Raw genomic sequence first — 72089 nt, forward strand, 5'->3', positions numbered from 1 at the left:
TAGTTGGACAAGCCTCCCCCAAGCTTGTGGGAGACTCTCTTCTTCAACTTGCACAAAGTTATATATATCCTGCAAGGCAGCTTGTTTCTTATGGGCAGGAAAATATTTCTCAGAGAAGTAGTAAATCATATCCTAGGGACTACGCACACAACCAGGAGCAAGAGAAGTGAACCAAGTCTTAGCATCAACCTTTAGTGAGAAAGGAAACAACTTAAGGATATAGTAATGGCGAATCTTTTCCTCATTCGTGAATAGGGTGGCTATATCATTCAGTTAGGTAAGATGTGCTACAACAGTTTCAGACTCATAACCATGAAAAGGATCAGATTCAACCAAAGTGATTAACTCAGGATCGACAAAGAATTCATAATCCTTATCAGTAACAAAGATAGGTGAAGTAGCAAACTTAGGATCGTATTTCATTCTAGCATTCACAGATCTTTCTTTCCACTTGCGCAATAAATTCTCAAGATCATAGCTATCCTTACAAGCAAGAAAGTGTTCAGCGACCTCTCCCTCCATAACATAACCCTTAGGTATATCAGGCAGTTCATATCTAGGAGAGCTAGGTCTAACAGGTGTAACAGCAAGTTCTACTTCAATAATTTCATCAGTTTCAGAAGTATCATCACATTCAGCAGTAACTCTAGCAATTTGTGCATCAAGAAATGCACTCAATGGAAAATCATTATCAAGCAAAGCATCATCATAAGCATCATGGATAGCAGAAGTAGCATCATCAAGCACAGGCGACATATCAGAACTACCAAAAGGTGGTGGTGTTGCAAATTTACTCATAACTGAAGGTGAATCAAGTGCATAACTAGATGGCAGTTCCTTACTTGTCCTCGTAGTTGAGGGCAAGACTTTAGTTTTTGGATATCTCGGATTCCTCATTGTGATCAACAGACGTAAATCCCAAGTGACTCACAGAATAGAGCTATGCCTCCCCGGCAACGGCGCCAGAAAATGGTCTTGATAACCCACAAGTATAGGGGATCGCAACAGTTTTTGAGGGTAGACTATTCAACCCAAATTTGTTGATTCGACACAAGGGGAAGCGAAAGAATATTCTCAAGTATTAGCAGTTGAGTTGTAAATTCAACCACACCTGAAAGACTTAGTATCTGAAGCAAAGTTTCAGTAGCAATGTAGTGTGATAGTAACGGTAGCAGTAGTGACAGTAGTAGTAGTGACAGCAATAGCGGTAAAGTAACTTAGCAAGGGTCAGTAGGAAAAGACTCGTAGGCATTGGATCGGTGATGGATAATTATGTCGGATGGCATTCATCATGTAACAGCTATAACATAGGGTGATATGTAACTAGCTCTAGTTCGTCAATGTAATGTAGGCATGTATTCCGTATTTAGTCATACGTGCTTATGGAAAAGAACTTGCATGACAACTATTGTCCATCTCTCCCGTGGCAGCGGGGTCCTAATGGAAACTAAGGGATATTAAGGTCTCCTTTTAGTAGAGAACCGGAACGAAGCATTAGCACATAGTAAATACATGAACTCCTCATACTATGGTCATTTCCGGGAGTGGTTCCGGCTATTGTCACTCCAGGGTTGCCGGGTCATAACACATAGTAGGTGACTACAACTTGCAAGATAGGATCAAGAACACACATATATTGATGAAAACATAATAGGTTTAGATCTGAAATCATGGCACTCGGGCCCTCGTGACAAGCATTAAGCATAGCAAAGTAGTAGCAACATCAATCTTAGAACATAGTGGATACTAGGGATCAAGCCCCATCAAAACTAACTCGATTACATGATAGATCTCATCCAACCCATCACCGTCCAGCAAGCCTACGATGAGATTACTCACGAATGATGAAGAGCATCATGGAATTGGCGATGAAGGATGGTTGGTGATGACGACGGTGTCGATTTCCCCTCTCCGGAGCCCAGAATGGACTCCAGATCTGCCCTCCAGAGCAAGAACAGGTGGTGGCGGCGGCTCCGTATTGTGAAACGCAATGAACTCTTCTCTCTTAATTTTTTCTGGGTGAGAGAGAATATATAGAGCTGGAGTTGGAAGCTGCGGAGCCACGAGGGCCTCACAAGCCTACCAGGCGCGGCCAGGGGCGGCCCGGGCCTCCTGAGCTTATGGTCTCGTGGCTACGCGTCTCCAGGTAATTCTTGCGCCGGTATTTTTTATATATTCCACAAAAAATCCTCGTAAATTTCCAGGTCATTCCGAGAACTTTTATTTCTGCGCAAAAACAACACCATGGAAATTCTGCTGAAAACAACGTCACTACGGGTTAGTTCCATTCAAATCATGCAAATTAGTGTACAAAACAAGGGCAAAAGAGTTTGGAAAAGTAGATACAATGGAGACGTATCACTGCGCAGAAGGCTTATGTCCTTAATGCACTGCTCGGTGTGCTGAACCTCGAGCATCGTCCGTGGATGTTGCGAACATCTGACATGCACATTTTTTGATGACTACACGATAGTTCAGTGCGCAATGCTTAAACAGCTTAGAATTGAGGCGCCGAAGACGTTTTGAACGTCACGGAACATGCGAGATGTTCCAAGAGATGAAATTGGGATTTCATGCTCATGCCCTTGTTGAGAGGTATGAGACCTCTGACAAGATTCTTTGTCTACAAAGTAGGGGATAAAAGCTCAATCGTTGAGCATGTGTTCATATTGTCTCAGTTCTACAATCACTTGAATCGAGTGGGAGTTAATCTTCCAAATGAGATAGTGAAGGTTCTCAAAAGTCACTGCCACCAAGCTACTAGAGCTTCGTGATGAACTATAATATATCAAGGATAGATATGATGATCCGTAAGCTATTCACGATGTTTGACATCGCGAAAGTAGAAATCAAATAGGAGCATCAATTGTTGATGGTTAGTAAAACCACTAGTTTCAAGAAGGGCAAGGGCAAGAAGGGATACTTCATGAAATGGCAAACCAGTTGCTGCTCTAGTGAAGAAACCCAAGGTTGAACCCAAACCTGAGACTAAGTGCTTCTGTTATGAGGGGAACGGTCACTGAGGCGGAACTACCCTAGATACTTGGTAGATGAGAAGGCTGACAAAGTCGACAAAAGAATATTCGATATACCTGATATTGGTGTGTACCTTACTAGTACTCCTAGTAGCACCAGGGTATTAGATACCGGTTCAGTTGCTAAGTGTTAGTAACTCAAAATTGTAGCTACAGATTAAATGGATACTAGCAAGGGTGAGGTGACGATGTGTGTTGGAAGTAATTCTAAGGTTGACGTGATCAAACATCGCACGCTCCCTCTACCATCGGGATTAGTGTTAAACCTAAATAATTTTTATTTGGTGTTTGTGTTGAGCATGAACATGATTAGATCATGTTTATTGCAATACTATTATTCATTTAAAGAGAATAATGGTTCTTTGGTTTGCTTGAGTAAATACCTTCAATGGTTTATTGAATCTCAAACGTAGTTCTACACATGTTCATAATGTTGATGCCAAAAGATACAAAGTAGTAATGGTAGTACCACTTACTTGTGGCACTGCCGCTTGAGTCATGTTGGTATAAAATGCATGAAGAAGCTCCATGCTGATGGATCTTTGTACTCACTCATTTTTGAAACGTTTGAGACATGCAAACCATACCTATTGGTATAAACGCTTGAAGAAACTCCATGGAGATGGATCGTTTGGACTCACTTGATTTTGAATCACTTGAGACATGCAAATCATACCACATGGGCAAGATGAATGAAGGTCTCATTTTCTAGTGAGATGGAACTAGAAAGTAACTTATTGGAAGTAATACATTTGGATGTATGTAGTCCAATGAGTGTTGAGGCACGTAGTGGATATCGTTATGTTCTTACTTCACAAGTGATTTGAGTAGATACTAGTGTATTTACTTGATGAAACACTCGTCCGAATTATTGAAAGGTTCAAGTAGTTTCGGAGTAAAGTTGAAGATCGTCGTGACAAGAGGGTAACATGTCTATGATATGATCATAGAGATGAATATCTGAGTTGCGAGTTTGGTACACAATTAAGACAAATGTGAAAAATTGTTTCACATCCCATGCCACCTAGAACACCATAATGTGATGGTGTGTCCTAATGTCATAGCCGCGCCCTATTTGATGTGGTGCATATTATGATGTCTATTATCTAATTAGCACTATCGTTTATGGGTTATGCATTAGAGACAACTGCGTTCACTTTAAATAGGGCACCACGTATTTCCGTTGAGATGACACCGTATGAACTATGGTTTGGAGAAACCTGAGCTGTCGTTTCTTCAAAGTTTGGGGCTGCGATGCTTATGTGGAAAAGTTTCAGCATGATAAGCTCAAACCCAAAGCGAATAAATGCATCTTCATAGGACACCCAAAATACTTGGGTATACCTCCTATCTCAGATCCGGAAGCAAAGTGTTTGTTTCTAGAAACGTGTCCTTTCTCGAGGAAAAGTTTCTCTCAAAAGAATTGAGTGGGAGGGTGGTGGAACTTGATGAGGTTATTGAACCGTCACTTCAACCAGTGTGTAGCAGGGTGCAGGAAGTTGTTCTTGTGGGGCCTACGCCAATTGAAGTGGAAACTAATGATACTGATCATTAAGCTTTGGATCAAGTTACTACAAACCTCGTAGGTCGACAAGGTCGCGTACTGCTACAGAGTGGTACGGTAACCCTATCTTGGAGGTCATGTTGTTGAACAACAATGAACCTACGAGCTATGGAGAAGCGATGGTGGGCCCGGATTCTGGAAAATGGCCGGAGGCCATGAAATCCGAGAGAGGATCCGTGTATAAAAACAAAGTGTAGCCTTTGGAAGAACTACTTGATGGTCGTAAGACTATTAAGTATATATGGATCTTTAGAAGGTAGACAGTCGATGATGGTGAAAAGTCACCATTAAGAAAAGCTCGACTTGTCGCAAAGATGTTTCTGACAAGTTCAAAGAGTTGACTATGATGATACTTTCTCACTCGTAGAAATGCTAAAAGTCTGTTGGAATTTTGTTAGCAGTTGCTGCATTATTTATGAAATATTGCACATAGGATGTCAAAACATTGTTTCCGCAACTGTTTCCTTGAGGAAAGCTTGTATGTGATACAACGAGAAGGTTTTATCAATCCTAAGGATGCTAACAAGTATGCAAGCTCTAGCGATCCTTCTATGGACTGGTGCAAGCATCTCGGAGTTGGAATATACGCTTTGATGAGATGATCAAAGTTTTTGGGTTTATACAAGGTTTGTGAGAAACTTGTATTTCCAAAGAAGTGAGTGGGAGCACTATAGGATTTCTAATGAGTATATGTGGTAGACATATTGTTGATCGGAAATAATGTAGAATTTCTGGAAAGCATAAAGGGTTGTTTGAAAGGTGTTTTTCAAAGTAAAACCTGGATTAAGCTACTTGATCATTGTGCATCAAGATCTATGGCGATAGATCTAGACGCTTAATAAAAACTTTCAACAAAATGCATGCCCTGACAAGTTTTGAAGGAGTTCAAAAAGATCGGCAAAGAAGGAGTTCTTGGCTGTGTTGTAAGGTGTGAATTTGAGTAAGACTCAAAGCTCGACGACGGAAGAAGAAATAGAAAGGACGAAGGTCGTCCCCTATGCATTAGCCCTAGGCTCTATAGTATGCTACACTGTGTACCGCACCTGATGCGTGCCTTGCCATGAGTCTGTCAAGGGGTGCAAAGAGTGATCCACGATTGAATCAAAGTTATCCTTAGTAAATAGTGGACTAAGGAATTTTTCTCAATTATGGAGGTGATTAAAGAGTTCGTCGTAAAGAGTTACGTCGATGCAAGCTTTGACACTAATCCGAATAACTATGAGTAGTAAACCAGATTCGTATAGTGGAGTAGTCATTTGGAATAGTTCCAAATGGTGCGTGCTAGCAGCATCTATAGGATGACATAGAGATTTGTAAAGCACGTACGAATCTCAAAGGTTCGGACCCATTGACTAAGAACCTCTCTCACAAGCAAGATATGATCAAACCCCATAACTGTATGGGTGTTAGGTTCATTGCAATCACATCGTGATGTGAACTAGATTATTGACTCTAGTGCAAGTGGGAGACTGTTGGAAATATGCCCTACAGATAATAATAAATTGGTTATTATTATATTTATTTATTCATGATAATCATTTATTATCCGTGCTGGAATTGTATTGATTGGAAACTCAAATACATGTGTGGATACATAGACAACACATTGTCCCTAGTGAGCCTCTAGTTGACTAGCTCGTTGATCAAAGATGGTAAAGGTTTCCTGACCATAGACAAGTGTTTTCACTTCATAACGGGATCACACCATTGGGAGAATGATGTGATGGACAAGACCCAAAAACTATGAATGTAGCATATGATCGTGTCAGTTTATTGCTACTGTTTTATGCATGTCAATGTATCTGTTCATATGACCATGAGATCATGCAACTCCCGAACACCAGAGGAATACCTTGTGGGTTATCAAACGTCGCAACGTAACTGGGTGACTATAAAGGTGCTCTACAGGTATACCAAAGGTGTGTGTTGGGTTGGAATGGATCAAGACTGGGATTTTTCACTCCATGTGACGGAGAGGTATCTCAGGGCCCACTCGGTAATACAACATCACAACAAGCCTTGCAAGCAATGTGACTAAGGAGTTAGTTATAGGATCTTGTATTATGGAACAAGTAAAGAGACTTGCCGGTAACGAGATTGAACTAGGTATGGAGATAGCGACGATCCAATCTCGGGCAAGTAACATACCGAAGGACAAAGGGAACAACATACGGGATTAACTGAATCCTTGACATAGAGGTTCAACCGATAGAGATCTTCTTAGAATATGTGAGAGCCAATATTGACATCCATGTCCCGCTATTGGTTATTGACCGGAGAGTGTCTCAGGTCATGTCTGCATAGTTCTCGAACCCGCAGGGTCTGCACACTTAAGGTTCGGTGACGTTTCGGTATAGTTGAGTTATATGTGTTGGTGACCGAAGTTTTGTTCGGAGTCCTGGATGAGATCCCGGACATCACGAGGAGTTCCGAAATGTTCCGGAGAGGATATTGATATACAGGAAGTTGGTGTTTGGATTCTGCAAAGATTTCGCGCATTGCCGGCAATGTGTCGGGAGTGACGAATGGGTTCCGGGGGCCCGCTGGGTGGGCCCACCAGGCCCCAAGGGGTCCACATGGGTTTATTGGATGTGCAATAAGGCTTAATGGGCTGGCAAGTCATCCAAGGAAAGCCCATGAGGAAAAAGGTGGAAAATCCAAAAGAGGTGGGCAATTTAGGAAGGAGTCCTAATCCAAGTGGGATTGGAGGAGGACTCCTCCCTCCTCCACTTCGGCCGACCCAAGGGCTCCTCCCTAGTGGCGCAAGGCCTGCCCCCTCCCTCCTCCTTTATATACTAGAGGTTTAGGGCTTTTTGAGACACAGAGAACCGCCACATGCTGCCCTCTCTCTCTAGTTCTGTTTCTCCTCTAGTTTCAGCGGTGCTTAGGCGAAGCCCTACTGGAATAGCACCACCACCACGCCACCGTGCTGGAGAACTCATCTAACTATCCGCCCACTCTTGCTAGATTAAGAAGGTGGAGATTGTCATCGAGTTGTACGTGTGCTGAACGTGGAGGTGCCGTCTGTTCCGCACTAAATCGGGAAGGATCGTGATGGGATCGCGGGACGGATCGTGATGAGATCGCGGGACGGGCTGCGATTTGAATCGCGAAAATGTTCCACTAAATCAACCGCATTATATACGCTTCCACTTAGCGACCTACAAGGGTATGTAGATTCACTCTTCCCTCTCGTAGATGATCATCACCATGGATAGGTATTGCGCGTGCGTAGGAAAATTTTTGTTTCCCATGCAACGTTCCCCAACATGGGAGGCTCTTAACGTTATGGAAAACCTTGTCGGAATACCACCTATTGTTGACATAAAGGATGATATCACTTTATCTCATGTTATGAGTAAACTTGAGAAGATAGGGCTAGAGATGCCAAGCATGAGTAAAATTAATGAAGTAGATCGTAGGATTCAAGGGAATTTAAATAGACATGATAGCTCCATGCACAAAATTTACAAAACTTTGGAGACCCTTAAATCCCATGATATGGATACTTCTAGGATTGATAAGATCAAGGATACTTTTGAAACTTTAGGAACTACTCTATCCTCCATCAAGACTAAAAAGGTAGAAACCCCCACAAGGAAGGGACCTAGGTTCGTTAACATACCCAAGGTTCCTCAACCCAAAACGAGTATACCTATTGCTAAGAGTATTCAAACTGTGAAGACCTTGGAAGAGATATGATGTCTACTACGCAACCTTCTCCTTGTAGACGTTGTTGGGCCTCCAAGTGCATAGGTTTATAGGATAGTAGCAATTTTCCCTCAAGTGGGTGACCTAAGGTTTATCAATCCGTGGGAGGCGTAGGATGAAGATGGTCTCTCTCAAGCAACCCTGCAACCAAATAACAAAGAGTCTCTTGTGCCCCCAACACACCCAATACAATGGTAAATTGTATAGGTGCACTAGTTCGGTGAAGAGATGGTGATACAAGTGCAATATGCATGGTAGATATAGGTTTTTGTAATCTGAAATTACAAAAACAGCAAGGTAACTAGTAAAAAAAGTGAGCACGAACGGTATTGCAATGCGTGGAAACAAGGCCTAGGGTTCATACTTTCACTAGTGAAGTTCTCTCAATAAAAATAACATAATTGGATCATATAACTAGCCCTCAACATGCAACAAAGATTCACTCCAAAGTCACTAATAGCGGAGAACAAACGAAGAGATTATTGTCGGGTACGAAACCACCACAAAGTTATTATTTCTGATCGATCTATTCAAGAATCCATAGTAAAATAACATGAAGCTATTCTTTCCGTTCGATCCATCATAGAGTTCATACTAGAATAACACCTTAAGATACATATCAACCAAGACCCTAATGTCACCTAGATACTCCATTGTCACCTCAAGTATCCGTGGGCATGATTATACGATATGCATCACACAATCTCAGAATCATCTATTCAACCAACACATAGAACTTCAAAGAGTGCCCCAAAGTTTCTATCGGAGAGTCAAAACGTGTGCCAACCCATATGCTTAGGTTCCCAATGTCACGAAACCCGCAAGTTGATCACCAAAACATACATAGAGTACTCACATTAATATCCAAATGTGTGCCAACCCATATGCATAGGTTCCCAATGTCACAAACCCGCAAGTTGATCACCACAGATAGACACGTGCAAGACATACATCAAGTGTTCTCAAAGACTCAATCCGATAAGATAACTTCAAAGGGAAACTCAATTCATTACAAGAAGGGAGAGGGGGAAGAACATCATAAGATCCAACTACAGTAGCAAAGCATGCGGTACATCGAGATCAAGACATCTCAAGAACACGAGACAGAGAGAGATCAAACACATAGCTACTGGTACATACCCTCAGCCCCGAGGGTGAACTACTCCCTCCTCGTCATGGAGATCGCCGGGATGATGAAGATGGCCACCGGAGATGGATTCCCCCTCCGACAGGGTGCCGGAATGGGCTCTAGATTGGTTTTGGTGGCTACACAGGCTTGCGGCGGCAGAACTCCCGATCTAGGTTTCCTTTTGGAGGTTACTGGATTTATAGGACCAGATGGCGGTGGAGTTGCGTCAAGTGGGCCCCTGAGGAGCCCACAAGCTTGGTAGGTGCGGCCTGGGGGGTGGCCGTGCCTACATGGCTTGTGGCTTCCTTGGGACCCCTCTCCGGTATCTTTTTCTCCCGGTATTTTTGATATTTTCCATAAAAAATCATCGCGAAAGAATTATTCCGTTTGGACTCCGCCTGAAAAAGGGTCAAAAACACGGAAAGAACAGGAACTGGCACTTGGCACTGAATTAATAGGTTAGTCCCAAAAAAGATATAAAAGGCATATAAAACATTCAAAGTTTGACAAGATAACAGCATGAAACCATCAAAAATTATAGATACGTTGGAGACGTATCAAGCATCCCCAAGCTTAACTCATGCTCGTCCTCAAGTAGGGAAGTGATAAAGAATGAATTTTTTATGCTTTCATGCTACCTAGCATAGATGTCCTTTGTAACTCCTCTCATGTGAGATGAATGTTCAGATCCGTTGGATTCAAAACAATTGTTTGCTATTGATGTGGAGACAATAATACGTCAAGCAAACTAGCAACGTAATAATGAACTTTCAAAATAACAAGGCGAAAAGAAAGTTATCCCTACAAAATCATATAGTCTGGCTATGCTCTATCATCCTTGCACAACGAATTTAAATCATGCACAACCTCGGTATTGGCCAAGTAATTGTTTTCACACCTTTACTTTCTCAAACTTTTTCAACTCTCACGCAATACATGAGCGTGAGCCATGGTAATAGCACTATAGGTGGAATGGAGTGGTGGAGGTTGTGAGACAAAAAAGGAGAAGATGGTCACATTGACTAGGCATATCAATGAGCTATGGAGATTCTTATCAATAGATATCAATGTGAATGAGTAGGGATTGCCATGCAAGAGATGCACTAGAGCTATGAGTATGTGAAAGCTCTTAAGGAAAACTAGTGGGTGTGCATCCAACTTGCTTGCTCACGAAGACCTAGGGCAATTTTGAGGAAGCCCGTCATAGGAATATACAAGCCAAGTTATATAATTAAAATTTCCCACTAGCTATATGGTGGTGACAAAACGAGAGACTCTCAATCATGAAGATCATGCTGCTTAATATGAAGCACAGGTGTCGAAAGGAGATAGTAGCATTGTCCCTTCTCTCTTTTTCTCTCATTTTTTTGGTGGGCTCTTTGGCCTCTCTTTTTTTGGTGGGCATCTTTGGCCTCTTTTTTTCACATGGGACAATGCTCCATCAATGATGATCATCACACTTACAACTCAAAACTTAGAGCAATGATGACTCTATATGAAATGGCTTCGGTAGTGTACCGTGACAATGATCTAGCGTGGCATAGACATGGAAACATCATGCTAGCTATCTTATGATCATGCAATGGCAATGTAGAAGTAGTGGCACTAGTCATGGTGGTAGTTGCATGGCAATATATCTCGGAATGGCTTTGAAAATGCCATAGTAGGTAGGTATGGTGGCTGTTTTGAGGGAGGCTATATGGTAGGTTTATGCACCGGCGAAAGTTGCACGGTACTAAAGAAGATAGTGATTGTGGAAGGTGAAAGTGCATCTAAACCATGGACTCAACATTAGTCAAGAAGAACTCATATACTTGTGGCAAAAGTTTTATTAGTAATCGAAACGAAGCATTCAACGCATACTCCTAGGGGAAGGGTTGGTAGGTATAAACCATCACGCAATCCCGACCGCTACACAAAGGATGACAATCAATAAACTAATAATGCTCAAACTTCATCACATAGCGGTTCACCATACGTGCATGCTACGGGAATCACTAACTTCAACACAAGTATCTCCAGATTCACAACACCATACTAACATAACTTAAATATTACCACAACCACATCTCAAAACTAATTGAGAGGAATCAAGCTTCCCTTTCTACTCAATGCACATGAAGATGGAAGTTTTCGTAACCCTTTGGATAACTACCACTTTTGGGATTACTTTCATAGCATAAGCCGACTACCAAGCCACGCACCGATGTGCTCTAAAAGATATAAGTGAAGCACATTGAGCAAAATCAACTAGCTCTAAAGATATAAGTGACACACATGTAAGCTGAATTGCCTAACTCAAAGGATATAGGTGAGGCTCGACAAAATCACGGTGAGTGCATGTCTCTATCTCTAGGTGTGGAGCAATGAAGATTGTGACACAACAAAAATAAAAGACTCCTACGATACAAGACGCTCCAAGCAAAACACATATCATGTGTTGAATAAAAATATAGCTCCAAGTAACATTACCAATGGATTGAAGACGAAAGAGGGGATGCCTTCCCGGGGCATCCCCAAGCTTAGGCTTTTCGGCATCCTTGAATCAACTTGGGATGCCTTGGGCATCCCCAAGCTTGAGCTCTTGCCACTGTCTATCTCTTTGTCCATAAGAACTTCACCCAGAACTTGAAAACTTCACAACACAAAACTAAAACAGAAACTCGTGATATCATTAGTATAAGAAAGCAAATCACCACTTCCTTAGGTACTGTAGCAAACTTAAATTCTACTTATGTTGGTGTTGGGTTGCTGTATTTTCACTTTTCCATGGCTAGTACCATCCGATACTATCCATAGTTTCATCAAAATAAGCAACCAACTCAACAAAAACAGAATCTGTTAACAGCAGACCAATCTGTAGCAATCTGTATACTTTGTATACTTATGGTACTTCAAAAAATCTGAAAAATTACGACAATCTGAAGAAATTGCATAGAAATCAGCAGTAAAAAGATCAACTCAAACTCTCTTACAGAATAAAAATGAAAATTCTTTTCGTGAGCAGAAAGTTTTTGTCTTTTTCCAGCATGATCAAACAATCATCACCAAGACTAATCATAACGGTTTTTCTTGGAACAAACACAAAAATAAACACAAAATACACAATCATAACAGAATTATGATGGTGTGGAGAAAACAAAACAGGAAGCAAAAAAGCAAAGAAAAAATTATTCATTGGGTTGCGTCCCAACAAGCGCTATCGTTTAACGCCCTTAGCTAGGCATTGATTTCAATGATGCTCACATAAAAGGTAAGGATTGAAACATAACGAGAGCATCATGGAGCAAATGGCTAGCACATTTAAGTCTAACCCACTTCCTATGCATAGGTATTTTGTGATCAAACAATTTATTGGAGCAAGAATCAACTAGCATAGGAAGGCAAAACAAACATAGCTTCAAAAATTCCAACATATGGAGAGGAAGCTTGATACTATTGCAATAAGTAGAAGCATATGATCCTCTCTCATAGTAATTTTCAGTAGCATCATGAATGAATTCCACAATATAACCAGCACCTAAGGCTTTATTTTCATGATCTACAAGCATAAGAATTTTACTACTCTCCACATAAGGAAATCTATTCTCAAGAATAGTAGTGGGAGTATCGTAAAGGACTTGAATGCTACAAATAGTTTCCACAATGAAAAAGCAAGGTTTAGCAAAGGGGTTCTCGAGAGCATGACAAGTTTTATCATCCCTCTTCTTTAAAGCATAAGTATCCTCACAATAATCATCATAGATAGGGGGCATGCTTTCATCAAAATGATTTTGATCATTCAAAGTGGAAGAACTAAAAAGATCATCTTTATCAAATATAGCATCCCCAAGCTTGTGGCTTTGCATATCATTAGCATCATGGGTATTCAAATAATTCATGCTAAGAACATTGCAATCATGCTCATCATTCACATATTCTATGCCAAGCATTCTATGTAATTCTTCTTTCAGCACTTGAGCACAATTTTCCTTCCCATCATGCTCATGAAAGACATTGAAAAGATGGAGCATATGAGGCATCCTCAATTCCATTTTTTTGTAGTTTTCTAGCGAAAGAACAAGAAACAAAAAGATTCGATTGCAAGATCTAAAGATATACCTTCAAGCGCTAACCTCCCCAGCAATGGCGCCAGAAAAGAGCTTGATGTCTACTACGCAACCTTCTCCTTGTAGACGTTGTTGGGCCTCCAAGTGCAGAGGTTTGTAGGACAGTACCAATTTTCCCTCAAGTGGGTGACCTAAGGTTTCTCAATCCGTGGGAGGCGTAGGATGAAGATGGTCTCTCTCAAGCAACCCTGCAACCAAATAACAAAGAGTCTCTTGTGTCCCCAACACACCCAATACAATGATAAATTCTATAGGTGTACTAGTTCGGCGAAGAGATGGTGATACAAGTGCAATATGGATGGTAGATATAGGTTTTTGTAATCTGAAATTACAAAAACAGCAAGGTATCTAGTAACAAAAGTGAGCACGAACGGTATTGCAATGCGTGGAAACAAGGCCTAGGGTTCATACTTTCACTAGTGAAGTTCTCTCAACAAAAATAACATAATTGGATCATATAACTAGCCCTCAACATGCAACAAAGATTCACTCCAAAGTCACTAATAGCGGAGAACAAACGAAGAGATTATTGTCGGGTATGAAACCACCACAAAGTTATTCTTTCTGATCGATCTATTCAAGAGTCCGTAGTAAAATAACACGAAGCTATTCTTTCCGTTCGATCCATCATAGAGTTCGTACTAGAATAACACCTTAAGATACATATCAACCAAGACCCTAATGTCACCTAGATACTCCATTGTCACCTCAAGTATCCGTGGGCATGATTATACGATATGCATCACACAATCTCAGAATCATCTATTCAACCAACACATAGAACTTCAAAGAGTGCCCCAAAGTTTCTATCGGAGAGTCAAAACGTGTGCCAACCCATATGCTTAGGTTCCCAATGTCACGAAACCCGCAAGTTGATCACCAAAACATACATAGAGTACTCACATTAATATCCAAATGTGTGCCAACCCATATGCATAGGTTCCCAATGTCACAAACCCGCAAGTTGATCACCACAGATAGACACGTGCAAGACATACATCAAGTGTTCTCAAAGGCTCAATCCGATAAGATAACTTCAAAGGGAAACTCAATTCATTACAAGAAGGGAGAGGGGGAAGAACATCATAAGATCCAACTATAGTAGCAAAGCATGCGGTACATCGAGATCAAGACATCTCAAGAACACGATAGAGATAGATCAAACACATAGCTACTGGTACATACCCTCAGCCCCGAGGGTGAACTACTCCCTCCTTGTCATGGAGATCGCCGGGATGATGAAGATGGCCACCGGAGATGGATCCCCCCTCCGAGAGGGTGCCGGAACGGGCTCCATATTGGTTTTTGGTGGCTACAGAGGCTTGCGACGGCGGAACTCCCGATCTAGGTTTCTTTCTGGAGGTTTCTGGATTTATAGGACCAGATGGCGGTGGAGTTGTGTCAAGTGGGCCCCTGAGGAGCCCACAAGCTTGGTAGGTGTGGCCTGGGGGGGTGGCCGTGCCTACAGGGCTTGTGGCTTCCTCGGGACCCCTCTCCGGTATCTTTTTCTTCTAGTATTTTTGACATTTTCCATAAAAAATCATCGCAAAAAAATTATTCCGTTTGGACTCCGCCTGAAAAAGGGTCAAAAACATGGAAAGAACAGGAACTGGCACTTGGCACTGAATTAATAGGTTAGTCCCAAAAAAGATAAAAAATTGCATATAAAACATCCAAAGTTTGACAAGGTAACAGCATGAAACCATCAAAAATTATAGATACGTTGGAGACGTATCAAGATACCTCTCTTAAATAGAATTAGAAATGAAATTCCAATTGATCTTACTACCTTTGCTTTTGCTCCTAGAATTTTTGCCACTAAGCCTCTCTTTGAGAGTCCTCTTAAGACTAGTTGTATTATTGAAGAGCTCTTTGATGATCTTGATGATGGTTCAATTTATGCAACTTGATATTCTTGCATTATGCCTAGCTCAAAGGCATAAAAGAAAGTGCTTCTTGGGAGGCAACCCAATTTGTTTTTACTTTCTATTTTAGTGGACTTGATGCTTGCTAATACTGTAGCAACATCATTGTATCTTTAGTTTTAAGCTTTGTGCAAGTTATAGCCTCCGATTGCAAGAAAGTTCAAAAATTGTGACATGCTGTCCAGAAACAGATTATGTCTGCTTGACGGAACAATTCGCCAAAAATCACGAGATCATCTTTTTGATCTGAAGTGTTTTCACAACATGCTCTATATAATTGCCTTTCTGGCATGTGTTCTGAGTTTTTTATTTGAGTTGCAGAAGTGCCCCGAATAAATTATTTACTACCTGATGTTCTGTTTTTCAAAGATTCTGCCATGTTTGTGTTTTCATCATTTTGCAAATCCTAAGCTTACTTTTTATTTGCAAAAACCTTTTGGCATTCATAAGAAGCAGTATATTTTCATGAAAATCTTTATTTCAAGTAGGTAATGAATTATTATTTTACGGGTACTAACCACTCTAATCAGCTTATGATGAGTTTGGTATGAAGGGAGTTTTCAAGTAATAAGATAGAGGAGTGTCAAGCGCTCAAGTTTGGGGATGCCCCATGCACCACAAGAAATATTCAAAGAAGATTCAAGCGTCTAAGCTTGGGGATTCCCCCGTTCATCCCCTTCTCTATCAACAATCATCAGTTCGTCCATCTCCATGCTATATTTTTATCACTTCATATGTTATGTGCTATACTTGGAGCGTCCCGCTCTGTACTTTTTAGTTTGTTTTAGTTTTGCTTTCTGTTCATAACAAGTTGGAACCTATCCTACCTTTTTTGGGAGATAAACACGCTCCATTCCACTCTAGAACACAACTTAGGTTTTCATGCTTATCTTTTTGTGTGTTCTTCATCTTTTCGTAGCTACTGTCATGCTTAGCTCTTAGTTTTCATGATTATCCTCTTACGAGCTATTATTTAGGTTGCTTTTGGAATTATCTTGAGTTATCATGCTTATCTTGTTTAGAGAGTTCGCTCGTTGTACTGAGTTGTGTGTCTTGCATGAGTAGGTAATTGAGGTTGCTATTTAAGTATAGTAGTAACTTGCAATAGTTTTGAGGTATTGATTTGAGTAATGTTTGGACTATTGGTGCCAAGAGCTTGAGCCTATTAGTGATAAGTGTCGTATTTTGGCAAATCCGTGTGTTTTTCGAAAATTAAAAAATAGTTGAGAACTCTAGATACTAAATTGATCGCTAATCTCTGGAGGGGTTGGAATATATAGAGTACCCTCACGTTACCATGGGTCGAGGATGCGCAAGAATAACCAAACCCCCAAACACTCCTCCTCGGGGTACTTGTCTCTTTGTGAATTTCCTAACTAGATAGAGAGTTACCGATAATAAGTGTATGAGTTCTTCGGACTAATGTGAGTATTCGATTGTTGGCACTTCCACCATCCATATTTTGCTAGCCTCTTCGGTACCGTGCATTGCCCTTTCTCACATTGAGAGTTGGTGCAAACTCCGCCGGTGCATCCAAACCCATGACATGATACGCTCTGTCATACATAAGCCTCATTATATCTTTCCTCAAAACAGACACCATACCTACCTACTAAGGCATTTCCATAGCCTTTCCGAGATACATTGCCATGCAACATCCACCATCTCATGACTTGATCTTCATGTCATACATGCTTTTGCTTGATCGTAGAGCCGCATTATAGTTGGGCCTTGCCCAAATTATTGCTACATGACGCACTAGTATCATTGCATATCCTGCTACACTGGCAGAGGCATACATTTGCATACATCATGGTAGTTTTCACTTGTCTTTATGTTGAGTACTGATCTGCAATCTCTGGCGTTAGCTAGACGAATGCTTATGACAACAAACCTTCTCCTACAACAGCACCAGAAGAATGCTGATAGCACTCCCCAGTAATGAAACTAGAAGAATGTTGTTGACGGCCCACCAACGCGTGGGTTTGCAGCAGTTTTCGAGGGTAGAGTATTCGACCCAATTTGTTGATAAGACAGTCAGGAGGTGAGAGAATACTCTCGAGTATTAGCAGCTGAATTTGTCAGATTCAACCACACCTGAAAGATTAGTATCTGCAAGCACAGTAGTAACAGCAAAGTAGCTAGTAACGGCAGTGTAACGAGCAATAACAGTGGCAAGGAACAGAAGTAGTGACAGCAGTAGCAAGTAGCAAGCGACAGTAATAGCAACAATAGCAGCAGCAACAGAGCAAAACAAGTAACAGCAGTAGCAACAGTAGTAGCAGCAGCAGAGCAAGACAAGTAATAGCAGTAGCAAGAGTAGTAGCAGCAGTAGCACAGCAAGACAAGTAACAGCAGTAGGACAAACTTGTAGGCAAGGGGTCGGTGATTTGTTTGGATGATATTCATCATGCAACAGTTATAACATGGAGAGATATATGTGACTAGCTCCCGTTCGTCAATGTGATGTAGGCATGCATTCCATGTGTCGTCATACATGCTTAGGGAAAAGAAATTGCATGACATCTATTGTCCATCCCTCCCGTGGCAGCGGGGTCCAAAAGGAAACTACGGAATGTTAAGGTTCTCCTTGTAATAAAGCACCGGACCAACGCATTAGCACTTGGTGAACACATGAACTCCTCAAACTATGGTCATCACCGGGAGTGGTTCCGGTTATTGTCACTCCGGGGTTGCCGGATCATAACACATAGTAGGTAACTACAACTTGCAAGATCGGATCTAAAACACACATATATTGGTGACAACATAATAATTTCAGATCTGAAATCATGGCACTCGGGCCCTAGTGACAAGCATTAAGCATGGCAAAGTAGTAGCAACATCAATCTCAGAACATAGAGCTGGAGTTGGGGGCGGCAGGTGCTTGTGGGCCCCACAAGCCTGCCCACCGCCACCAGGGGGGTGGTGGCGGAGCAGGGGCTTGTGGCCCACTGGCCCACCCCGTGAGGTGGAACTTGGCACATATATTTTTTATATTTTCCAAAACTGCTCACCGTAAATTTTTAGGACGTTTGGAGAACTTTAATTTCTTCACAAAAATAACACCAAGGCAATTCTGCTAAAAACAGTGTCAGTCCAGGTTAGTTCCATTCAAATGATGCAAAATAGAGTCCAAAACAAGGGCAAAAGAGTTTGGAAAAGTAGATACGATGGAGACGTATCAACTCCCCCAAGCTTAAAACCTTGCTTGTCCTCAAGCAACTCAGTTGACAAACTGAGAGAGAAAGAAAAACTTTGACAAACTTTGTTTGGTCTTGTTGTTGCAACTATGTCTAACTCATAACCAGAATTTCAGCAAGATCACAAGTTAACCACATAAGCAAATGACACAAAGGTCTCACGGTAAACTAATATCAATGGCATAATCAGCTGACGAGCACATAATAATGAGTTTCAAATACCAACACTTCAATCAAGACAAGCATGAAGCAATATGAATAGGTGGTATCTCACTAGCTCTTTCTGAGACCACAAAACATAAATGCAGAGCACTTTCAAAGATCAAGGGCTGACTAAACATTGTAATTCATAGCAACGAAGATCCAGTCATAGTCATACTCAATATCAATCAAAAGCAAAGCATAAAAATGATAGAGGTGCTCTCTAATTGGTGCTTATATAAGAGAAGGATGACTCAGCAGGAAAATAAATAGACAGGCCCTTCGCAGAGGGAAGCATTGATTTGCAGAGGTGCTAGAGCTCAAGCTTTGAAAACAGAGATAATAATTTTGGGTGGCATGCTTTCATTGTCAACGCAATGACCAAGAGTTCTCAATATCTTCCATGCTACTCATGCTATAGGCGGTTCCCAAATAGAAAAGTAAAGTTTTAACTCCCCCACCACCAATCAATCACACTCCACGGCTAGCCGAATCCTCGAGTACCGTCCATACTAACATCAATCCGGGGGGAGTCTTGTTTTACAGTTATGTTTTCAATTTAAGCGTGGAACAGGGCATCCCAAATACCGGCCCCTTTCTCGTGAATGACTGTGAATAAACACATGTCAAGGATAACACTCCTAGCATGGAAGATACCAATAGCCCTCTGTCACCACATGAGCGGTTCGGGCATGCAAAACAGATTATTTCTTGAAGGTTTAGAGAATGGCACATGCAAATTTACTTGGAACGGTAGGTAGATACCGCAAATAGGTAGGTATGGTGGACTCTCATGGAAAAACTTTTGGGTTTATGGAAGTGGATACACAAGCAGTATTCCCGCTTAGTACAAGTGAAGGCTAGCAAAAGACTGGGAAGCGACCATCTAGAGAGCGACAACAGTCATCAAGATGCAATGAGTTTGACTAACATTAAATGCAAGCATGAACGGGATATAAATCACCATGAATACGAACATCATAGAGGTTATCTTGATTTTGTTTCAACTACATGCATGAACATGCGCCAAGTCAAGCCACTTGAAACATTCAAAGGAGAATACCACCCTATCATACTACATCATAGTCATCTCAAAATCTATGTTGGCATTCAAGACAAACCATTATAAGCTCTCAGCTAAATAAGCATGGCATCAAAAACTATGATCTCGAAGTTGTCATTGCAAATATGGTTCTCTCACAACAAAGCTAAATCTGGGTCGACAAACTAGTCATATTTACAAAAACAAAATAGACAGAGTTCATACCAGCTTTTCAGTCTGAGTCACTTCATCATATATCATCATTGTTGCGTTTCATTTGCACGATCGAACGATGAAAACGATAATAAGCGCATTGGACTAAGCTGAATATGCAGGCAAACACAAAGGAGAAGACAAAGTAATATGGCTCTTTGAAAGCTAAACAGGTAAGCATATAAGAACCACTAAACATTGTAACCAATATCTTCTACCTTGACACAAAGAAAAAGAAAACTATTTACACGGGAAAGCTCCCAACAAGCAAAAGAAGAAAGAAAAATCTTTTGGGGTTTTCTCAAAAGGGACACAGAACAAGAAAACAAGAAAACAAAAAGAAACTAGCATGGATAATACAGTGGCAAAGTGTAATCACCGGCTAACAAAGTGAAAGCATAAGCATGAATCTAAAGTCGGTGAGAACACGTACTCCCCCAAGCTTAGACTTTTGGCCTAGCTTGGTCTACTCCCATGGATGATCCTGGCGAAACCCAAAGTCATAATGGGTGTTATATGGGAGTGCTGCAGCCACTGCCTGAATAGCTTCCTCACGAAGTCGAGCAGCCGTCGCCTCCCTCTCATACTCCTCTGCCTCTCCTATGGTTATGTAGTATCTTCGTTTTACCTGAAAGTCAAAGAAAGCAGGAGAAGGAAGGGTTATGGAAAACACGCTACCGGTTAAATATCAAGCGGTATAGGAGGGATCCATGATCTCTCTCAAGGAACTGGTAGCGTGTTAGCGCGACACGATCAAGGTAGATTGTACGGAGAGGAGGGTCTTCTGGACGGATGGATACCCCAAGAAAATTTGCTAAGCGTGTAGCATAAACTCCACCAAAGAAATCCCCCTCGCTGGCATTTTTATTCAGCCTCCTTGCTATTATAGCTCCCATATTGAAGCTCCTGTCACCTGTTACTGCGCTCTTAAGGATACTAAGGTCGGAAGCGCATAGGTGACAATGTGCACCCTTGCCGTTAATGCACCTACCTATGAAGAGGGCAAGGTAGTGCAAGGCAGGGAAATGGATGCTTCCTATGGTGGCTTGCATGATATCTCTGGTTTCTCCAACAGTTATACTGGAGACAAAGTCTCTAACCGAAGACTTAGGAGGATCATTAACACTACCCCCATCGGGTATCTTGCATATCCTATTGAAATCCTCCAGATCCACGGTATAGGATTTATCGTACAGATCAAATAGTATGGAAGATTCACGGCCAACTAAAAATTTAAATCTACACACGAAAGAGGCAATGAGCATAGCATACTGTTCACATTTATCTGAGAGGAATTCTTCTAACCCGGCATTGCAGATAAGTGCATCAAACTCATCCTTGAAGCCTGCTTCGATCATGAACTCATCAGAAGGCCATTCACATGGTTTCACCGGTGCATCCCTTAGTTGAAAAGGTTCGGGCTCCCGAAAGGAGAGACGAGGACCCTTCTTACTTGAGGAACCACCATGAAACTTCCTCCTAAACATAATTTCCTTATGCTGAAATTTTTGAAGTTCAAGAGAAAAGTGAAAAAAGACCCACCACACCTTGTATCAACTACTCCTACTAGTGCCTAGAGACCGTATCACGCGCTAAAACTACTTGGGGCTAGCTAAAATCAACTTTTCTAGCTCAAGAACAAGGTCACCAAGGTAGCAAGAATACGCGAAGGATAAAGCACTAGAGCAAAAACTAATTGGGCCAATGGAGGAGTCACTTACCAAGGAATAATTTCCCCAAAACGGTTCGTAGAATGGTGCTTTGAGCAAGGAGATCGAAAATCACAGCCAAATGAGCAAGAACACGGGTTTGAGCTGCGAAACAATTTTTGCTGGAGGTGGAAGAAGAGGCTGAGAGCTGGAATGAGTGGAGGGGGTGCCTGTGGGCCCCACAAGCTTGCATCCCGCCACCAGGGGGTAGGTGGAAGTGGGGGGCTTGTGGCCCACTGGTCTGGCCCCCTGGCCAGCTCTCAGGCCCAGAAATTTTCAAAAATTCCAGAAAAAATCGTACTAAATTTTCAGGACCATCGGAGAACTTTTATTTTTGAGGTATTTTTCTCCGGGACGCTAAAACAGAAAACAGGAAAAGCTAAACTAATTCTATCGTTTTTATTCTAAGCAACAGAAAAAGAAAACTCAAAACAGAGGTATGTGACTCTCTGATTCATCCGTTTCATGGTCATCGGAAGGAATTCGTCAATGGGATTGATCAAGTCCTTATGACAAAACCTTCTCGAATCGCAAGAGAGAACGGAGAATTTTCGAATATCCACTAAGTCACCTCAATGGGGATATGAATCTCCCCAACAAGCAAATCATACTTCATCTTGACACGAGGAATAGGGCATTCAAAGCTCCCAATGAGAATCGATGAAGTCTTTTCGATAGCATTGATGCAATGTAGTGGATATCGTTTCTTCGGAAAGTGCATGGTGTGCTCATTACCGTTGACATGGAAAGTGAAGTTGCCTTTGTTGCAATCTATAACAGCCCCTGCAGTATTTAAAAAGGGTCTTCTGAGGATTATAGCTATGGCATCGTCCTCGGGAATATCCAAGATAACAAAGTCTGTTAAGATAGTGGTGTTAGCAACCACAACAGGCACATCCTCGCAAACACCGACAGGGAAAGCAGTTGATTTGTCAGCCATTTGCACAGAAATTTCAGTGGGTGTCAACTTATCCAACTCAAGTCTACGATAAAGAGAGAGTGGCATAACACTAACACCGGCTCCAAGGTCACATAAGGTAGTTCTTACGTAGTTTCCTTTAATGGAGCAAGGTATAGTGGGCACTCCGTGTTGGAATTATGCCCTAGAGGCGATAAAAAATTAGTTATTATTATATTTTTTTGTTCATGATAATCGTTTATTATCCATGCTATAATTGTACTGATTGGAAACACAGTGCATGTGTGGATACATAGACAAAACACTGTCCCTAGTAGGCCTCTAGTTGACTAGCTCGTTGATCAAAGATGGTCAAGGTTTCCTGACCATAGGCAAGTGTTGTCACTTGATAACGGGATCACATCATTAGGAGAATCATGTGATGGACTAGACCCAAACTAATAGACGTAGCATGTTGATCGTGTCATTTTGTTGCTACTGTTTTCTGCGTGTCAAGTATTTGTTCCTATGACCATGAGATCATATAACTCACTGACACCGGAGGAATGCTTTGTGTGTATCAAACGTAGCAACATAGCTGGGTGACTATAAAGATGCTCTACAGGTATCTCTGAAGGTGTTTGTTGAGTTAGTATGGATCGAGACTGGGATTTGTCACTCCGTGTGACGGACAGGTATCTCGGTGCCCACTCGGTAATACAACCTCACACACAAGCCTTGCAAGCAATGTGACTTAGTGTAAGTTGCGGGATCTTGTATTACGGAACGAGTAAAGAGACTTGCCGGTAAACGAGATTGAAATAGGTATGCGCATACTGACGATCGAATCTCGGGCAAGTAACATACCGAAGGACAAAGGGAATGACATACGGGATTATATGAATCGTTGGCACTGAGGTTCAAACGATAAGATCTTCGTAGAATATGTAGGATCCAATATGGGCATCCAGGTCCTGCTATTGGATATTGACCGAGGAGTCACTCGGGTCATGTCTAAATAGTTCTCGAACCCGCAGGGTCTGCACACTTAAGGTTCGACGTTGTTTTATGCGTATTTGAGTTATATGGTTGGTTACCAAATGTTGTTTGGAGTCCCGGATGAGATCACGGACGTCACGAGGGTTTCCGTAATGGTCCGGAAACGAAGATTGATATATAGGATGACTTCATTTGGTTACCGGAAGGTTTTCGGGCATTACCGGGAATGACGAATGGGTTCCGGATCTTCACCGGGAGGGGGGACCACCCACCCGGGAGGGCCCAAGGACTTTGGGGGTGGTGCACCAAGTAGGTGAGGTCACCCAAGGCTATCTTGCGCAAGAGATAGAAAAAACCAAAGGAAGAGAAAAAAAAGGAAAGGTGGGAAAAGAGAGAAGGACTCCACCTTCCAATCCTAGTTAGACTAGGATTGGAGGAGGACTCCTCCTCCCCTTGGTGGCTCAGCCCTTGGGGCTCCTTGAACCTCAAGGCAAGCCTCCCCTCCCTCCTCCTATATATATGGAGCAATTAGGGCTGATTTGAGACAACTTTTCAAGGCAGCCCGACCACATACCTCCACGGTTTTACCTCTAGATCGCGTTTCTGCGGAGCTCGGGCGGAGCCCTGCCGAGATTAGATCACCACCAACCTCCGGAGCGCTGTCACGCTGCCGGAGAACTCATCTACCTATCCGTCTCTCTTGCTGGATCAAGAAGGCCGAGATCATTGTCGAGTTGTACGTGTGCTGAACGCGGAGGTGCCGTCCGTTCGGCACTAGATCGTGGGACGGATCGCGGGATGGTTCGTGGGACGGTTCGGGGGGCGGATCGAGGGACGTGAGGACGTTCCACTACATCAACCGCCTTCACTAACGCTTCTGCTGTGCGATCTACAAGGGCACGTAGATCGGAAATCCCCTCTCGTAGATGGACATCACCATGATAGGTCTTCGTGCGCGTAGGAAAATTTTTGTTTCCCATGCGACGTTCCCCAACAGTGGCATCATGAGCTAGGTTCATGCGTAGATGTAATCTCGAGTAGAACACAAAAGTTTTTTTGGGCGGTGATGTGCGTTTTGCTGCCCTCCTTAGTCTTTTCTTGATTCCGCAGTATTGTTGGATGGAAGCGGCTCGGACCGACATTACTCGTACGCTTATGAGAGACTGGTTTCATTGCTACGAGTAACTCCGTTGCTCAAAGATGACCGGCGAGTGTCGGTTTCTCCAACTTTAGTTGAATCGGATTTGACCGAGGAGGTCCTTGGATGAGGTTAAATAGCAATTCATATATCTCCGTTGTGGTGTTTGCGTAAGTAAGATGCGATCCTACTAGATACCCATGGTCACCACGTAAAAACATGCAACAACAATTAGAGGACGTCTAACTTGTTTTTGCAGGGTATGCTTGTGATGTGATATGGCCAACGATGTGATGTGATATATTGGATGTATGAGATGATCATGTTGTAATAGTTAATATCGACTTGCACGTTGATGGTACGGCAGCCGGCAGGAGCCATAGGGTTGTCTTTAAACTAACGTTTGTGCTTGCAGATGTGTTTACTATATTGCTAGGACGTAGCTTTAGTAGTAATAGCATGAGTAGCACGACAACCCCGATGGCGACACATTGATGGAGATCATGGTGTGACGCTGGTGACAAGAAGATCGTGCCGGTGCTTTGGTGATGGAGATCAAGAAGCACATGATGATGGCCATATCATGTCACTTATGAATTGCATGTGATGTTAATCCTTTATGCACCTTATCTGGCTTAGAACGACGGTAGCGTTATGAGGTGATCTCTCACTAAAATTTCAAGACGAAATTGTGTTCTCCCCGACTGTGCACCGTTGCCACAGTTCTTCGTTTCGAGACACCACGTGATGATCGGGTGTGATAGACTCAACGTTCACATACAACGGGTGCAAAACAGTTGCACACGCGGAACACTCGGGTTAAGCTTGACGAGCCTAGCATGTGCAGACATGGCCTCGGAACACATGAGACCGAAAGGTCGAGCATGAGTCGTATAGTTGATATGATTCGCATAGAGATGCTTACCACTGAAACTATTCTCGACTCACGTGATGACCAGACTTGAGATAGTGGATTTGGATCATGTACCACTCAAATGACTAGAGAGATGTACTTTTTGAGTGGGAGGTCTTAAGTAATATGATTAATTGAACTAATTGTCATGAACATAGTCTAATGGTCTTTGCGAATTACGATGTAGCTTGCGCTATAGCTCTACTGTTTTTATATGTTCCTAGAGATAATTTAGTTGAAAGTTGATAGTAGCAAACTTTGCAGAGGATTGTCCTCGTTGCTGCGCAGAAATCTTATGTCCTTAATGCACCACTCAGTGTGCTGCACCTCGAGCGTCGTCTGTGGATGTTGTGAACATCCGACATACACGTTTCTGATGACTACACGATAGTTCAGTGCAAAATACTTAAATGGCTTAGAAGCAAGGCGCCGAAGACGTTTTCAAATGTCATGGAACATAAGTGATGTTCTAAAGAGATGAAGTTGTGATTTCATGCTTGTGCTCTTGTTAAGAGGTACGAGACCTCCGACAAGATTCTTTGTCCACAAAGTAAAGGGGAAAAGCTCAATCGTTGAGCATGTGCTCGGATTGTCTGAGTACGACAATCGCTTGAATCAAGTGGGAGTTAATCTTCCAGATGAGATAGTGACGGTTCTCCAATTCACTGCCACCAAGTTGTGAGAGCTTCGTGATGAACTATAACATATCAAGGATAGATACAATGATCCTTGAGCGATTCGCGATGTTTGACACTTCAAAAGTAGAAATCAAGAAGGAGCATCAATAGTTGATGGTTAGTAAAACCACTAAGTTTCGAGAAAGGCAAGGGCTAGAAGGGATACTTCACGAAACGGCAAAGCAGTTGTTGCATTGATGAAGAGGCCCCAGATTAAACCCAAGCCCGGGACTAAGTGCTTCTGTCATGAGGGGAATGGTCACTGAGGCGGAGCAACTCTAGATACTTGGTAGATAAGAAGGCTGGCAAAAGTCGAAACAAGTATATTTGATATGCATGATGTTGATGTGTACTTTACTAGTACTCCTAGTAGCACGAGGGTATTGGATACCAGTTCGGTTACTAAGTGATTAGTAAGACAAAATGAAAGCTACGGCATAAATGGAGACTAGCTAAAGGCAAGGTGACGATACGTGTTGGAAGTGTTTCCAAGGTTGATATGATCAAACGTCGCACACTCCCTCTACCATCGGCATTGGTGTTAAACCTAAATAATTGTTATTTGGTGTTTGCGTTGAGCATGAACATGATTGGATCGTGTTTGTTGCAATACGATTAGTCATTTAAAAGAATAATAGTTATTCTATTTGCTTGAATAATTACCCTCAATGGTTTATTGAATCTCGATCGTAGTGTTACACATGTTCATAATATTGGTGCCAAAAGATAACAAGTAATAATGATAGTACCACTTAGTTGTGGCACTGCCACTTGAGTCATGTTGGTGTAAAATGCATGAAGAAGCTCCATGCTGATGGATCGTTTGGACTCACTTGATTTTGAATCACTTGAGACATGCAAAACATGCCACATGAAACAAGTAGAGTAACTTGTTGGGAGTAATGCATTTTTGATATGTGCAGTCCAATAAGTGCTAAGGCACGCAGTGGATATCATTATGTTCTTACTTCACTGACGATTTGAGTAGATACAGGAGTATTTACTTGATGAATCACAAGTCTGAAATGTTGAAAAGTTCAAAGCTATTTTAGAGTGAAGATCGTCGTGACAAGAGGATAAACAATCTACGATATGATCATAGAGATGAATATTTGAGTTACGAGTTTTGGTACGCAGTTAAGACAATGTGGAAATTGTTTCGCAGTTCATGCCACCTCGAACACCATAGTGTGATGATGTGTTTGAACGTCTTAGCCACGCCCTATTTGATAGGGTGCATACTATGATGTCTCTTATCGAATTACCACTATCGTTTATGGGTTATGCATTAGAGACAACCGCATTCACTTTAAATAGGGTACCGCGTATTTCCGTTGAGATGACACAGTATAGACTAAGGTTTAGAGAAATCTAAGCTGTCATTTCTTGAAAGTTTGGAGCTGCGATGCTTATGTGAAAAAGTTTCAGTCTGATAAGCTCGAACCCAAAGCGAATAAATGCATCTTCATAAGATATCCAAAACAGTTGGATACATCTCCTATCTCAGATCCAAAAGCAAAGTGTTTGTTTCTAGAAACGGGTTCTTTCTTGAGGAAAGGTTTCTCTCGAAAGAATTGAGTGGGAGGGTGGTAGAACTTGATGAGGTTATTGAACCATCACTTCAACCAGTGTGTAGCAGGGCGCAGGAAGTTGTTCCTGTGGCGCCTACACCAATTGAAGTGAAAGCTGATGATGGTGATCATCGAGCATCGAATCAAGTAACTACAAGCCTCGTAGGTTGACAAGGTCGCGTACTACTGCAGAGTGGTACGGTAACCCTGTCTTGGAGGTCATGCTGTTTAGCAACAGTGAACCTACGAGTTATGGAGAAAGCAATGGTGGGCCCGGATTCCGAAATTCGAGAGAGGATGCATGTATGAATACAAAGTGTAGACTTTGGAAGAACTACTTGATGGTCATAGGACTATTGAGTAAAGATGGATCTTTAAAAGGAAGACAGACGATCATGGTGATAAGTCACTATTAAGAAAAGCTCGACTTGTTGCGAAGATGTTTCCGACAAGATCAAATAGTTGACTATGATGAGACTTTCTCACTCGTAGCGATGCTAAAAGTATGTTAGAATTATGTTAGTAGTTGATGCATTATTTATGAAATATTGCACATAGGATGTCAAAACATTGTTTCCTCGACGGTTTCCTTGAGCAAACATTGTATGTGATACAACCAGGAGGTTTTGTCGATCCTAAAGATACTAGCAAGTATGCAAGCTCCAGCGATCCTTCAATGGACTGGTGCAAGCATCTCGGAGTTGGAATATACACTTTGATGAGATGATCAAAGATTTTGGGTTTGTACAAGGTTTATGAGAAACTTGTATATCCAAAGAAGTGAGTGGGAGCACTATAGAATTTCTGATAAGTATATGTGGTTGACATATTGTGGATCAGAAGTAATGTAGAATTTCTGTAAAGCATACAAGGTTGTTTGAAAGGAGTACCTGGATTGCGCTACTTGAAAGTTGAGCATCAAAGATCTATGGAGATAGATCGAAAGCGCTTGATAGAAGTTTCAACAAGATGCATGCCTTGACAAGTTTTTGAAGGAGTTCAAAATAGATCAGCAAAGAAGGAGTTCTTGGTTGCGTTGTAAGGTGTGAATTTGAGTAAGACTCAACACCCGACCCCGGCACAATAAAGAGAATAGACGAAGGTCGTCTTCTATGCCTTGGCCGTAGAATCTGAAGTATGCCATGCTGGGTACCGCACCTGATGTGTGCCTTGACTCAAAGTCTGTTGAGAGGTACAGAGAGTGATCCATGATTGAATCACTAGAAGCGGTCAAAATTTATCCTTAGTAACTGATAGACTAAGGAATTTTTCTCGATTATGGAGGTGGTTAAAGAGTTCGTCGTAAAGGGTTACGTCGATGCAAGCTTTGACACTAATCCGAAAATGACTAGTGAAACGGATTCGTATAGTAGAGTAGATATTTTGAGTATTTCCGAATAGCACATAGTAGCAGCATCTATAAGATGACATAAATATTTGTAAAGAACACATGGATCTGAAAGTTTCAGAACCGTTGACTAAAACCTCTCTCACGAGCAAGACGTGATCAGACCCCATAACTATATGGGTGTTGGATTCGTTGGAATCACATGGTGATGTGAACTAGATTATTGACTCTAGTGCAAGTGGGAAACTGTTGGAAATATGCCCTAGAGGCAATAATAAATTAGTTATTATTATATTTCTTTGTTCATGATAATCGTTTATTATCCATGCTATAATTGTATTGATTGGAAACAAAGTGCATGTGTGGATACATATACAAAACACTGTCCCTAGTAAGCCTCTAGTTGACTAGCTCTTTGATCAAAGATGGTCAAGGTTTCCTGACCATAGGCAAGTGTGGTCTCTTGATAACGGGATCACATCATTAGGAGAATCATGTGCTGGACTAGACCCAAACTAATAGACGTAGCATGTTGATCGTGTCATTTTGTTGCTATTGTTTTCTGCGTGTCAAGTATTTGTTCCTATGACCATGAGATCATATAACTCACTGACACCGGAGGAATGCTTTGTGTGTATCAAACGTCGCAACGTAACTGAGTGACTATAAAGATGCTCTACAGGTATCTCTGAAGGTGTTCATTGAGTTAGTATGGATCGAGACTGGGATTTGTCACTCCGTGTGACGGACAAGTATCTCGGTGCCCACTCGGTAATACAACATCACACACAAGCCTTGCAAGCAATGTGACTTAGTGTAAGTTGCGGGATCTTGTATTACAGAACGAGTAAAGAAACTTGCCAGTAAACGAGATTGAAATAGGTATGCGCATACTGACGATCGAATCTCGGGCAAGTAACATACCGAAGGACAAAGGGAATGACATACGGGATTATATGAATCCTTGGCACTGAGGTTCAAACGACAAGATATTCGTAGAATATGTAGGATCCAATATGGGCATCCAGGTCTCACTATTGGATATTGACCGAGGAGTCACTCGGGTCATGTCTAAATAGTTCTCGAACCCGCAGGGTCTGCACACTTAAGGTTCGACGTTGTTTTATGCGTATTTGAGTTATATGGTTGGTTACCAAATGTTGTTCGGAGTCCCGGATGAGATCACGGACGTCACGAGGGTTTCCGTAATGGTCCGGAAACGAAGATTGATATATAGGATGACTTCATTTGGTTACCGGAAGGTTTTCGGGCATTACCGGGAATGACGAATGGGTTCCGGATCTTCACCGGGAGGGGGGACCACCCACCCGGGAGGGCCCAAGGACTTTGGGGGTGGTGCACCAAGTAGGTGGGGTCACTCAAGGCTATCTTGCGCAAGAGAAAGAAAAAAACCAAAGGAAGAGAAAAAAAAGGAAAGGTGGGAAAAGAGAGAAGGACTCCACCTTCCAATCCTAGTTAGACTTCGTGCGCGTAGGAAATTTTTTGTTTGGGGGTGGTGCACCAAGTAGGTGGGGTCACTAACGCTTCTGTTGTGCGATCTACAAGGGTACGTAGATCGGAAATCCCCTCTCGTAGATGGACATCACCATGATAGGTCTTCGTGCGCGTAGGAAATTTTTTGTTTCCCATGCGACGTTCCCCAACACTCCGGGATCACCAAGTTTCTTAGGGGTTCCACCTTTGAAAGTATAATTGGCAAGCATGGTGGAGATCTCAAGATCTGGTATCTTCCGTTTATTAGTCATGATATCTTTAATGTACTTGGCATACGGAGACATCTTGAGCATATCAGTTAACCGCATCTGCAGAAAGACGGGTCTTATCATCTCAACGAAGCGCTCAAAATCCTCATCATCCTTTTTATTGGATGGCTTAGGAGGGAAGGGCATAGGTCTCTGAACCCGTGGCTCCCTTTCTTTACCATACTTCCTAGCAGTGAAGTCATTCTTGTTGTATTTCTTAGGTTGTGGATTATCAGGATTAACCGTAGGTTCAATCTCCACATCCTCATCATGGCTAGGTTGAGCATTATTATGAACATCACTGTCCATATTGTCACCAGGTTCATGTTCATCACCAGATTGTGTTTCTGCATCAGACGCAGAAATATCATTAGGTTCTTCAGGTTTGACAGTATTTGGTGAACTGGCGTGTGGGCTCCTATCATCCTTCTTCTTCTCCTTAGGATGACTAGGTGTATCAGCATTGATTCCTTGAGAATCTTGATCAATTCTCTTAGGATGACCTTCAGGATACAAAGGTTTCTGAGTCATTTTGCCTCCTCTAGTAATGACTCTGACAGAGTTGTCATTTATTTCATTGAGCAAGTCATTCTGAGCTTTGAGTACTTGTTCTACCTGAGTAGTAATCATAGAGGCATGTTTACTCAGAAGCTTCAGATCATTGACATTTCTATCTACACAAGCACTTAAATGGCTAAGAATACGAGTACTTTGTTCCAAATGTCTGCTAACATAATCATTGAAACTCTGTTGTTTGGCAACAAAGTTGTCAAATTCATCAAAGCATAGGCTAGCAGGTTTATCAAAAGGAATATCACTCTCGTCAAACCTACGCAGAGAATTCACTTCTACTACCTGTATCGGGTTATCGAGACCATGGATCTCTTCGATAGGTGGTAGATTTTTGACATCTTCAGATCTAATGCCTTTATCTTGCATAGATTTCTTGGCTTCTTGCATAACTTCGGGACTGAGGAATAGAATACCTCTTTTCTTAGGAGTTGGCTTAGGAGGTGGTTCAGGAATAGTCCAAGCATTATCGTTGATCAAGAGGTTATTCAGTAGGGTCTCGGCTTGTTCTACAGTTTGTTCCCTAAAAACACAACCGGCACAACTATCTAGGTGGTCTCTAGAGGCACCGGTAAGTCCGTTATAGAAGATATCAAGTATCTTGTTCTTCTTAAGAGGGTGATCAGGCAAAGCATTTTGTAGCTGGATGAGCCTCCCCCAAGCTTGTGGGAAACTCTCTCCTTGGAGTTGAGCAAAGTTGTATATTTCCTGCAAGGCAGCTTGCTTCTTATGGGCAGGGAAATATTTCTCACGAAAGTAATAGACCATCTCCTGGGGACTACGCACACATCCAGGAGCAAGAGAGGTGAACCAGGCTTTAGCGTCATCCTTTTGAGAGAAAGGAAACAGCTTAAGGATATAGTAGTGGCGGATCTTCTCCTCATTAGTGAAAAGGTTGGCTATTTTGGATAGTTTGGCAAGATGGCCTATGAACGTCTCAGACTCATAACCGTGAAAAGGATCAGATTCGACTAGAGAGATTATCTCAGGGTCGACAGAGAATTCATAATCCTTATCGGTGACAAAGATAGGCGAAGTGGCAAACTTCGCGTCATTTTTCATCCTAGCTTCCCGAGATTTTTCCTTCCACTTGATAAGTAATTTCTTAGCGTCATAGGCATCCTTACACGCCAGAAAATCCTCAGCTATCTCTCCCTCCATAACGTAACCCTCAGGTATATCATGCAATTCATATCTAGGAGAGCTAGATCTAACAGGAGCAAAAGCAGGTTCAATCTCAATAGTATCGGCAGTATCAGAAGCATCACTAGCATTGGCAGTAACTCTAGCAATATGAGAATCAAGCAACACTCCTAGTGGAACATCAGGCAAAATAGTATCTCTAGCAGTATCAAGCATAGCATCATCAGGAAAAAATAGCATCTCTAGCATCATCAGGCAAAGCAGTATCAGGCATAGCATCTCTAGCAGTATCAAGCATAGTATCAAGCATAGTATCATCAGGCATAGTATCAAGCATAGCATCTCTAGCAGTAGCATCATAAGCATCATCAAGCATAGGCGACATATCAAGAGTTCTAGCAGGAGGTGATGTCACTAACTTTCTCATAACTGAAGGTGAATCTAGTGCAGAGCTAGATGGCAATTCCTTACCTCCCCTCGTAGTTGAGGGCAAGACTTTGGTCTTCGGATCCTTCAGATTCTTCATAGTGATCAGTGATGTTTCAAAAAGGATCCCCAGCAATGGCGCAGGAATGCTTCTGATGTCCGTTATGCTGCTGCACAAAAGACCTTCCAGTGGCGCCAGAGATGGGCATGTTGACGACACCAGGAATCCTTCTGCGTTGGTGTTTCCTCGAAGTGGAGAGGATGATGTAGCACAGCGGAGGTAAGTATTTCCCTTAGTTTGAGAACCAAGGTATCAATCCGGTGGAGGAGTATCTCAAGATCCTGCACAAACACAAAAGCTTGCACCCAACGCTATGAAGGGTTTGTCAATCCATTATAGATTGTTTGCCAAGTGAGAACTGAAAGCAACAAAGTAACAAAGCAAAGTAAAAGCGGAGTTGTAAACGATGGATGTGAATAGACCTGGGGGTCGTAGTGTTTACTAGTGGCTTCTCTCATGAAAGCAAGTAGATAGTGGGTGCACAAATTACTGTCGAGCAATTGATAGAACTGTGCAGAGTCGTGACGATATCTATGCAATGATTATTTCTATAGGCATCACGTCTGAAACAAGTAGACCGATACTTTCTGCATCTACTACTATTACTCCACACGTCGACCGCTATCCAGCATGCATCTAGTGTATTAAGTCCATAAGAACAGAGTAACGCCTTAAGCAAGATGACATGATGTAGAGGGATAATCTCAAACCAATGATAAAAAACCCCATCTTTTTACCCTTGATGGCAACTGCTTGGTGTGTGCCTTGCTGCCCCTACTGTCATTGGGAAAGGTAACCACATGGCAGAACCCAAAACCAAGCACTTCTCCCATTGCAAGAATCATAGATCTAGTTGGCCAAACAAAACCCAAGACTCGGAGAGACTTACAAGGATATCAAATCATGCATATAAGAAATCAGCAAAGACTCAAATATATATCATAGATAATCTGATCACAAGTCCACAATTCATCGGATCTCGACAAACACACCGCCAAAGAAGATTACATCGGATAGATCTCCATGAAGATCATGGAGAACTTTGTATTGAAGATCCAAGAGAGAGAAGAAGCCATCTAGATACTAACTACGGACCCGTAGGTCTGAAGTGAACTACTCACGAGTCATTGGAGGGGCGATGATGATGATGAAGAAGCCCTCCAACTCCAAAGTCCCCTCCGGCAGGGTGCCGGGAAGGGTCTCCAGATGAGATCTCACGAAAATGGAAGCTTGCGGCGGCAGAAAAGCATTTTTGAGGCTGTCCTGGTTTTTTGCGGAATATTTGGGAATTTATAGGCCAAAGACATAGGTCAGGGGGCGGCCAGGGAGGCCACAAGCCTGCCCACCGCCGCCTCCCCCTGGTGGCGGAGTGGGGTCTTGTGGGCTCCCTGGAGCCCACCTGACTTGGCCCAAAAGCCCCCTGGACTTCTTCGGATCGGGAAAAAATCATTTCGGGGTTTTTCTTCCGTTTGGACTCCGTTCCAAAATCAGATCTGAAAAATGTCAAAAACACGGAAAAAACAGGAACTAACACTTGGCACTGAATTAATAAGGTAGTCCCAAAAATATATAAAAAGGTACATAAAACATACAAAAAAGGCAAGATAACAGCGTGAAACCATAAAAAATATAGATATGTTTGAGACGTATCAAGCATCCCCAAGCTTAACTCCTGCTCGTCCTCGAGTAGGGAAGTGATAAGAATGATTTTTTGATGCTTTCATGCTACCTAGCATAGGTGTCCTTTGTAATTCCTCTTATGTGACGTGGATGTTCAGATCCATTAGATTCAAAACAATAGTTTGCTATTGACGTGGAAACAATAATAATTCAAGAAAACTAGCAAAGTAATCATGAACTTTCAAAATAACAAGGCCAAAAGAAAGTTATCCCTACAAAAGCATATAGTCTGTCTATGCTCTATCATCATTGCACAACGAATTTAAATCATGCACGACCCCGGTATTGGCCAAGTAATTGTTTCACACTTTTACTTTCTCAAACATTTTCAACTCTCACGCAATACATGAGCGTGAGCCATGGTTATAGCACTATAGATGGTGTGGAATAGAGCATGGTCTTATTCAAATTCAAAGCGCTTCGTAATCTTCAACCAGTTTTGTGCTTCAATATAATTTCCCGGAGTAAGCGCTATAGCTTGTTTCCAATATTCAGCAGCTTGATCAAACCAAGCTTCCGCAATTTCCGAATCACCCTCTAGAATGGCCTGTTCTCCTTGGTCAGAATAGATAGTTCCTTCCCTTAGAACCGTACTTGAGAGTTTCCTACCTCATACGGCTCAGAAATTGTTATCTTAATTTCTCCTATCTTAACTGAATTTGATTTATCAAAAATCGATCCAATTTGTTCTTGTGTTAAGCAGAAGAAATTAATTACCCAAGTTTCAAACCCTAATTTTTATCAATAATTAGTTTGATCTTTTTTCCCACCTTCAGAAGAATGAAGCATAGATAGATATAGAGCCTTCGGTCTTATACATACGCGAGGAAGGTAATCAAAAAAGAGAGGAGACGAGTTCTTCTTTCTTTTATCACTTAGGAGCCATGCGAGATGAAAGTCTCATGCACGGTTTTGCATGAGAGAAAGAAGCGAGGAATCCTCTTTTCGACTCTGACTCCCCCACTCCAGTCGTTGCTTTTCTTTCTGTTACTTCGAAAGTAGCTGCTTCAGCTTCAACCACGCGAATTCTCGATATTCCTTTTTATTTCTCATCAAACGAATGGCATCTTCTTCTGGAAATCATGTGGAGGTTGCAAGACAAAAAAAGGAGAAGATAGTCACATTAACTAGGCATATCGATGAGCTGTGGAGATGCTCATCAATAGATATCAATGTGAATGAGTAGGGATTGCCATACAAATGATGCACTAGAGCTACAAGTATGTGAAAGCTCTTAAAGAAAACTAGTGGGTGTGCATCCAACTTGCTTGTTCACGAAGACCTAAGGAAATTTTGAGGAATCCTATCATTGGAATATACAAGCCAAGTTATATAATGAAAATTTCCCACTAGCTATATGGTGGTGACAAAACAAGAGACTCTCAATCATGAAGATCAGGGTGCTTAATATGCACAAGTCTGGAAAAAGTGGTAGCATTGTCCCTTCTCTCTTTTTCTCTCTTCTTTTTTTTGGTGGGCTCTTTGGCCTCTCTTTTTATGGGCTTCATTGGCCTCTTTTATTTCCTCACATGGGACAATGCTCCAATAATGATGATCATCACACTTTCAACTCAAAACTTAGAGCAACTATGACTCTATATGGAATGCCTTCGGTAGTGTACCGTGGCAATGATCTAGCATGGCATAGACATCAATGGAAACATCATGCTAGCTATCTTACGATCGTGCAAAGGCAATGTAGACGTGGTGGCACATGTCATGGTGGTAGTTGCATGGCAATATATCTCGGAATGACTTTGAAAAAGCCATAATAGGTAGGTATGGTGGCTGTTTTGAGGGAGGCTAATGATGGGTTTTGTGCACCGGCGAAAGTTGCACGGCACTAAGAAGATAGTGATGGTGGAAGGTGAAAGTGCATCTAAACCATGGACTCAACATTAGTCATGAAGAACTCATAACTTGTTGCAAAAGTTTTATTAGTAATCGAAACAAAGCATTCAACGCATACTCCTAGGGGAAGGGTTGGTAGGTATAAACCATCGTGCGATCCCGACTGCCACGCAAAGGATGACAATCAATAGACTAATCATGCTCGGATTTCATCACATAGCGGTTCACCATACGTGCATGCTACGGGAATCACTAACTTCAACACAAGTATTTCTAGACCCACAACACCTTACTAGCATGACTTCAATATTACCATAACCACATCTCAAAACTAATTGAGATGAATCAAACTTCTCTAACTATTCAATGCACATGAAGGTGGAAGTTTTCGTATCCCTTTGGATAACTACCCCTTTTGAGACTACTTTCAAAGCATAGATCAACTACCAAGCCACGCACCGCTGTGCTCTAAAAGATATAAGTGAAGCACATGTGAGCTGAATTGTCTACCAAAAGATATAAGTGAAGCTCGACAAAATCACGGTGTGTGCATGTCTCTCTCTCTAGGTGTGCAGCAAGGATGATTGTGATACAACAAAAATTAAAAGACTCCTATGATACAAGACGCTCCAAGCAAAAACACATAACATGTGGTGAATAAAAATATAGCCCAAGTAACGTTACCGATGGATTGAAGACGAGAGAGGGGATGCCTTCCCGGGGCATCCCCAAGCTTAGGCTTTTACGACATCCTTGAATCTCTTGGGGTGCCTTGGGCTTCCCCGAGCTTGAGCTCTTGCCACTCTTTATCTTTTTGTCCATAAGAACTTCACCCAAAACTTGAAAACTTCACAACACGAAACTTAAACAACAACTCGTGATAACATTAGTACAAGAAAGCAAACCACCACTTCCTTAGGTACTGCAGCAACCTTAAATTCTACTTGTGCTGATGTTGGGTTACTGTACTTTCAATCTTCCATGGCTAATACCCCCCGATACTATCCATTGTTTCATCAAAATAAGCAACCAACACAACAAAATCAGAATCTGTTAACAGCGGACCAGTCTGTAGCAATCCGTATGTTTCGTATACCTCTGGTACTTAAAAAATTCTGCAAAATTACGACAATCTCAAGAATTTGCGTAGCAATCATTATAAAAAATAATCAACTCAAAATCTCTTACAGAAAAAAATATATTTTCGTGAGCAGAAAGTTTCTGTTTTTTCCAGCATGACCAAACGATCATCCCCAAGACTAATCATAACGGTTTTGCTTGGCACAAACGCAAAAATAAATACAAAAAGCACAATCATAACAGAATTATGAAAGTGTGGAAAACACAAAACAGAAATAAAAAAGGATAGATTTGTTGGGTTGCCTCCCAACAAGCACTTTCGTTTAACGCCCTTAGCTAGGCGAAAGTGATGGAATCACGTATAGTCATCTTTGGTACTCAAACCATAGGTAGCCCTCATCATAGATTCATAAGGCAATCTTATTTTCTTTCTAGGACAGTGCTCCATGCCCTTCTTTAAAGGAAATTGAAATCTAATATTCCCTTCCTTCATATCGATGATAGCACCAATAGTCCTTAGGAAAGGTCTACCAAGAATAATGGGACATGAAGGATTGCAATCTATGTCGAGTACAATGAAATCCACGGGTACATAGTTCTTATTTGCAACGATAAGAACATCATCGATCCTCCCCATGGGTTTCTTGACAGTAGAATCCGCAAGATGCAAATTAAGAGAACACTCTTCAATCTCATGAAAACCAAGAATATCACATAAAGACTTTTGAAACGCGGAAACACTAGCACCCAAATCACACAAAGCATTGCACTCATAGTTTTTTATCTTGATTTTGATAGTAGGTTCCCACTCATCATGAAGTTTTCTAGGTATAGAGACTTCTAGTTCGAGCTTCTCTTCAAGAGATTTCATCATAGCATCTACGATATGCGCGGTAAAGGCTTTGCTTTGGCTATAAGCATGTGGAGAGTTTGCAATGGAGTGCATCAAAGAAATGCATTCAAACAAGGAGAAATTATCATAATTGAATTCCTTGAAATCCAAAGTGGGAGTTTCATTACTACCCAAAATTTTGACTTCTACTCCACTCTCCACACCTTTATCATCAAGATAGGTGGACTCCGAATCATTGGGGCGTTCTTCAACCAAAGTGGATTCATATCCAGCCCCTCCATAAGTAGGTTTGACACGCAAAAACAAAGATTCAAGAGGAGACACACCAAGAACTTTAAGATCTTCGTGATTTGCATCACTAGAACGCACCCTTTTAAACCATTCATGTCTAGCGCGAATTTGGGCAGTTCTTTCTTTGCTCTCATTCATGGAGATACGCATAGATTTCAAAGTTTCATCCAAGTTGATCTTGGGAGGAGCACATCTAACTTTCAAAGCATCAATATCACAAGACATCCTATCAACGCTCTTAGCCAAATCGTCTATTTTGAGTAGTTTTTCCTCTATGGACGCATTGAAAATCTTTTGAGAGTTGATGAACTCTTTGATATTACTCTCTAGATCAGAGGGTAATTTGTTGTGATTTACATAAGTGTTGCCGTAGGAATTGCCATAATTGTTAGAGTAGTTACTAGGAAAAGGCCTAGGAACATAGTTTCCTCTAAAAGCATTGTTGTTGCCAAAATTGTTCCTACCAACAAAATTCACGTCCAAACTAGCGTTGCTACTCTCAATCAAAGAAGATAGTGGAATGTCATTAGGATATACGGTAGCATTTCTACTAGCAACCAAATTCATCAACTCGTCCATCTTAGCACTAAGCGAGTTAATCTCTTCTATAGCGTGCACCTTTTTGCTAGCAAGCGACCTTTCGGTGTGCCACTGAGAGTAGTTGGTCATGATATTGTCAAGGAGTTTTGTAGCATATCCTAACGTGATTTCCATGAACGTTCCACCTGAGGCGGATTCCAAGATATTGCTAGAAGCGAAATTCAAGCCAGCGTAAAAGATTTGTATAATCATCCACAAACTCAAGCCATGAGCAGGACAATTTCTAATCATAAGCTTCATCCTCTCCCAAGATTGTGCAACGTGTTCATGATCAAGTTGCTTGAAATTCATGATATCGTTACATAAGGAGATGATTTTAGCCGGCGGAAAATACTTGGGTATGTAAGCATCTTTGCATCTATCCCAAGAATCGATACTATTTTTAGGCAAAGAAGAAAACCAAGTTTTGCGTGATCTCGCAACGAGAAAGGAAAAAGTTTCAACTTAATCACGTCATTATCCACATCTCTTTTATTTTGCATATCGTAAAGCTCAATGAAGGTATTGAGATGGGATGCGGCATCTTCACTAGGAAGGCCAGAGAATTGCTCTTCCATAACAAGATTCAGCAAAGCTGCGTTGATTTCATACGATTCCGCACTAGTGGCGGGAGCAATCAGAGTAGTAATAAAATCATTATTATTAGTGTTCGAGAAGTTGCAAAGTTTGCTGTTTTCAGACATGATGTCTTCAACAAACATACAAGCACACAAGCAAGCAAGAAACCAGCAAAGGAAACAGCAAGGGCAAGAGAAAACGGCGAAGGAGAAAGGCGAATGAAAACTGCAAATGTGAAGTGGGGGAGAGGAAAACGAGAGGCAACTGGCAACAAAAGTAAATGCAAGAGAAGAGTTTGTGAGACCTACTTGGATAGATCTTGATTTCTCCTCCCGGGCAATGGCGCCAGAAATACTTTTCATGTTTCAAAAAGGATCCCCAGCAATGGCGCAGGAATGCTTCTAATGTCCGTTATGCTAGTGCACAAAAGACCTTCAGTGGCGCCAGATATGGGCACATTGACGACACGAGGAATCCTTTTGCGTTGGTGTTTCCTCGAAGTGGAGAGGATGATGTAGCACAGCGGAGGTAAGTATTTCCCTCAGTTTGAGAACCAAGGTACCAATCCGGCGGAGGAGTACTTCAAGATCCTACACAAACACAAAAGCTTGCACCCAATGCTATGAAGGGGTTGTCAATCCTTTATAGATTGTTTGCCAAGTGAGAACTGAAAGAAACAAAGTAACAAAGCAAAGTAAAAGCGGAGTTGTTAACAATGGATGTGAATAGACCCGGGGGCCGTAGTGTTTACTAGTGGCTTCTCTCATGAAAGCAAGTAGACGGTGGGTGAACAAATTACTGTCGAGCAATTGATAGAACTATGCAGAGTCGGGACGATATCTATCCAATGATTATTTCTATAAGCATCACGTCCGAAACAAGTAGACCGATACTTCCTACATCTACTACTTTTACTCCACACGTCGGCCGCTATCCAGCATGCATCTAGTGTATTAAGTCCATAAGAACAGAGTAACGCCTTAAGAAAGATGACATGATCTAGAGGGATAATCTCAAACCAATGATAAAAAACCAATCTTTTTACCCTTGATGGCAACTGCTTGATGTGTGCCTTGCTGCCCCTACTGTCACTGGGAAAGGTCACCACATGGCAGAACCCAAAACCAAGCACTTCTCCCATTGCAAGAATCATAGATCTAGTTGGCCAAACAAAACCCAAGACACGGAGAGACTTACAAGGATATAAAATCATGCATATAAGAAATCACTAAAGACTCAAATATAAATCATAGATAATCTGATCACAAGTCCACAATTCATCGGATCTCGACAAACACACCGCCAAAGAAGATTACATCGGATAGATCTCCATGAAGATCATGGAGAACTTTGTATTGAAGATCCATGAAAGAGAAGAAGCTATCTAGCTACTAACTACGGACCCGTAGGTCTGAAGTGAACTACTCACGATTCATTGGAGGGGCGATGATGATGATGATGAAGCCCTCCAACTCCAAAGTCCCCTACGGCAGGCTGCCGGGAAGGGTCTCCAGATGAGATCTCGCGGAAACGGAAGCTTGCGGCGGCGGAAAAGTATTTTCGAGGCTCTCCTGATGTTTTGCGGAATATTTGGGAATTTATAGGCCAAAGACCTAGGTCAGGGGGCGGCCAGGGAGGCCACAAGCCTGCCCACCGCCGCCTCCCCCCTGGTGGCGGAGTGGGGGCTTGTGGGCTCCCTGGAGCCCACCTGGCTTGGCCCAAAAGCCCCCTGGACTTCTTTTGTTCGGGAAAAAATCATTTCGGGGTTTTTCTTCCGTTTGGACTCCGTTCCAAAATCAGATCTGAAAAGAGTCAAAAACACGGAAAAAACAGGAACTGGCACTTGGCACTGAATTAATAAGTTAGTCCCAAGAAGATATAAAAAGGTACATAAAGCATAAAAAAGGCAAGATAACAGCGTGAAACCATCAAAAATTATAGATACGTTTGAGACGTATCAATCAGCTGATATAAATCCCAAGTAACTCAGAGAATATAGCAATACCTCCCCGGCAACGGCGCCAGAAAAATGTTGATGTGCAATCTCTGGCGTTAGCTACACGAATGCTTATGACAACAAACCTTCTCCTGCAACGGCACCAGAAGAATGCTGATAGCACTCCCCAGTAATGAAACTAGAAGAATGTTGTTGACGGCCCACCAGCGCGTGGGTTCACAGCAGTTTTCGAGGGTAGAGTATTCGGCCCAATTTGTTGATAAGCCAGTCAGGAGGTGAGAGAATACTCTCGAGTATTCGCAGTTGAATTTGTCAGATCCAACCACACCTGAAAGATTAGTATCTGCAAGCACAGTAGTAACAACAAAGTAGCGAGTAATGGCAGTGTAACGAGCAATAGCAACGGCAAGGAACAGTAGTAGTGACAGCAGTAGCAAGTAGCAACAGTAGCAAGCGACAGTAATAGCAACAGTACCAGTAGCAGCAGAGCAAAACAAGTAACAGCAGTACCAACAGTAGTAGCAGCAGCAGAGCAAGAAAAGTAACAGAAGTAGCAACAATAGTAGCAGCAGCAGCAGCAGAGCAAGACAAGTAACAGCAGTAGGACAAACTCGTAGGCAATGGGTCGGTGATTTGTTTGGATGATATTCATCATGCAATAGTTATAACACGAAGAGATATATGTGGCTAGCTCCCGTTCGTCAATGTGATGTAGGCATGCATTCCGTGTGTCGTCATACGTGCTTAGGGAAAAGAACTTGCATTACATCTATTGTCCATCCCTTCCGTGGCAGCAGGGTCCAAAAGGAAACTACGGGATATTAAGGTTCTCCTTTTAATAAAGAACCGGACCAACGCATTAGCACTTGGTGAACACATGAACTCCTCAAACTATGGTCATCACCGGGAGTGGTTCCGGTTATTGTCACTCCGGGGTTGCCGGATCATAACACATAGTAGGTAACTACAACTTGCAAGATCGGATCTAAAACACACATATATTGGTGACAACATAATAGTTTCAGATTTGAAATCATGGCACTCGGGCCCTAGTGACAAGCATTAAGCATGGCAAAGTAGTAGCAACATCAATCTCAGAACATAGTGGATACTAGGGATCAATCCCCATCAAAACTAACTCGATTACATGATAGATCTCATCCTACTCATCACCGCCCTACGAACCTACGAATAGATTACTCACGAACGACGAAGAGCTTCATGGAATTGGAGATGGAAGAAGGTTGATGATGACGATGGCGACGATTTCCCCTCTCCGAAGCCCAAGACGGACTCCAGATCTGCCCTCCAGATGAATAACAGGAGGTGGCGGCGCCTCCGTATCGAAAACGCGATGAAAACTTCTCTTTTTTATTTTTTCTGGGACGAAAGGCAACTTATAGAGCTGGAGTTGGGGACGGCAGGTGCCTGTGAGCCCCACAAGCCTGCCCACCGCCACCAGGGGATGGTGGCGGAGCAGGGGCTTGTGGCCCACTGGCCCACCCCCTGAGGTGGAACTTGGCGCAGATATTTTTGATATTTTCCAAAACTGCTCCCCGTAAATTTTCAAGACGTTTGGAGAACTTTGATTTCTGCACAAAAATAACACCAAGGCAATTCTGCTGAAAACAGCATCCGTCCAAGTTAGTTCCATTCAAATCATGCAAATTAGAGTCCAAAACAAGGGCAAAAGAGTTTGGAAAAGTAGATACGATGGAGACATATCAAGTACTTCTTATAAAGTGTGATGATTTTTATTTGTATTCTTTTAAAACATAGAGTGTTGCCCTTAAGAGAGGAAAAGATCCCAAAGAGGACAAATCAAAAGATACCAAAGAGGACAAATGAGAGATAAAAATAAAGAGCCAAAGAGGCCACAAAAAATAAATAAATAAGAGAAAAAAAAGAGAAGGGGGCAACACTACTATCCCTTTTGAAAAATCCACACTCGTACTCCATTGTTATATTTGTACTACATAGAGATTACCATTCATGCATAACTATGTGGGGACCCTTACACTAGAGAACTTGGCTTGCATATTCCAATGATGAGCCTCCTCAAATGAGCTCTAGGTATTCATGAGCAAACAAGTTCGATGCACCCCCACTAGTTCCATTGGAGAGCTTACCTTACCTCATATGTGCATCCGTTACATGGCAATCCCTACTCCTCACATCATATCTATCATTTGGCTTTCTCTCGCCTATAGTTATCCTTATTGATGTGAGCCTTTCACACCTTTTTGTCTTGCTTCCCCATCATTATTCTATTTTCCATCCTAAGTACCAACATATCTTGCTTACGCTCATCCATTGCATGAGTGCTCAAAATTGAAAGGGAGAGGATCATTTTGATTTGTGTCTGACTAGTGGTTTGGGGATGAGTCAAAATAAGATTCCAAAGGACACCAAGTGTGAAATTTTAGTAGATTGATGTCTCAATTAAAAAACATTTTATGATCCCAACCCATCTCCCACTTCTTGCACGCAAACACCATTTGGAGACATTCGAGTCACGGACAGCGAGAGCTCTTGCACCTTTATGTTCTTACTTTGCTAAAATCAATACTAAATATAGACTCTGGCTTGTTATTGTATTGACTTGAATTGCATATCTCACTTGCTTTACTTTGAAGTTCTTAAATGTGTGTTAGCATGTCACCACAGGTATTATTGTGTTATCATTTATCTACTCGAGGACGACCAGAAATTAAGCTTGGGGATGTTGATACGTCCCAAACGTATCTATAATTTCTGCTTGTTCCATAATCTTTTGGGTGACATTGTTATATGTTTTGCTACACTTTTATATAATTTTACATATACTTGGACTAACCTACTAACTCAGTGCACCCAGTGCCAGTTTATGTGTGCTGATGTTTATTTTGTAGGGGCTTTTACCCAATTTTCCGAAGCCGAAAAATTCCAGAAAAATATATAAAAATGACGAGATGATGTATATTGTTTTACATTCGCTCATTTTTTATATTCGCTCATTTTTTGTATAATTTTCCTACTTCGTGTTATAGAGTTGAACCAAGAAGTTTGTAAGGGCAAGGAGATCGCCTATTCGTTAAGATATACCCCGAGTGAGGCTAGTCCTCCATGGATGTAAGCCATGATGGAATAGACAAGGTTGCTTCTTCGTGGACTCTTCGTGGGTTGAGCCCTACGTGGACTCACACGACCATTAGCCTCCGTGGGTTGAAGTCTCCATCAACATGGACATATGATAGCAGCACCTAACGGAACCACGCCAAAGATCGCCGTGTCAACCTAGCATTTGATCTTCCTATCCCTACCCTCTGTTTACATGTGCATGTCTTTACTTTCTGCTGCTATACTCTTAGACTTGCATGTGTAGGGTGAGCTTGACTTACAACAATTGCTAAAACTTGCCCACAACAAAAATTAGGAAAATGCGAAGTTTTTCTTGGTCAAGTAGTCTAATCACCCCCTCTAGACATACTTCGGATCCTACAACTTCACTATATCATGAAACGTTACAAACGCCGGGGATGTACAACTGATCAACTTATCTCGTCTGATGGCTTACAAGAGGTATATATAACACCGGCGACGGGCCTTGCTTCGCTCGCTCGACAGAAGTTAGCCTTTATCTTTATACTTGAATTTGGAACATAACGTAACATGAATAACTTAGAACAAGGTGGGAAATGATTGAGGTATATATATGTTGCATCCAAAAGTCTGACTAGTGCACATGAAATCATGTAGCCCGAAACTTCGTAAAGAATTATGTAAGGCTTCGAAGTGAGAAAATACGGTAACTAATGAATGTGAAAGTACCCTCAAACATGCCTACCTTGGACCTCCTAGCGCATAAGCTTTGTAACAACACAAGTGTTTTCCCCTAAGTAGGTAACACAAGGTCAACAACATGCATAATTACATTGAACACCCTTAGGTCAACAAAAGTGTTTTCCCCTAAGTAGATTGCCGCACCGTAGGAGCCCCGCCAACCCAATGCGTTGAGCGAGCCGACCAGGAGTGCGCCTCCGGAGACTGGGAGCGTGGTCCTGACGACGCGCGTTCCGGCTACGCCCGGAGCCGACACCAGTTCTGAGGTATGGCTGTTGGAGACCTCGGGCACGGACGGCGCAACCCCAGGGCGAGGAGCCCCTAGTGCCCCTGTGGGCGTGGTCCTCGCGTTAAACACATGGTTCGCCTGATGCCGTAATCATGCGGGACAGGTGGCACAGGTGGCGTAGGACGAGTTGCACCGCCTCGAGCAGGCAGTTGGGGTAAGTTTCTTGTCCCCTTGCATCTCCTCTGGATTTTCCCCTTCTTGTCGCTTTGCTTTAGTGAGGGTGCGGCGGCGCAACCACTGGGTGTAGCCCCCGAGAGTCGGGCCGGCTGGGCATCAGCCAGGCCGAGTCTTACTAGCGGCTATTTTTCTTGTGCTTTTAGTGGGGGCGTGCGAGCGCACCCACTGGGTGTAGCCCTCGAGAGTCGGGCCGGCTGGGAATCAGCCGGGTCGAGTCTTACTCGCGGCTAATTTTCTTCTTCTTCCATTGCAGGATTATCACGAGTACCGGGTGCTTGCTCACAACGCACTGTTGAACCAGCAGAAGGAGGTGGAGAGACAGTTGGTCGATCTTCAGGACCGGCTGGCCCAAGCCGACCATGAGCGAGATGTCCTTCGTGATGGGGCATCCAACTGCGACAGGAGGTGGACCTTCTCCATGCGGAGAAGAAGGACCGGGAGGCGGCCCATCTTGCGGAGCTGGAGCGGCGGGACGCTGCCTATCACGATGCCCTATCGAAGAAGGACGCAACCCACAACATCGATCTGGAGCGGCTGGTTCGCGTTCATAATGGGGAGCTGGAGCAACGGGACACGTCCCATGCCGCGGCCTTGAAGGAGAAGGATGCCCGACTAGCAGAGGAGGCCGAGGTGGCGCGGGCTGCGTGAGTTGAGCTCGCCCGCTGGGTCCAGGCGTTTGAGACCCGGGACCGTGAGCTCGAGGAGGAGGCCGACGAAGTGGACACGCTCCTCGACATTGAGTCCTCTTTCTTGTTTTGCTTTTCTAGTGTTGATTCGAACCTTTTCCCTCGTTCTCACGTCGCACGCCCATTTTTGCTCCCCAACTCTCTTTCCAGGGACGCGGGAGGCGGCGGATGCGGCCGCGGAGGCCTACCGCAAGGAGCATCGAGCCACATGCGCTCAAGTTGAGGCGAATGCCGGCTGGTCCATGGAGGAGGTGGGGATCGGCGCCAAAGTTCACCTGTGAGCGCTAGCGCAATCCATGGACCATCCCCAGAAGGTCGGGCTGGCCGTGGTTCGCACCCTTTGACCGGATGTTGTGGTGCGTGCATCCATGAGCCGGTTGTCGCGGTGGCTCAAGGCGGGGAGCACTCGGGTGAGCGCTTGGCGCGCGTCGGCGGTGCGAGCCGGAGCATAAATGGCGCTTCGGGCTGCCAAGTCATGGTACGAGGACCTCGACTTGGGCCTGCTCGTGGTGCAACATGCCGGACAGGAGGCGGAGCTGGCTACCGCTAAGGATGAGATGCTCGTGTGGGCCAACGATCTTGCCTCGTTTTCCCTATGGGACGAGTACACCTGCGAGCGGGCGGTCGACGGCAGCCTGGTTTCGGAGGACCATTACGAGCTGGCGTTCAACGACCCCGATGGCAGCACCGGCGAGATGGATCCAGAAGATGCCGACTCCAGCTGCGAAGCTTATGCCGACTCCGAGGTGGGTGGCGACACGACCGCGAAGGCCGACGCGGGAGGAGCCCGACCGGATGACGGAGCATCCACCTCGATTGCCAAGGGAGATGCCGGTGCCAAGGGTGGAGCCACCACCAGCTAGAATTTATCTTTTTCTTGCATTTGTAGTTAGTTTGTAGTTCCACCCACTCAGGTTGTGTAATGAACCTTGGCCTTGGGCCTTTAGTACTTTCTTGTAATATATGCATGTTTTGAATGCTTGCTTTGGAAAAAACTTGTGCTTGCCGACTCGTTTTCGATCTTTGTTTCCCTTGGCTTCCGGATACCCAAGGCTTTGTCCTCTCCAGCTTTCGCCCCGCCAGTCCGATAGCCGGGAGCCGGTCTGTGACTAGGACAGGGCTTCTGCCTTTGGGATGCCGGCCGTAGGTTTCTTAGAAGCCACGAGAACACTTAGACTTAGCACGAGTTGGCAAAGGTCGGATAGAAAAGGAACCGGAGACGGTTAGACTAGCCCGAGCCGATTGCTTCTTCATAGTCGGAATTTGCGAGCGGTAAGCTTTCCGTCCCATGGACCCACTAGCCCGATAGCCGGGATCCGGTTTGTAGCTAGGCGGAATGGTAAGGGTTTTTCTTGACACGCAGCGTCCGACCGGCTACAAATGGAAGAAGGGCTCGGGCCGGCCATCAAGCTCCCCGATCCGATTTGCGAGCGGTAAGCTTTCCGCCCCATGGACCCACTAGCCCGACAGTCGGGAGCCGGTTTGTAGCTAGGCGGAATGGTAAGGGTTTTTCTTGACACGCACCGTCAGACCGGCTACAAATGGAAGAAGGGTTCAGGCCGGCCATTGAGCCCCCTAGTCCGAGGAATCGGACCGGGGAGCCAGCTGAGGAAGCCATGAAGTTGGGAATCGAAAAGGCATGCCCCAAACATCGACTTGGGGCATCCGCTGCATTCATTTAAGCCCAAAAGGGTAGGGGATACATACGTACATTTGTTTCCTTCTTTCTCTTAATAGTAGAATGGGCAAAGGAGTGCCTCGTTCCATGGACGCTCTGTCTCCTTTCGGAGTCATCTCTTTTGCGCTTCTGTGGCTTCTGGGCATGTATTAGATAATACACGTTATTGCACAGCGCCTTGCTGATGATAAAGGGCCCCTCCCATGGGGAGGACAGCTTGTGTGGCTGGCTGTTTGCTGGATTTTCTTAGTACCAGGTCCCCCTCACGGAAGGAAAGGGGCCTGGTCCTTTTGCTGTGGTAGTGCCTCAGCTCTTGCTGGTAGATAGTCGTGCGGCTTAAGTCTAGCTCACACGCCTCTTCGAGTAGGTCGACTCCATCTTCTCTTGTTTTTTTTGCGTCTGTCTCTGTGCACAAGATGACACGAGGCGAGTCGAACTCGGTATCCATGGGGATGACCGCCTTGGACCCGTACACAAGGAAGAATCGGGTGAAGCCGGTTGACCAGTTGGGCGTGGTGCGGAGGCTCCATAGAATAGCTAGCAGCTCTTCGAACCAGCAGCCGGCTGACATGCCGAGTGGGACCACAAATCTTGGCTTGATGCCGGCCAGGATCAGATCGTTTGCCCTTTCCTCCTTGCCGTTTGATTGCGGGTGGGAGACCGACGCGAGGTCGAGACGGATGCCCTCCTTGGCGCAGTAGAGCGCCATTGATCCTTTGGCGAAGTTGGCGCCGTTGTCGGTGATGATGCTGTGGGGGACGCTGTAGCGGACACTGATGTCCTTGACGAACCAAATGGCTGTTGGGCCATCCAACTTCTTGATGGGTCCGGCTTCGATTCACTTGGTGAACTTGTCGACAGCCACTAGAAGGTGCATCATGCCGCCTCGGGCCATCTTGAATGGTCCCACCATGTCGAGCCCCCAGACGACAAAAGGCCACGAAAGGGGGATGGTCTTGAGGGAAGAAGACAGCAGGTGGCTCTGCGTGCTGAAGCGTTGGCAGCCTTCGCATTTGTCGACCATGGCAGTTGCTTCCTCCAGGGTCGTGGACCAGTAGAACCCATGTCGGAACGCCTTGGCCACCAGGGTTCTGGAGGTGGCTTGATGCCCGCACTCGCCGTGGTGGATGTCTCTCGGCATTTCTTATCCCTTTTGTGATCCGATGCAGCATTGCAATATGATAGTCGTGCTGCCCCAAACCAGCTCGCGATTGATGATGGCGTAGACGAAAGATCGGTGATGGATCTGTCGCGCCTCGGCCTCGGCGGGTGGGAGCTCGCCGCGAAGGAGGAATGCGAGGATGGGTTGGGCCCATGTTGGGGCCGAGACGGGAGCCGGCTTCGGCTCGGGCTGAGGACTGGGGCAGCCGTAGCCCCCGGGGTCGTCGTTGGAGTCCCCGAGACAAAGCTGCCAGTCCCCAGGATTGTGGTCGTAGCCGGCCCGCCGTCTACCTCCATGACGGTTGCAGGCTCAGCATCGGGTGGGATGTGGGGTTCGTCGCAGCCGGCGATGTTGGCGGAGCCGACAATGTTGATGCGGCAAATGAAGTAGGCGGAGCTGACGGAGTCGGCGCGGTCTCTGGCCCTGGCGGGCCGGATGAGTCCGCGGGTACAAAGATCGATGTCAACTCCAGAGACGGCTTGATTGACGGCTTGTGCAGCTGCTCGAGGGAGACGTCGGTTGGGATTGCTTGTCGAGTGGAGCCGATTTTTGCCAGCGCATCCGCCGCGTGGTTGTCCGCTCGGGGGACATGATGGAACTCACAACCCTCGAAGGAGTCGGTGAGTTGCTGCACGAGGAAGCGGTAGCTGGCCATGTTGGCATCCCTGGCGTCCCATTCGCCAGAGACTTGCTGCACCACCAGATCGGAGTCGCCAAAGCAAAGTATCACCGGATGCCGGTTTCTTTGGCAAGCCGGAGGCCGTGTGCGAGCGCCTCGTACTCAGCCACGTTGTTGCAGGCGGCGAAGTGGATCTGGAGAGCGTACTTGAGTTGGTCCCCTTTCGGGATGACAGGACGATGCTGGCTCCCAAGCCAGTTCGCATCTTGGAGCCGTCGAAGTGCATCCGCCAGTGCGTGGAGTTGAGAGGCGGCAGCAGGAACTGGGTCTCGACCCAGTCAACGAGGAAGTCGGCCACCGCCTGGGACTTGATGGCGGTGTGTGGCTTGTAGCGGATGTCGTGGTCGGCCATGGTGGTGGACCACTTGGCAATCTGGCCCGTGGCATCCCGGTTGCCCATGATATCTGAAAGTGGATCCGTGCTCACCACCATGATGGTGTGCTCCTAGAAGTATTGCTTTAGCTTCTTGGCGGCGAAGTATATGCCGTAGCACATCTTCTGGTAATGGGGGTAGTTCTGCTTGGAAGCGGAAAGGACTTCGCTTAGATAGTAGACAGGACGCTGAACCGGCAGGGCCCTGCCCTCCTCCAGCCGCTCCACCACCAGGACGATGCTGACCACGCGGTTGGTCGCCATGATGTACGTGAGCATCGACTCTTTCTCCGTTTGCAAGACCAAGACGGGCGCGTTGGAGAAGGCGCGCTTCAGGTCGCGGAAGACCTCATCCGCCTGGTCATTCCACTCGAACTTGGTGGTCTTCTTCATTAGTTGGTAAAGGGGAAGCGCCTTTTCGCCCAGCCGGCTGACGAACCGGCTAAGGAAGGCCAGGCAGCCGGCGAACTTCTGGACGTCCTTGAGTCGAGCCGGCCTGGCCATACGCTCGATGGCCTTGATCTTCTCGGGGTTGACTTCGATGCCGTGCGCCGACACGGAGTATCCTAGGAGCCGGCCGACCGGGACTCCAAAGATGCACTTCTCCAGATTGAGTCGGATCTTGTACTCGCGTTGGTTGGAGAAGGTCTCCCACAAATCATCGAGGAGACTGAAGTGCTTCTTGGTCTTGATGACGATGCCGTTGACGCAGACGTGTACATTCCTACCAATCTGTGGCAGGAGGCATTTCTGCATGCAGCGCTGGAAGGTTATGCGTGCATTCTTTAGGCCCAATGTCATGGTGGTGTAGCAGTAGGCCCCGAAGAGGGTGATGAAGTAGGCCTTGAGCCGGTCGGCCGGATCAAACTTGATCTGATGGTAGCCGAAGTAGGTGTCCAAGAAAGACAGCAAATCGCAGCCGACCGTGGAGTCGATCACCCGATCTATCTGTGGTAGGGCGAAAAGGTCCGTTGGATATGCCTTGTTCAATCTCGTATAGTTGATACAGATGCGCCAGGTCTTGTTCTTCTTCAGCACCAGAACTGGGTTGGCCAGCCAGTCCGGATGGAGAACTTCCATGATGAAGCCAACTGCGAGCAGTCGGGCGATCTCTTCTCCGATGGTGTGCCGCTTCTCTTTGGAGAAGCGCCGCAGTGGTCGTTTGACCGGCTTTGCATCCGGCTGCACATGAAGCTTGTGTTCGACGTACTTCCTCGGAATACCCAGCATGTCCTCGGGGGACCATGCAAAGATACCCCGATTCTCATGGAGGAAGTTGACGATCTCGCCTTCCTATTTGGGGCTGAGGTTGGAGCCGATGGTGACGCATTGCTGCGGGTTGGCCGGGTCGAGCGGCACCTTCTTGGTGTCCTTGGACGGCTAGAATGAGGCCTCGCTGGCCGACTGGGACGGGGGAGTCGGCACAGCTGGATGCTTGGTGGCCTGAGCCACCAGTCGGTCGAGCTGCCTCCTCTCCTCCGTGATCACCAGTGCTTCACCCAGCAGGCTGCTATCGCGCGCGCACTCGACTGTCTTCCTGTAGTCGCCGACAACGGTGGTAATGCCCTTAGGCCCCGGCATCTTCATCTTGAGGTAGGCGTAATGGGGGGTCGACATGAACTTGGCGAGCACCGGCCTGCCCAACAACGCATGGTAGGGGCTGTCGAGGTCCACCACCTCGAACCATATTGGCTCACGATGGAAGTGAGCCTTGTCGCCGAAGAGGACGTCCAGCTGGATCTTGCCAACGGGGGAGCATGACTGCGCCATCATGATGTCATGGAAGACAGTCTGGGTCGGCTGCAGGTCCTTCTCTTTGAGCCCTAGCTTGAGCAGGGTATCACGGTAGAGGTTGTTGATGCTGCTGCCGCCGTCGACCAGCACCCACGAGAACCGGCAGGTGAGCCTCTTGGAGGCGATGGTGGGGTCGAGGACGAGCGCGTGGCTGCCGGAATTCAGCATCACCGCCGGATGGTCCGCCCGGCTCCAAGTAATCGGCTTCTCACACGAGTGCATGTATTAGGGAACCGAGGGGACCGTGGCATTTACCTCGTGCCAGCGTTGGCGTTTGTTGTGCTTGTCATCGCCCTCACTGGTAAAGACGATGTAGGCCCCGTCCTGCTCGGGGAATTGGTCGTGGAGGCGGCCGTTGTTGTGGGGGGCCAGGGCCGGACCCGGTCGAGAGCCGGGGCTTGAGGAGCCGGCGGTGGGGTAGCCGACGGCAGGCGCTCGCCCCGGGCCAGTCGCTGTGAGAAGTTGCACTGCCAGAGCGTATGGGTAGTCGGCTTCGCCCGGAGTGCATTTTGCACGACGCTTTGAGCATGTGCTCGAAGGTGAGCTTGGGCTGCCAAGCGGCCTTGCCGGCACGCTGGCGTTGGCTGCTGGCCTGGGCAGCCGACTTCTCTTCCTCGACGGCTGCGACCTGCTTGCTCCCGTGCCGAGGATCCGATTGGTCGGATTTGCGCTTGTTGTTCTGCTGGTCGCGGTTGTCACGAGCCGGCCGCGTCATGGCGGGGGATGGGCAGGCTTGTTGGTCGCGCTGACCTTGATCCACATTGCGGAGTCGGCCGTGGCGTACTTGTCTGCCTTAGCCATGAGCGCCGCCAGCGTAGTCGGCTCTGACTACATAAGCTTGTGCTTGAGGAGGGTGCCATCTCGGCAGCCCTTGCTGAAGTACTAGATGGCTTGCACCTCATGGACTCCTTCGCAGGAGTTGTGCAGCTCAGTCCAGCGCGATACGTAGTCGCGGAGAGGCTCGTCTGGCTTCTGGACGCACATAGCCAGGGCGCTTGTAGGCGCCAGTGAAGTTGCGAACGTAGGCCTTCTCGAAGTCGACCCAGGTGTTGACGCTGCCGGGCAGCAGGCTGTTAAGCCAGGTCCGGGCCGAGCCGGTCAGCATGGGCGGCACGTAGTAGATGGCTACGCGCTTGTTCCCCTCACGATGCCAACTGCAGTGGTGTAGTCGATCAGCCAATCCTCTGGCTTGGCGATGCCGTTGTACTTTGGAGTGTCGCGGGGGAGCATGAAGCCGATCGGGAACAGCTCTCCGCGGATCCGGGGGCCAAAGCACGCCGGACCCATTAGGCCCTCCTCCTCCAGGAGGGCCGACTGCGCCAGCCGGTCGAGGCGGGTGTGAGCGTTGTTCTCGCTGCAGGGGACGTGCGGTCAGGTCCAGACCGCGAGTTCTAGACGAATGACAGGTGGGGGCGAGCTGGCCCGCTCTTGCCGCGGGGGCGGTGTAGGGGCGCGAGGCAGCCGTTCGGCTCCCCCGGCCGGCTCACGGAGCCGGCTGGTGACCGCCGTTGCTCGTTTTGGCGCTGAGTGTGCCAACTGCGGCTCTTCCTACCGGAGCCGCGGGGGGAGGTGGAGTGTTGGGCCGGCTGGCAGCGGCTAGGTGCCTACGGGTCCTCATACTCGTAACGAGGGGATACAGAGACAGCGTGGTCTGTGTCGAGGCAACCTTGTTGCTCGTTGGCGGCGGCGAGGAGCTCCTGCACGTGCTTCTCCTGCCGCGCACGCTCCTCGCCCTCCATGGTGGCCATCTCCTCATGGGCCACCTGGGCGGCCCACATGTTGGCTGTGGGGGTTTTGTAGATGGGCAGCTTGCCGCCGAGGATGTCGGTGACAACGCGGTCGCGGTTACAAACCTCACCACGCCGGCCAGGACCGTCGCCAGCCGGGGTGAAGCCGTAAGCGGAGTTCTACTCATGTTGCACGGCCTCCATCTTGCGCTTGGCGGCCACAAGGGTGGTGCCCTCCGCAAATAGCTATTTGCGAGCTTCCTCCAGCTCGGCCGTGGCGGTCGCCTGGTTCACGGATGGTGCGATGGGGGCGCTCAGCCCCCGCAGAGTAGCATGAAGAGGGTCGGACGGTCCCGGACGAGCCGCAGCGGCGTCTGCCGCGGCCCTGACACGGCCTGAGCTAGTGCTGGAGCCGGCGACCATCACCTCCATGAGGCTGGAGGAGGGAGCGGCGTCGAGCGGAACGGGGGATCCCGCGAATGACGGTGGATCTGTGCTGTCGAGTACCTCGCCAGGATACTCGTCGGACATGGGTGCGTCGTCGTGGCACAACTCACTAAAGAGCATGCAAAGAGCATCAACGTCGAGGGTGTGACAGCCCGATGCCGACGTTCCAGAAGATTCCCCTTTTTCTTTCCGTTTCCTTCTGTGTCTTTTTATTTGTCGCGTCATCATCGCATCATGCACATCATCTGCATTGCATTGGCATCTCCGTTGCCACCAGTTTTCAAAACTTGCATCCGTGGTTAGTTGCAGGTTCTCGTCGTTGGCCGTTTCGAGTCCGACCGCACTCGCACGCGCCCGCGGCACCATCGAAACCCTGTTTTAAAAGTGCGTTTAAAACTTTCTCTGATCGGGGTGAAACTTGTCATGCGGTCGTGTTTAGTTATAGCCAGGCCGCCTGTCGAATTTCGTCGCGATCGGAGTTCGTCTGGTACCCGAACGGCCGACCGTAGCGGCACCGTATTCGGTCTACCGTCGGACGTTTGTCGGTGTTTTAAAACTCGTTGCCGCGCCGCCCGTTTTCCCTCTCACCTCCGCCTAGCCACTCTACACACCCACCTAGACATTCCGCGTTCGTGGCCGTTTGATGGCGATCACGTGGTCGAAAACTGAGCTGAATTCGGACAACCCTAGCTACCCCAACTATAAAAGGACGGGTCTCCCCTTCCATTTCTGCCTCCCTCTCTCTTCCTCGGAAAACCGTGCCACCAACCCTAGCCGGCACAGCAGCCCTCCCACCTCCTCTCTCCTCCCACCAGCGTACAGGGCCCGCCAAAGCCCATCGTCGGCCCTCTCGGGCCCATCTGGAGCCGTCGTTGCGTGCCCGAGACGCCCATGCCTGCCGAGCCAGCGCCCGTGCAGCTCGATCCAGCTGCCGCTCCCCGCGCCCCCGGCGAGCTGCTGTCGTCGGCAACCTCTTAGGCCAGCCCGCCGACGCGCCTTCCCTCTCCACCATCTCGTTTTTCCCTCTCTCCTCTAACCTCTCTCTCTCTCCCGTTCTCTGGTCTGGCAGGAGCCCCATGGCAGGCCCGAAGCTTGTCGCCGCCGGGAATGGGTGCATCCCCTTGGATCCGGCAAGATCCGCCCCCTGCCGAGCTTCCCCGCCGTTTCGTCCTGATCTGGCCGGAGCCGCCGCCGCCCTGCCTGCCTCGACCCAGTCGGGATCGGGGAGGACGACTACGCCTCGCCCCTCATGTCGCCTGCGTGGGCTGGCCTCCCCACGCGGCCCAGCAACCCCGTTGGCCAGCACCAGGCGTCGCCCCGTCAGCCAGCAGGCCCAGCGCCTCGCCCTCGGCCTCTCCCGCGTCGGCCCACCTCCAGCCGGGCCAAGGGCCAAAGGTGAGCTAACCCCCCCTGCCCTCTATTATACGTCACCGACGAGTTTTGCTATCCTACGCTCATGCCTTGTTTGGGCCCCGAGGTGAATTCGGCCCGTGTAGGGTTTTTATAATTCCTGTGATTTAATTCTTTTCCAGAAATAGGCTATATTTCAAACGCCCGTAGTTTAATAACCGTAAGTCAGATCGCGAAGATTTAGATATGTATCTCGTGTAGAATTTCGCGTAGATTACAAATTTACAACTTGCATTTTTGTTTGATGTAGTTTTGCATACCGAATGCCTAGATATGTGTGCTGTTTGTATTGTCTTGGTCCCGTGTTATTTTTCCGCGCGTGTTCGAATAGCCCGAATGCCGTATTAGAAATGCATGTTTTAGGAACCACTTTTCCATGTATTTTAGAGCGGTCATTGGTATTTTTGCGTGTAGGGTTTGCCGGTAGTTTATTTTCCCGTGTATAGGTTATTTTTCCCGCATTTTTTGTGTGGCATTATATTGTTGTGCAACCCCACATATTTTATATGTTTTCAGGGTAGAAAAATCCATGGGATTTTTCTGTGCAATTAGTTTTAGCTTTTGAGTAAGTTATTTCACGCGGTATTTTGCCGTGATGCCCTTTTGTCTATTTCGTAGGATTTATTCCGTGCTCCGTTTGATTAAGTTGTCAACTAGAGAGTTGATCTTGGATGTTTTGTTTAGCCCGTGGTATTTTTAGTTGCAATAGAAATGCATGTTTAGGTGTGTTTTTCTTGCTCTCAACTTGCTAGAAATAGTGCTGTTTTAGAGGAGCTGAAATATTTCTAAGTCTAGAATCTGTTATTATTTTGTTGCTGTCTTGTCTTGCTGGTATCTTGTGATCTGTAGCTCTTTTGAGGTTGGCCCAATGGAGTTAGTTGTACCCCTTGTGTTTATCTAGCATGCTATAAATTTTCATGCCATTTGGAGCCCTGTAGCTATAGGTTTTGCTGCTGTCAATATGGCTTCAGATCGAAAACTGCACTTTCATGAGGTGTTATTTTCAATAAGTCTGAAATAGTGTGTGCGATGCCTTTTTGTGACTTCCTTCCCTAGTGTTCCTTGCAGCCATGATAGTTGTTGTTAGTTGTTTGTAGTAGTGCTTCTTGCCCTCTTTCGTGCCATGCCTTGGTTGATTATATCGGAGTCGTGTAGCTCATAGTTGTGGGGCGTAGAAAATGCTATGTGGCTGATTTTTGCAGATTGTAGTCATTTCTTGTTTTGCTCGTAGTTTTTGAACCGTAGCTCCGATTTGATCGTGTCCTACATGAAACTTCCTTAGAATCTTGTTTAGTTTCATTTTCTCTTGCTGTTTGTATGTTTAGAAGTGCTCGTGACCGCCGTTGGACACATTGCATTCATGCCATCATATCTTGCGGTGCTTGTAACTTTTGATCCATAGCTCCGTTGGAGATGTTCTTTATGTCTAGATTGCTTGTATTGACGCGTAGAATCACGTGAACCTATTTGTTTTTCTGTTTAATAACTAATGAAAAGCATTAGTTCAGATCTCGCCAGAATTGTAAATTAACATGTGAGGTCGTCTCGGAGATGCTATATGTCTTTTCCGGCCTCATTTAAAATGTCTAGATAGGTAGTTTAATTTACGCTTCACCTCTTGCATGTTTGAAAACATTAATATTGCTGTGTAAATAACCGGGAGTGAACTAAATAATTCATATGTGGAGTTTCGTCAATATGCAACTCGTTGCATATTGAACTTCACTTAATGTGTAGTGTTTGTTTGTCGTGAATTGTCATGCCATGCCTTGCATGTTTTCAGCTGCTCATGCATCATTTGTGTTTTGCATCGTGTGGTGAATTCCGTGTGTTGATTTGTGTTTTCGGTTTGCTTCGTCTCGATAGAGTTCCGCAGCGTGCCGGATTGTGAGGACCCGCTCGACTACGTCGATTCGTCTGCTTCACGGAGGCATTCTTCTTCCAAGCGGGATCTCAGGCAAGATGACCATTTCCCCAGATATCATTACTATCATTGCCATGCTAGTTTTACCGCTTCTATCGATTATGTCTCGTTGCCTACCACATGTTAAATACCAGCCTCTCAACAATGCCATGATAACCTTCAACCTGTTCGACCTAGCAAACCACTGTTTGGCTATGTTACCGCTTGCTTAACCCTGTGTAGCGTTGCTAGTTGCAGGTGCAATTGCTACCATGTGAAAGCATGGGTTCCTTGTTACATCACCATATTAAATGCTAATTAATTTAATGCACATATATACTTGGTAAAAGGTGGAAGGCTCGGCCTTTCTAGCCTGGTGTTTTGTTCCACCTTTGCCCCCTTAGTTTCGGCTACCGGTGTTATGTTCCATAAATGAGCGCTCCTAACATGATCGGGGTTGTTATGGGGACCCCCTTGATAATTCGTTTTAGATTAAAGCTGGTCTGGCAAGGCCCAACATTGGTACTATTTGCCCAACATAATAACTTGATAATATTGAAATGCATAGGGAGTTAGCGCTACCCGAGGAGTAATTTTACATAAACAGGGGGGGCCAGTGTTGATGGTGTTGGTCCCAAACGGTCTGCCTGTGGGGCCACCGCGGGGAAACTCGAGGTTTGCCACCTGTAGCTAGTTCCATCCGTCGTGTCCTGAGAACGAGATACGCGGCTCCTATCGGGTTCGTCGACACGTCGGGCGGCCTTGCTGGATTAGTTTTACCTTTGACGAGATATCTTGTGCATCGGGATTCCGATGATGCTTTGGGTAATCTCAGAGTTGAGGTTTTCCACTAGGGAATTCGACGAGATCGCGAGCTTCGTGATTGAGGATTTCTATGCGGCTTGTGGTAATTTGTGATGGACTAGTTGGAGCACCCCTGCAGGGTTAAATCTTTCGGAAAGCCATGCCCGCGGTTATGTGGAAACGTGGATACTTTGTTTAACACTAGTTCTAGATAACTTGAAGTTAATTAATTAAAATATGCCAACTATGTGCGTAACCGTGACTGTCTCTTTCGTGAGTTCCTTCTCCGATCGAGGACACGATGGGGTTATGTCTGACGTAGGTAGGTGTTCAGGATCATTCATTTGATCATCAGTAGTTCACGTCCGTTATGCGTAGATCTTCCCCCTCTTATTTCTTGTACTCGTAAGTTAGCCACCAAATATATGCTTAGCCGCTGCTGCAACCTCACCACTTAACCATGCCTCACCCATTAAGCTTTGCTAGTCTTGATACCTTTGGAAATGAGATTGCTGAGTCCCCTGTGGCTCACAGGTTACTACAACACCAGTTGCAGGTACAGGTAAAGGTTACTTGACGCGAGCGCGTTGATTGTTCATTTGGAGTTGCTTCTTCTTCTTCTTGTTCATCGATCTAGGATGGGTTCCAGGCCGGCAGCCTGGGATAGCAAGGATGGACGTCGTTCTTATTTTTCTCGTTTGTTTTCGTCCGTAGTCGGGCCCTGCTCTTACTCTTGATGTTATGTAATGTACTGATGTGACTCTGATGTAGCTTGTGGCGAGTGTAAGCCAATTCTATATATATCTCATCTTTTCAGTACATGTACTTGTAACGATATCCATTCTTGCGACACGACGAGATGCGCTTCTATCCCTGACGAGGCCTTCGTGCCAAATTGAGGATAGGGTCGCATCTATGGGCGTGACAAGTTGGTATCAGAGCCGTACCGACCTAGGAGCCCCCTTGATTGATCGAACATGGCCGAGTCGAGTCTAGTAAAAAACTACTTTGAGTCTAGTTATATATCGGAGAGTAGGATTCTTTTTTTCTCCTCTTCTATGCTCTGGTGAGGAATCTCGACGTAATAATTTATTCTACTCCTCTTCCCACTCAAAAAAAATTTAGGATCACGTGGATATTCTTGGAATCTATATGATGCCGATGTGACGGAGTTCTGTCTTGGTGCCTCCTATCTGCTTTGAGTCTCAGGGGAGTTGAGCTCCAGGGGATTCTTGAGCACATCGTTATCATTCAGATTTCTTAGTATCTCAGAACGAAGGATGTTCGTAATTGCTTCAATACTAGTAGTGGCGAGATAACCCCGATGTCCCCAGTACTTGTGCAGATTGTTCGGGAGTACTACCATACTTTGTATCGTTGTGATCACGAGGGTCTATTGTAGATGAAGGTCCGAGATTCTGGTTGTGTGTTAACGGATGTGATACAAGTGACGGGTTAGTATAGGAGTTGTGTGATATTACTCCTTGTATCCGTGTACCAGATTGCATGACCAGATATTTCGGGAATTTATAGGTGGGAATTCAAGTAGTTACTTATAGGACAATCTTCGAACAAATGCATGATGTTAGGTTGGGGTGCGACATCTAGTGGATTCGTTTGTTCACGGTCTACTTACAGCGGTACACGTTGTGTCTTAAAGAGTCCTTGTAGCTTGCTACGACTCGGGGACGCTTCGTATGTCAGGTGCACTGCCTTGCACTTGATGGCTACTGTAAAATCGAGCCCGTGCGATCCTGTCCACGAAAATATCGGACGAAATCTTTCTCATGAGTTTGTTCTGGCTTGTTTCTTAAGCCTCACCCTTTGTTTTGTTGGAATACGGTAATTTAAGTTGCTTCGAGGTCAAGTGGTGATTTCAAATCTTTTCTAAGCGGTGTTCTCATATTCATATGAGAGTGCTAATCATGTTGCTCAATCAGTTGTCTTATCAATTTTGTCAACTGGAGTCGCCATATCAATTCTTTTTCAACCGGTGTGCTTCTCTTCAGTGAATTCCATCCTCTCCTATTTTGCAAGATCATTCTCTAAATCATTTCCGGAGTTCATCTCATCTGTCTTAAGTTGTCTTTGTTTTATTTTTCCCGCCCTCCCACCATTTTCTCAGTGATTCAATTTTCATCCAAGAGTTTTCTTTTCATGGTGCTTCCGCTGTCTGTTCTTTTCTCTCTTACCTGGTGTTTCATTGTGAATATTCTCAGCAGATTCGTGTCATATTTGTTCAATCTTGTCATCCTTACCGGTGATTTTAATTCAGCTATCCGTGTTCATCATATCCTAATTATCCTTGTAATTATTTTCATGTTGGAGATTCTTTCAGCCTATTTTGGTTATTCATTCCTCTCTTTTCATCCGGAGTGTTGAAGATATCTCGGAAGTTTCGCGTTTTCAATTCTTTTAATTATTTCGGGGTGCTAACCTCATCTAGTTCTCTTATACCGGTGCAATTTCTCTCCCCCTGAGCAATCTTTTCAACGGTGGTTTCTTTGAGTGGGCCCATAACCCACAGGTTTTTCCCAGGATCTGTTATAGCTCTTTAATCTTTTCCGGAGATCCTTAATTCTTTTCAACTATGACGTAAGTATGAATTTCATCAGTCATATTCCTTCTTCAAGATCAATTTGAATTAATTCTCTTATTTGGCTCAACCTTGCATCCTTCTTTATTCCGGAGTGTCTCATTAATTCTTGGTGGTGTTCTCCTCCTCATTCTCAGCTTGCTATCTGAAGGAGTGTTTCTCTCAATCTTGGTTCATTCTCTTGGAAATTCATCATTTCAGCTTGGTGTCGTCATCTTATTTGCTCCAATCATGAGTGATCCCTTCTTGCTATCTGGTGCTTCTATGAGTTGTTTTTATTTCTCGTTCCTCCGAAGGCCATCATTTCAGAAGATTCGTCGTTCTCAGCTTTCAGCTTTCATCCTCAGTTCTTATCAATTGTGTCTCTTCGTTCGTCTCTCGGTTATTCTGATGCCTTGTTCAAGTTTTCTGTTAGGTGGATCATGATCTCTTCATTCTCATGTGTTTCCATGCATTCTTGGAATTCCCATTCAGTTGTGAATTCTTACGTGTGCTTCCTTCAATTTTGCTTCAAGTGGTGCTTATCTCTCTGCCTCTTCGAGATTCATTTCTAGTAGAATAAGTGCTACGCTAAATCCGTTGCTTGTCATCAATTAAACTTGATGAAGGACAAGCATAACATAATTCTTATTCTTCTTCATAGTAATCTAAATTCTTCTTACGGAGCGGCTCATTATGTCAATTCCTTCTCAAGTGTTCTTCAAGATTCTTATTGGAGAACCTCAAGTTTTCTTTCTCTTGCATTTCCAGTGCATTTGTTCTTCCTTATCCTTTGAGGTGGTTTTATAGCCGTCTTGTTAGTGTAGGAGCCTCGAAGAGTTTTCCTTTCAAGAATGAGATAATTAAATCCACCAATTCTATGATCATGAGATATTTCAACCCATGATTTCTTCATTGAGCTATATGGTTTGGATTTCACTTAAAGCTTTTCCTATGGATGTTGCTATCATGGTGCTTATCATTAATCCAAGTTCTCAATGTATCCTCTCGGTGTAAGAATTATCCATATCTTGTTTCTCCCATTCTTTCCTTGTTTCTTTTAGTGGTTGGTTGTCACCTCATAGATGTTGAGATTATTTTCATAAGCCCACTACTATCTTGTTCTTTTCGTTGTTGTTTGTCCAACAACTCCGTCCAATTCTTCCTGCAAGGATGATTGCCCAGTTCATTGGAGTTAGTAGTTGTCAGTCTCTTCGTCCGTATGAGCTAGTTCCTATTTTATTGTTCCGGAGGCATTGTGATGTTGCTCTTTTGGGTCAATCTTGTTGTTCTATCAAGATCATGGTGTTCCCTAGCTCTACTTAGTTGTTTGTTGTGCATATTGTCTAATTCTCTCTTCTTATCGAATTTTTTGTCCCATTTTCCTACCGAAGTGCTGCCGAAATTTTCCGTGAATTCTTGCTTCTTTCTCATATCATTCCTCGTCTCTTTGCAACCTTCAAGGATCGTTGGTTTCACTCGTTTGTCAAAGAAGCGACTAAGTTTTACCTCTTGTTCTCTCTCATCCTCTCCCCCTTTCATTCTTGGATCTCGGGGCGAGATCCTCTTGTAGTGTAGGAGAGTTGTGACAGCCCGATGCCGACGTTCCAGAAGATTCCCCTTTTTCTTTCCGTTTCCTTCGTGTGTCTATTTTTATTTGTCGTGTCATCATCGCATCATGCACATCATCTGCATTGCATCGGCATCTCCGTTGCCACCAGTTTTCAAAACTTGCATCCGTGGTTAGTTGCAGGTTCTCATCATTGTCCGTTCCGAGTCCGACCGCACTCGCACGCGCCCGCGGCACCATCGAAACCCTGTTTTAAAAGTGCATTTAAAACTTTCTCTAATCGGGGTGAAACTTGTCATGCGGTCGTGTTTAGTTATAGCCAGGCCGCCTGTCGAATTTCGTCGCGATCAGAGTTCGTCTGGTACCCGAACGGCCGACCGTAGCGGCACCGTATTCGGTCTACCATCGGACGTTTGTTGGTGTTTTAAAATTCGTTGCCGCGCCGCCCGTTTTCCCTCTCACCTCCGCCTAGCCACTCTACACACCCACCTAGACATTCCGCGTTCGTCGCCGTTTGATCGCGATCACGTGGTCGAAAACTGAGCTGAATTCGGACAACCCTAGCTACCCCAACTATAAAAGGAAGGGTCTCCCCTTCCATTTCTGCCTCCCTCTCTCTTCCTCGGAAAACCGTGCCACCAACCCTAGCCGGCACAGCAGCCCTCCCACCTCCTCTCTCCCCCCACCAGCGTACAGGGCCCGCCGAAGCCCATCGCCGGCCCTGTCGGGCCCATCTGGAGCCGTCGTTGCCTGCCCGAGACGCCCGTGCCTGCCGAGCCAGCGCCCGTGCAGCTCGATCCAGCTGCCGCTCCCGATCTGGAGCGGGGGAAGCTCGTTCCCCGCGCCCCCGGCGAGCTGCTGTCGTCGGCAACCTCTCAGGCCAGCCCGCCGACGCGCCTTCCCTCTCCACCATCTCGTTTTTCCCTCTCTCCTCTAACCTCTCTCTCTCTCCCGTTCTCTGGTCTGGCAGGAGCCCCATGGCAGGCCCGAAGCTTGTCGCCGGCGGGAATGGGTGCATCCCCTTGGATCCGGTAAGATCCGCCCCCTGCCGAGCTTCCCCGCCGTTTCGCCCTGATCTGGCCGGAGCCGGAGCCGCCCTGCTTGCCTCGATCCAGTCGGGATCGGGGCGGACGACTACACCTCGCCCCTCATGTCGCCTGCGTGGGCCTGCCTCCCCACGCGGCCCAGCAACCCCGTTGGCCAGCACCAGGCGTCGCCCCGTCAGCCAGCAGGCCCAGCGCCTCGCCCTCGGCCTCTCCCGCGTCGGCCCACCTCCAGCCGGGCCAAGGGCCGAAGGTGAGCTAACCCCCTGCCCTCTATTATACGTCACCGACGAGTTTTGCTATCCTACGCTCATGCCTTGTTTGGGCCCCGAGGTGAATTCGGCCCGTGTAGGGTTTTTATAATTCCTGTGATTTAATTCTTTTCCAGAAATAGGCTATATTTCAAACGTCCGTAGTTTAATAACCGTAAGTCGGATCGCGAAGATTTAGATATGTATCTTGTGTAGAATTTCGCGTAGATTACGAATTTACAACTTGCATTTTTGTTTGATGTAGTTTTGCATACCGAATGCCTAGATATGTGTGTTGTTTGTATTGTCTTGGTCCCGAGTTATTTTTTCGCGCGTGTTCGAATAGCCCGAATGTCGTATTAGAAATGTTCATGTTTTAGGAACCACTTTTCCATGTATTTTAGAGCGGTCATTGGTATTTTTGCGTGTAGGATTTGCCGGTAGTTTATTTTCCCGTGTATAGGTTATTTTTCCCGCATTTTTCGTGTGGCATTATATTGTTGTGCAACCCAACATATTTTATATGTTTTCATTTTTCTGTGCAATTAGTTTTAGCTTTTGAGTAAGTTAGTTCGCGCGGTATTTTGCCGTGATGCCCTTTTGTCTATTTCGTAGGATTTATTTCGTGCTCCGTTTGATTAAGTTGTCAACTAGAGAGTTGATCTTGGATGTTTTGTTTAGCCCGTGGTATTTTTAGTTACAATAGAAATGCATGTTTAGGTGTGTTTTTATTGCTCTCAACTTGCTAGAAATAGTGATGTTTTAGAGGAGCTGAAATATTTCGAAGTCTGGAATCTGTTATTATTTTGTTGCTGTCTTGTCTTGCTTGTATCTTGTGATCTGTAGCTCTTTTGAGGGCCCAATGGAGTTAGTTGTACCCCTTGTGTTTATCTAGCATGCTGTAAATTTTCATGCCATTTGGAACCCTTTAGCTATAGGTCTTGCTTCTGTCAATATGGCTTCAGATCGAAAAATGCACTTTCATGAGGTGTTATTTTCACTAAGTCTGAAATAGTGTGTGCGATGCCTTTTTGTGACTTCTTTCCCTAGCGTTCCTTGCAGCCATGATAGTTGTTGTTAGTTGTTTGTAGTAGTGCTTCTTTCCCTCTTTCGTGTCATGCCTTGGTTGATTATATCGGATTCGTGTAGCTCGTAGTTGTGGGGCGTAGAAAATGCTATGTGGCTGTTTTTTGCAGATTGTAGTCATTTCTTGTTTTGCTCGTAGTTTTTGAACCGTAGCTCCGATTTGATCGTGTCCTACATGAAACTTGCTTAGGATCTCGTGTAGTTTCATTTTCTCTTGCTGTTTGTATGTTTAGAAGTGCTCGTGACCGTCGTTGCACACATATTGCATTCATGCCATCATATCTTGCGGTGCTTGTAACTTTTGATCCGTAGCTCCGTTGGAGATGTTCTTTATGTCTAGATTGCTTGTCTTGACGCGTAGAATCACGTGAACCTTTTTTTTCTGTTTAATAACTAATTAAAAGCATTAGTTAAGATCTGGACAGAATTGTAAATTAACATGTGAGGTCGTCTCGGAGATGCTATATGTCATTTCCGGCCTCATTTAAAATGTCTAGATAGGTAGTTTAATTTCCGCTTCACCTCTTGCATGTTTGAAAACATTAATATTGCCGTATAAATAACCGGGAGTGAACTAAATAATTCATATGTGGAGTTTCGTCAATATGCAACTCGTTGCATATTGAACTTCACTTAATGTGTAGTGTTTGTTTGTCGTGAATTGTCATGCCATGCCTTGCATGTTTTCAGCTGCTCATGCATCATTTGTGTTGTGCATCGTGTGGTTAATTCCGTGTGTTGATTTGTGTTTCCTGTTTGCTTCATCTCGATAGAGTTCCGCAGCGTGCCGGATTGTGAGGACCCGCTCGACTACGTCGATTCGTCTGCTTCACGGAGGCATTCTTCTTCCAAGCGGGATCTCAGGCAAGATGACCATTTCCCCAGATACCATTACTATCATTGCCATGCTAGTTTTACCGCTTCTATCGATTATGTCTCGTTGCCTACCACATGTTAAATACCAGCCTCTCAACAATGCCATGATAACCTTCAACCTGTTCGACCTAGCAAACCACCGTTTGGCTATGTTACCGCTTGCTTAACCCTGTGTAGCGTTGCTAGTTGCAGGTGCAGTTGCTTCCAAGTGAAAGCATGGGTTCCTTGTTACATCACCATATTAAATGCTAATTAATTTAATGCACCTATATACTTGGTAAAAGGTGGAAGGCTCGGCCTTTCTAGCCTGGTGTTTTGTTCCACCTTTGCCCCCTTAGTTTCGGCTACCGGTGTTATGTTCCATAAACGAGCGCTCCTAACACGATCGGGGTTGTTATGGGAACCCCCTTGATAATTCGTTTTAGATTAAAGCTGGTCTGGCAAGGCCCAACATTGGTACTATTTGCCCAACATAATAACTTGATAATATTGAAATGCATAGGGAGTTAGCGCTACCCGAGGAGTAATTTTACATAAACAGGGGGGCCAGTGCTGATGGTGTTGTTCCCAAACGGTCTGCCTGCGGGGCCACCGCGGGGAAACTCGAGGTTTGGCACATGTAGCTAGTTCCATCCGTCGTGTCCTGAGAACGAGATACGCGGCTCCTATCGGGTTCGTCGACACGTCGGGCGGCCTTGCTGGATTAGTTTTACCTTTGACGAGATATCTTGTGCATCGGGATCTGGTGATGCTTTGGGTATTCTCAGAGTTGAGGTTTTCCACTAGGGAATCCGACGAGATCGCGAGCTTCGTGATTGAGGATTTCTATGCGGCTTGTGGTAATTTGTGATGGACTAGTTGGAGCACCCCTGCAGGGTTAAATCTTTCGGAAAGCCGTGCCCGTGATTATGTGGCAACGTGGATACTTTGTTTAACACTGGTTCTAGATAACTTGAAGTTAATTAATTAAAATATGCCAACTGTGTGCATAACAGTGACTGTCTCTTTCGTGAGTTCCTTCTCCGATCGAGGACAGGGTGGGGTTATGTCTGACGTAGGTAGCTGTTCAGGATCATTCATTTGATCATCAGTAGTTCACGTCCGTTATGCGTAGATCTTCCCCCTCTTATTTCTTGTACTCGTAAGTTAGCCACCAAATATATGCTTAGCCGCTGCTGCAACCTCACCACTTAACCATGCCTCACCCATTAAGCTTTGCTAGTCTTGATACCTTTGGAAATGAGATTGCTGAGTCCCCTGTGGCTCACAGATTACTACAACACCAATTGCAAGTACAGGTAAAGGTTACTTGACGCGAGCGCGTTGATTGTTCATTTGGAGTTGCTTCTTCTTCTTCTTGTTCATCGATCTAGGATGGGTTCCAGGCCGGTAGCCTCGGATAGCAAGGATGGACGTCGTTCTTATTTTTCTCGTTTGTTTTCGTCCGTAGTCGGACCCTGATCTTACTCTTGATGTTATGTAATGTACTGATGTGACTCTGATGTAGCTTGTGGCGAGTGTAAGCCAATTCTATATATATCTCATCTTTTCAGTACATGTACTTGTAACGATATCCATTCTTGCGACACGACGAGATGCGCTTCTATCCCTGACGAGGCCTTCGTGCCAAATTGAGGATAGGGTCGCATCTATGGGCGTGACAGAGGGCGGCGTCACTGCGACGCGACTCGACGATGGAGACGGCGGCGGAGCCTACGGGGCAGGCAGAGCCGACTATCAGCCCCGCGGAAGCTTCCACGAAGGCGAGCTCCACAGGCATGCTGATCAGTCCGAATGCGAGGCGTCCAGTGGAGTTGGCGAGGGGTCCCACCCGGAGCGTAACTCCGGCCGGCGCCGCGGACTGCCCCACGGTGGGCGCCAACTATTGTTGTTTTCTCGGGGCAGATGCCATGGGGTGGCTTATTGAGAGCGGTTGGGGCCGAGGGACACTAGCGGGCCCCGAAAACGGGATTGGTACAAGCGGTGCGAGACACGTGATGTAACCAGGTTCGGGGCCCTTCGTGGGAGGTAACACCCCTAGTCCTGTCGGGATGGTTGATGAACCAAATTGTTTACAGGTTGCTCCTTGAGCTGTTCGACGAAGGAGAAAGAAAGAGCTAGCCGACTCGTGTTCTACCTCTCCTGCGTGTGTATGTGAGTTCGTGCGTGGGAATGGCCCACCCTGTGCATGAAGGAGGGCCACGGGGGTTTTATAGGCGAACCCTCGGACGTACAATACTGATATAAAGTACATAGGGGGACCGGGCTGGCAGCCTCTCAGGCCGGCTAGAGGGTCCCATGACTGAGCAGTCTTGTCGCCTGCGGGGGCCGTTGGATGCTGGGGCCCGCCAGCTGGCCGATGGGATTGGAGCGTGTCCGTCTGGCACGACACAGGACGCACTGTGGCCATCATCAGCGCGGGACCCGACGTGGTCAGCGGTACAGCCGGGTCCACTGTAGCCACGCCGGGGCAGGTAATGGAGTGGGTGGAGGCGTGTCGACACTGTGTGAGGGCAACCGGCGCAGTCGACACCTGTCAGCAGTACGACCGCCTCCACTGCAACCACGAGCTCGCCACTCCGTAGTACCAGTGCTGACTCCATCCTGTCCTTAGTCGTGGGCACCAGTCGCATGAGTCGTGTTGATGAGATGGATGATCACCATCCGACTGGCGGTGGCCATCGAGCCGGATGGCGATCCGTCGAGTTCTAGCCGGCGCGGGTCATGCATCCGGCCAAGGAGAACCAGAGCCGGCACGGCCCCGCATCCGACCAAAAGGAGCCGGCGTGCGGGAAAACATCCGCCCCGTACCTCGCCTGTAGGTGAAGAAGTAGTCTCGATGTGCCTACCCCGGAGTCATCCACGTGACCTAAGAGCATCACCAACAGTCGCGCTATACTAGCGTCGCGCCGCAAAAAAGGCAATTATAGTACGCGCGCAACGCGACGGACAGCTCCAGCGGGCGCGCAAAAACCGCGCGCGCGCTAAAACGAGTTGGACGCGCTGGCCATAGCCTCATCCCGCGCTGTGTATTTCGGGCGTCCACTTCCACGCGCGGCAGACTCGAGCGCGCGCGCGAACTCGCCCTTTTCTTCCTCCTTTGCACCAGCGCGCGCCGGCACCAGCGCCCCTGCCACCATGGACGCGCACACCGGCTCCCCGCTGACCCCGTTGTACAGCCGCGACCCCCCCCCCCCCCCCCCCGCCGCCGCCGCCGCCACCGAAAACCCTAGCGCGGCGAGCGTTGGCGCTGGCGCCGCCGCCGCCGCCGGAGCTCCGCCGATCGTCGGCCTCGCGCGCAGCCTCTTCTTGCCGCCGCGGATGACCACGCCGACGGGTGGCGTCGCGCCGACGCCGTCCCGTGCCGCCGCCGCACCGTCAAAGAAAGGAAAAACATCCGCGAAGAAGAAGGCGTCGGACGGCTCCGGCAGCTCGAAGGCGAAGAAGAAGCTTGCAGGGCGGCGGACGGGCGCGACGTCTACCGAAGCGCTTGCGAGCTCACTCATTGAGCCGGCGGGCGACGAGCCATGGGAGGCATTGTTGAAAATATGCCCTAGAGGCAATAATAAATTAGTTATTATTATATTTCTTAGTTCATGATAATCGTTTATTATCCATGCTATAATTGTATTGATTGGAAACACAATACTTGTGTGGATACATAGACAAAACACTGTCCCTAGTAAGCCTCTAGTTGACTGGCTCGTTGATCAAAGATGGTCAAGGTTTCCTGGCCATAGGCAAGTGTTGTCACTTGATAACGGGATCACATCATTAGGAGAATCATGTGATGGACTAGACCCAAACTAATAGACGTAGCATGTTGATCGTGTCATTTTGTTGCTACTGTTTTCTGCGTGTCATGTATTTATTCCTATGACCATGAGCTCATATAACTCACTGACACCGGAGGAATGCTTTGTGTGTATCAAACGTCGCGACGTAACTGGGTGACTATAAAGATGCTCTACAGGTATCTCCGAAGGTGTTAGTTGAGTTAGTATGGATCAAGACTGGGATTTGTCACTCCGTGTGACGGAGAGGTATCTCGGGGCCCACTCGGTAATACAACATCACACACAAGCCTTGCAAGCAATGTAACTTAGTGTAAGTTGCGGGATCTTGTATTACGGAACGAGTAAAGAGACTTGCCGGTAAACGAGATTGAAATAGGTATGCGGATACTAACGATCGAATCTCGGGCAAGTAACATACCGAAGGACAAAGGGAATGACATACGGGATTATATGAATCCTTGGCACTGAGGTTCAAACGATAAGATCTTCGTAGAATATGTAGGATCCAATATGGGCATCCAGGTCCCGCTATTGGATATTGACCGAGGAGTCTCTCGGGTCATGTCTACATAGTTCTCGAACCCGCAGGGTCTGCACACTTAAGGTTCGACGTTGTTTTATGCGTATTTGAGTTATATGGTTGGTTACCGAATGTTGTTCGGAGTCCCGGATGAGATCACGGACGTCACGAGGGTTTCCGGAATGGTCCGGAAACGAAGATTGATATATAGGATGACCTCATTTGGTTACCGGAAGGTTTTCGTGCATTACCGGAAAAGTTTCGGGCTCATCGGTAGTGTACCGGGAGTGCCGGGAGGGGTGCCGGGGACCATCGGGAGGGGTGTCACGCCCCAAGGGGTCTCATGGGCTATGGGAAGAGATAAACCAGCCCCTAGTGGGCTGGAATAAGTTCCCACTAAGGCCCATAAGGTTTGAGAAGGAAAAAAACACAAGGTGGAAAGAGTTTCCAAGTGGGAAGGTGGAATCCTACTCCAAGTAGGATTGGAGTAGGACTCCTCCACCTCCAATTTCGGCCAAACCTTTAGGTTTTGAGGCTGCCTCCTCCCCTCCCTCCCACCTATATATACGGAGGTTTTAGGGCTGATTTGAGACGACTTTTCCACGGCAGCCCGACCACATACCTCCATAGTTTTTCCTCTAGATCGCGTTTCTGCGGAGCTCGGGCGGAGCCCTGCTGAGACGAGATCATCACCAACCTCCGGAGCGCCGTCACGCTGCCGGAGAACTCTTCTACCTCTCCGTCTCTCTTGCTGGATCAAGAAGACCGAGATCATCGTCGAGCTGTACGTGTGCTGAACGCGGAGGTGCCGTCCGTTCGGTACTAGATCGTGGGACTGATCGCGGGATTGTTCGCGGGGCGGATCGAGGGACGTGAGGACGTTCCACTACATCAACCGCGTTCACTAACGCTTCTGCTGTACGATCTACAAGGGTACGTAGATCACTCATCCCCTCTCGTAGAAGGACATCACCATGATAGGTCTTCGTGCGCGTAGGCAAATTTTTGTTTCCCTTGCGACGTTCCCCAACAGTGGCATCATGAGCTAGGTTCATGCGTAGATGTCTTCTCGAGTAGAACACAAAAGTTTTTGTGGGCGGTGATGTGCGTTTTGCTGCCCTCCTTAGTCTTTTCTTGATTCCGCGGTATTGTTGGATTGAAGCGGCTTGGACCGACATTACTCGTACGCTTACGAGAGACTG

The sequence above is a fragment of the Hordeum vulgare genome, chromosome 4H (assembly GCF_904849725.1).
Source record: "Hordeum vulgare subsp. vulgare chromosome 4H, MorexV3_pseudomolecules_assembly, whole genome shotgun sequence".
Taxonomy (NCBI): domain Eukaryota; kingdom Viridiplantae; phylum Streptophyta; class Magnoliopsida; order Poales; family Poaceae; genus Hordeum; species Hordeum vulgare.